We start from the raw sequence: 68,425 nt of genomic DNA, 5'->3' as shown, positions 1-68,425 counted from the left end.
GTTTCCCATACAGCTCAGGGGTCCTGGGTGGCTTACCCTGAGATGATCATTTTAGGCACATAACAGTATAGGAATGAAAAGTGGATTTGATTTCATTGATATTTAAATCTGTCAATTTCATTTTTTGTTAATGTTTTCCCCTGATGACTTTTTAGCAGTTTAACAAATAAAACAAAATGGACAGAATTGTCTTAACTGTTTTATTAGTAGAAAAGAAAGCAAGCCATAATGGAAATCGATTGAAGTTGGAAGCGAAGTAGTTGGAAAGTGATTGCTTCTCATCTAGGAAGGTTGTGTTTTCAGGTGGAGGTGGAGAGTTGCCCTTCCCTGAGGATAATGCCATTTCATAATAAAGCAGCTCTCTCCATCATGCTTGAAGGACTCTGTTTCAAAGCCTTAGTACCACCTTGCGGTGGAGACCCAAGAGAGGTGATGAGCTTAGAGCAGAGGCCCAGGGGCCAGGAGACATCTGTGCCGTCGCTGGCCTCCTAAGCAAAAATGAGGACACAGGGTCCCAGGGTCTTAAAACAGCATAGCAAATGGTGGTTGAGAATACAGGCCTGAAGTCCTAGTGGCCTGTGGTCTAATCCTGCCTTCCCCTACTTACTACTTAACCTTGAATAGAAGTTTCCTCGCCTGTAGGGTTGTTCCTATCTTATAGTATCGTGAGGATTAATTGAAGTGATATATGAAAAGCACTGGCACGGTGCCTGGCACATAGTGCCCAATAAATGGTGGCTATTATTTATAATTAGCCCTTGAAGAAGACATGGGATCTTGTAGGAAAGGGCTGGGCTTAGTGTGTAAATTGTTGGGAGCATGCCCGTACTAAGGATTATGCTTGTTTACAGTTGTCTGGGTCGTCTTTTAGATGTTGCCATGAGAACCTCTGAGGCTGTTGCCTCTTGAGAGCAGTAAGTAGCAGCTGCTGCCATAAATCAGGTCAGAATTGTCTCAGTTGTTTAATCTCCCTTTTGGACTTTATTCTTTGGTTTGCCAGTTGAATTCGGCCTCTGGCACACAAGGTATTCTGCCTGGATTCAAAGGCACACTTAGTTGGCTTCCAATCTGGAAATGTCACTGGGGGGCTGATGACATGAGTCTGCCTGGAGGGGCCTGGGAAGAGCCAGGCACCGTGAGGGTAGGGGCTGCAGCCCTGAAGCCACTGGCTGAGTATGTGCCAGTTTCTTATACCCCTGGGTCTTTGCGCCAAGCACTGTTACCTTTTCATTCAGTGCGTGTTAAATATCAGCCTTGTCCCAGGCTCAGGTGCTATAAGCCTGCAGCTCTTATCTTATCTGCACATTTGTTTTCCCAAGCTGCAGGATAAAACTTGGATTTGTAACAAAATGTGATCTGATGCTATCTGCTGTTAACCATACTTCGAGGCACATAGCAAACTAGAGTGTGGCGTGAGAAAGGGCCTTAGATGCAAAGGGCCCAGCGCTATGTGCTAGCAGCTCCTAAGTTGGTGATGGTAGGGGTAGAATGATTCTTTTGATTGCTTCCACAGTTTCCCTTGTGGAAGGGTTAGATTTGCTCCTTGTGGATCTGTTGGGCTGAACAAGGTCCAGTGGGTAGAAGCTCTAGGGAAGAGATTTCAGGGTCTTTGGGAAGAACTTTTTTACAGTCAGAGCTCTGTGTAATGGGTGGAACCAGTTTGGCATCATTGGAGGTATTCAAGCATTGCCTGGATGGTCAGTCTATGAGATGCTGTAGAGGAGGTGATGTTAGGTGAATAGAATGCCAGTGGTAATCGGTGGTCCTGGGGAAGGAGCAAACATCGGTTCCTGAGGAAGAAGACTCCACATGCCCAGCCTTCAGGGCAAGTCATTCCCATAAGGCTCCCTGACAGCATCCTAACCTAGTCTGTCTATGCCAGAAGCTATGTTCCTAACGACTGATGAGCATGCTTCTGCTCTGGAGGAGATCAGAACATGAAGACAGCAATGTGATCGGCCCCGGGTCAGAGGATGTGTGCAAGCAAAGAAGAGGGGACTTGCTGATTTGGGAAGAAACCTTACCGTTAAGGACATCACAGCTCAGAGAAGAGCCATGACTCTCCCAAGGCCTTACAGGAGTTGGCAGCCACTGCCTTCCCATGTGGGCCGAGCACAGCACTACCTGGCCACTCCCCTGGGTACTAAAGGGCCAGAGGCCTGTGCACATCTGGGTCAAAATTATAGCACCTGCCCAGGAAAAGGGCAGGGCCACACCGTCGTTTCTCCTTCCTGGGTCTTTGCCGCTCTTCTCCAGCTGGCTCTGTGGGGAGGCAGTGCAGGAATCACTGACTCAGACATGAAGACCAAGGCCTTGCACATGTCACTACCCCGAGCAGCCTCCTCAGCCCAAGATGCCTCACATCACCCTAATCCGGGAACCTAGGAAAGATCAGGCTTTGAGCACCCTCAGGTCCAGGCAGGACAGGAGGCACCACCTTGAAATCCTGGAGGCCAACCTCCTTTTAGTGCTGCCACATGTGACTGGGGTATACCCTTGCTTCTCTGTGCCTTCTCACCTCCCCCAGGCAGAGGGGAGCATCCCCAGCTAAGGTCTGCCTTCTGCTCTCCTCGCTACAGTATACCACTGACAAAAGCAGTTCAGTATTCTTGTGGACTCTTTGTGAGGTAATGATTTCACCATTGCTGGAAGTGTTCAAACAGAGACTAATAATTTGCATGCGAGGGGACGACAGAGTTGATTTATGCATCAGATCAAGAATGGGACCAAGGGACCCCTACATGCCCTTTCAACTTTTAGTAGTGGTTCTGTGGACTCAGGACTTCCTAGCGAGGCTGCAGGACAGGGACGTGGGCACAGACTTTAGACCAAAGGAAAGACCTTGGTCGAAAAGATGGCCCTGTCACTTTGAGCTGGGGCAAGTCATCCCACCTCTCTGAGCCTCAGTTTTATCACTAAAAAGGCAGTGATGGTGCCAGTCTCACAGGTTAGCAATTTAGCTGGAAGCAGCAATAAGTGCATCTATGGAATGGGTGTGATTCCCCAAAAGACCATCTGGGGGCACCCTGTGAAAGGCTTTGAGTCCTGGGCCCTGTATCAGAGGCGGTCTTGAGAAGGAAACTAAATGGGCTGGGGGAGAAAAATTACGATTTCTCCCCCTACCTCTGTTGGTAAAGCCTGGGTAGGACTCCTTCTCTGGCCTCTGCCTTGCTTCTGAGCACCATCCCCAGGCTGGCCCACCTGCCCTCTCTGCCCCAGCTCCCAGCTGTGGGAAAGCCAGTGTTTTCCCCGTGGGCCTGGGCCCAGAGCCCAGGCCCTGTCAGCATGCACAAAGCTGAGCTAATGTTTTAAGTGAATGCCTAAGACCTGGCAGAGTGTGCCATGCCCCCACCAGGGAGCCTGTCTGCCCACCCACTGCAGGGAAGAGAAGGAGGGCTGAGGGCCAGGCATTACCAGGCAGAAGCCTGAGAGAAGAAGGAAGCCCCTGGCCAAGGGCCTGGGGACCAGGGCTGCCATATACCCATTGGCAAGGCCAGGAGAGCCCAGGACTGCCCTGGGGATCATTCTCAGCACGCATTCCCTGAGCATGTACTGAACCTCTGAGGCATGGGGACACACAGATGACTCAAAATGACGCCTGCCCCTGGAGGAGCTCACAACCTCATCACAAACCAGGGTGGTGTTACATTGGGCTGAACAAAGATGACAAATCCTGAGCTTCTGAAGCCAAAAGATAGTCCAGGTATCATACTAAAAAGATATGAAGGAGGCGGAGTCTAGAACTGTCTGCCACCAACACAGCCAGCCAGGGGCAGGACAGCTGTTAGGGAAGTCAGAGAGCTAAGAAGTTGGTTTTCTCGCTGCGGCCTCACCCTGCTAAACTGAGGCAGGGGGCAGATGAGGAGAGAGCCTTTCTGAGGGATCCTAGATTGGGGGGGTCCAGGCCTGGCCTCTGGCAGTCGGTAACGTGGGGTGTTGGTAGGCCTGCAGGACTCAGACTGAACAGACAGACTCACCGTGCTCCAGGAAGGGTGCAGAAGGGCTGTGGAAGGTCTGGCATGTCCAGAGAGGCCCATGTTTAGGGCTGAGGACAACGCAGAGTGACCTGTGTGGGTTTGTTGACCAGAGGTCATCTCCTCAGATGTAGCAGGGAAGGAAGCTCATGAGTAGACTCCATAGTGGGAGGAGAGGACATCTCTGACAGGCCAGCACGGAGGCGGCCATGGCAGAGGCATGGAGGAGAGTTCTCTCTCAAGCAGGAGGCCCACAAAGGCCCGGGAGAGCTGATGCCCAAGGAGTGGGTACCCCCCACCCTGCCATGCTTCCCTGGCATTTGGGTAAGGCCCCCCACCACGCCCCACTGAACATGAGCCCCAGGGTGAGAGGAGGGGAAGATGAAACAGCATTGAAGAGACTGAGTGTTGAAGTGTAGAGAATGAGAAATCACTGAATTGAAGCTTACCAGGAAATTACTGGATTAAAATGTCTGCATGGCAGAGACAGATTAAATTGAGTCAGAGGAAACAAAGCTCTATTTTTTCAACTTCTGAATCAGTGAAGGTAAAAATTTGTACTCGCTCCAGTTAGAAGGAGAGAAGTCAGATAAAGTGCTTGGGAACCCCAGGAACCAAGGATAAGAGGAATCATGACAAGTGCTGGAGGAAGAAAGGAAAAGCGTGGATATTCCTGTAGAGGGAACAGCCTGTGCAAAGGCACAGAGATCCGAGTGTGACTGGCCCTTCTGGAACCTTGTGAAGGTCGCTGTGACTGGAGTGGACAGGGCAGAACTGGAGAATGAATTGGAGTTGGGGGATAAGAGGCAGGGCTCAGGAATGGGCGCCTGGACCAAGGCAGTGGCAACAAAGAGTGGACAGAAACGTACAGGGAGAAAAACCAGCCTCTGGTGGCTGACTGGGTCTGGGGGTGGAGGAGGTGTCTGGCCAGCACTCATTCCTGCATGAAGCAGATATATAGTACCTACTGTGCGCCAGGCACTTGCCCTGCCCTGTGGAGTTTACATTGCAGTGGGGGGTGGGGGGGAAGGGACTGAGAAATATGTAAACAACTAAGCAAGATCATTCCAGACGAGTACCATGAAGAAAATAAAAATGGGATGTGACAAAGTGTGATGGAGTGGGGCTCATCAGAGAAGGCCTTTCTGAGGAGGTGACATTTCAGTTGAGACCTGAATGTAAGAAGCAGCCCCCATGGGAAGATGGAGGAAGAGCATTCTATGCGGAGAGAACAGCAAGAGCAAAGGCCCTGAGGCCAGCATGAACTTGACAAGTTCAAGGAGGAGAGGAAAGGCGGGTGTGGCTGGAGTATGTAAGTAGGGGCAGAGTGCGCAGGTGGGCCTTGTAGGCCCTGGTGAGGGAGGGGGGTGGACATTAGGTGCAATGGGAAGCCATTAGAGAGTTTTAAGCAGGTGACACATGAGGCTATTCAGGCCAAGGACACCACCCTTGCTGGTGAGCCCAGGCCTGGCACATCCCAGGCTCAAAAGAGCTCCCTGGGGATGATTTGGTAGCTCCAGCCCTAAATCTTATATTTAAATAGAATCTGGACATGTTTAATCTGCCCCTTCTCTCTACCCTACTGCCCTGCTTATAAACGCAGTTGCCTAGTTATTTGATTTTAGTCCCCACCAGAGTGTGGAATACACAAGCGCAAGGTCTGTAACTCTTTCTCTGTTGTCTTTCCAGTGTCTGGCCTGGCACAGGGAGTGCTCATAAATACTTGACAAATACATGTCCTCATCCACTCGTGCCTGGAATATTCGCCCTGCCTCCTAACAGGTCCGTCTTCCAGGCTCACCCTCTTCAGGCCATTCTCTAAGCTGTAGCCATAGCCAGTCTGTCAGTCAGCACATTTTTACTGTTTTTACTATATGTCAGACATATTCTAGGTAGTGGGGATTATTATGGACTGAACTGTTTCCCCTCTCCCAAAAACACTCATATGTTGAAGTCCTAACCCCCAGTACCTCCAAGTCTGATGGTGTTTGGAGATAGGGTCTTTAGTGAGGTGATTCAAGTAAAATGAGGTCATTAGGGTGGGCCCTAAACCAATATGATTGGTGTCATTATAAAGAAGAGGAAATTTGGACATGGACTCGTACAGAGGGAAGGCGATGTGAAGACAAGGGAGAAGATGGCCACCTATAAGCCAGAGAGAGAGGCCTGCAACAGATCCTTCCCTGACAGCCCTCAGAGGGAATCAACCCTACCAACACCTTGATCTCCAATTCCGAACCTCCAGAACTGAGAAAATACATTTCTGTTGTTTAAGCCACCCAGTCTGTGTTACTTAGTTACTGCTCTAGGAAACTAATACAGTGACATAATAAAAAGACAAGGCCCCGATTCTCATGGAGCTTATGTCCTTGGTGAAGGAGACACGATCAATTTTAAGATTTTAGGATCAAAAACAGGATGATGTGCACGAGCGAGCCTGGGGCTCGGGAACAGATCCTTGAGTGGTGGAGGGGGCAGAGGGCCTCTGCAGGTGACATTCACCCCAAGACCCGAGCAAGGGGGAGCAGCCAGCTGTGTGAGGGTACTGGGGTGCTGCAGAGAGCTCCAGGTGGTGGGAACCGCAATGCAGAGACCCTAAGTGGGAACAGAAAAAGGCAAGGTTGCTGGAGTGCAGCAGACCAGGGGAGGAGGGTGGCAGTTGAAATGAAAGCAAGAGGTGGTCAGAGGCCAATCACGGAAGGCTTGCAGAGAAGGCATGGAGTTTAGATTTTATTGTGAGTGCAATGAAAACTAGTGGAAGACTGTAATCATGGGTGTGATATTACTGGATTTACGGTGCAAAAAGATCACTCTGGTACCTGGGTGGGGTCCCAGAGAGCAAGCGGGGAAACCCCGAAGGAAGCAGATGCAGGGTCCAGGCAAGAGACGGAACCACAAATCTGACCATGGCCCTTCTCCATGTACCCTCCCTGGGCATCCACCCACCCCCACCCCTGCCTTCCAGGTCCTCAGGCCTGTGTGTGAGTCTGCCCAGCTGGGCCATCTCCTCAAGGCTGGTGACCCTGTCCCTGCCTTGATAAATCCTCCTCTTGAGGCCTTGTGGGGCCGTGGCCAGGAGGTGCTCAGTCAGTCCGGGGGAAGGCCAAACCATGAAGAAATGAGTGCATTAATCAGAAGACTCTACACTAGAAGGGTAGATGGTCCACCTGCTTCACCTGAGGCCCTAAGAGGAGAAGCAGCTTGCTTAGGGGGACACACAATTTAGTGGTCAAAGGGGCACAGGAGAGGGGAACTCATTAGACCAAGGTGGTTCACAAGCATCCTGAAACGCAGTTCTGGCCACCTCACTCCCAGGCCCCAACCAATGACGCTTCCTGTCCTCAGCAGCAGTGTTTATCTAAGTGAGGTCTGTGGACCCTGTTATGCACTGAATTGTGTGTGTCATCCCCCCCTACCCCCAAATCCATATGTTAAAGCCTTAACTCCTAATGTGATTTATTTGGAGATAGGGCCTTTAAAGAGGTAACTAAGGTTAAATGAGGTCATAAGGGTAGGGCCCTAATCCAGTATTACTGGTGTTCTTGTAAAAAGAGGAAGAGACACCAAGGGTATGCATGTATAGAGAAAAGGCCCTCTGAGGACACAGTGAGAAGGCAGCTGCCTGCAAGCCAGAAAGAAAGGCCTCACCAGAAACGAACCCTGCTGGCACCTTGGTTTTGGACTTCCAGCTTCCAGAACTGTGAGAAAATAAATTTCTGTTGGTTAAGCCACCCAGTCTGTGGTATTCTGTTATGGCTGTCCAAGCAGACTAATACAGAGCTGAATTTCCAGATTGCCCAGTGCTCTTGGCAAATGCCCAGGCTCACAGACCCATCTGACCCCCTGAAGCAGAATCTCTGGGGGAGAGAGCCCAAGAATCCATGTTTTGACCAGGCTCCCGAGCTCATTGAAGTGTCCTCTCCATGAGCTCCTGGGGGCAGTGAAGACTGATTCCCCTAACCCTGTGGCCACCAGCTCCTCTGACCACCAGCCTCCTTCTCTGTGCCCAAGAGGAATTCACATCTTGTCTGGCCTCCAAGTTAGCTGGCAAGCTCATTGTGCCAAGTTGCTTCATTTCCTTACACTCTCACTGAGCCCTCCACGAGCCGAGCCAGGGCAGGGCTGGATGTGAAGTCTGGAAACCAGACATAAGTCAGATCTGAGCCCTGCCACTGAGCACTCCTGGTCCACGGAGAGCTCCACACAGATGTGAATAGCCCTGACCCTGGGCAGATGTGGTAAGAACTGCGGGAAGGGGAACCTGGCAATATGGGTATTTATTTGTTGTATTTTGGCTTATCTGTAGTGGAAGCAAGTTGAGGGCAAGTGCCCTGTCTTACACATCCTCATCCCCTCTACCCCCTTGGACATAATAGGCTTCAATGGTTTGTGAGTTCCTGGCCTTCTGGCTGCTTTCAGCTTTAGTAGGAACAGCCCTCCTAGTGGCTGGGGGCAAAGTTTTAAAAACACAAGACCCAATCTGGCAGAACAAATACATACTTCAGAGTCCACGAACCCTGGCTTCTGAGTCTAGTTTTCCCAGTGACCACCTGTGTGGTGTGACCTCAGACAGTCACCTTGTCTCTGACTTTCCTCACTGTCAAACAAAAGAGGGGTCATGATATTTCCTACACACATTTGTTTACAGAATTAAATAAGGTAACCTCTGTGAAGCTCCCACTGTCTGGCACTCAACAAAGGTTATTTCTGTGAAGATAGTGATAAAAATTAAGTGTGACAGACGACCTCTCAGTAATGACCCACCAACTAACGGGCATTTACTGGGCATCCACCTTCTGGGCAGCAGGCCCAGTGCCCAGCGTTGGAACAGTGGAGAGGGCTCACGGCCTCAGTGCTGACACATCAGCTCCAGGAGGGCAGGGACTTCTTGTTCACCCGCCATTGTACTCCCAGCAGCTAGAACCACCAGGCACATAGTAGGTGCTTAGTAATTTGTTGAATGAATGGGATGAATCAATCAATCAATAAATGACTGACTGGAAGGTCCAATCCAGTGGGCCTCTGACTCATTTTTAAGACCTTGAGCAAGTCCTTTGAGCTCTCTGAGCTGCTTCTTCCCCATCTGTGAAGCCAGAGGTGTTTAACTCATCTTGAGGTCCTGCCGAGCAGGATTAATAGAACAAAAGTAAAAATAGCAACAATAATAAGTAAACTGGAGCACTGCTATGGACCGGCACTGTTGTAAAGAACCGTAGGAGGTAATAGTATTTTACCTTTACTTTATAGAAGAGGAAACTGAAGCACAGAGAGCCAGGGGAGGCTCCCGGAGAAGGGGGATTTGGGGATCGGAATGAGCAATGGAGAAGAGGACCCACGGCCCAGAGGGGAAGGCCCTATGCAAGGTGTCACTGCGCAGTGGTAGCTGCAGATGAGGGAGAGACCAACCCCGCCCCCCGCGTCTCCATGGCAACAGCCGCCCCACTGCGTCTCAAGCACTGGCGCCCCGGCTGGCGGCGCGCGCTGAAGCCAGACGCAGGCCGGGCGGAAGCAGGCCCGGCGCGCTGGGCGGCGGGGAGCGCGGGGCGGGCCTTTAAAGAGACAGTCCCCCGGGCCGGTTCGCCCACGGGAACTGCTGCTGATGAGGGCTGGGTGGCTCCGGGAGTCCGGATCGAGGAAGTAAAGGAGAAGCAGGGCTGTGTGACACCCCCTGGAGGTGACAAGGGAGAGAGGGGCTGTGTGAATGCCCTCCGGGGCAATAATGGGATGGCTGTCCCCCAGGGAGCAATATGGGGGAGAAAGGAATATGGAATTGCACTTTCTGGGTAATAAGAGGGAGACAGGGGTATGTAACCCCCCAGGACAGCGAAAGGGAGCTTGGACTCCAAAATTGCCAATCGGGATAATAAGGGTGGGACTCCATAACTGTTCCATTCCCCAAGGAGGGAGCTGGGGCTCCACGCGAGAGTCAGAGGGCAGGTTAAGAGGGATCATAGGTTCAGCTTAGGACAGTCACCTTCTCCCATCCCCTACTTTCAGCATCCTGCCATCTCCCTACCCCGTCGGGGTGCCCAGCCATGGCCAGACCACCAGCCACGGGCTCGGTGATTGTCCCAGACTGGCACGAGAGCACCGAGGGCAAGGAGTACCTGGCCTGCATCCTGCGCAAGAACCGCCGGCGGGTGTTTGGTAAGTGACCCCCCCCAAAGGCTGTCACCTGTCACTCCCTAGGGAGAACAGTGTCACCTGTCACTCCCTGGGGGGAGCAGAGGAGCAGGGCAGTGCGGACCTGCTCCACAGCACTCAGCCTTGGGGACCCCTGCAAATCCTATCCCTGGGGCCCCCACCCCCAAATAGCCTTAGAGCTAATTCCATCGTCAGAGCCAGGAACATGGAAACAGCCAAAACCCTGCCGGGAACCACTGTCACCAGAGAAGCTGTTGACTGAGCCCTCAGCCCACGCCAGGCCCTCTGCTGGGCACTTGACACAATGGACTCCCATTCAACCTTCTCAACAGCACGTTTTACAGACTTGTCCAAGATCTAGTAAGTAGAGACAAGCCTTTTCCATATCCTGCTGTCTCCAGAATAAGACACTCATTTTCCCCAGGATGAAGCCAACTCACCCAGGCAGGGCTGGGATGACAGGCCAGCAGAGGGTCCAGCTCTGGGCAGGAGAGACAAAGCGCTAGAAGGCTTAAGACCAGAGAATGAGAGGACAACCCATAACTTAGGACTTTCAGGTCTTAATGCCTACAGATGTGTCATAATGTAAACAGGTTTTTTTGCAAGTTTTAAATTTAAAATATTCATAAAGGGGCTGGCCCGGTGGTGCAGCGGTTAAGTGCGCGCGCTCTGCTTCAGCGGCCCAGGGTTCGCAGGTTCAGATCCTGGGTGCACACTGACGCACCGCTTGTCAGGCTGTGCTGTGGCGGCATCCCATATAAAGTAGAGGAAGATGGGCACAGATGTTAGCCCAGGGCCAATCTTCCTCAGCAAAAACAAAAAAGAGGATTGGCATTGGATGTTAGCTCAGGGCTGAGCTTCCTCAGAAAAAAAGTAAAATAAAATAAAATATTCATAAAGATGTCAACATATTGATTCTAAGAAGTTTATAGTAGGGCTGGCCCCATGGCTTAGTGGTTAAGTGCACGTGCTCTGCTACTGGCGGCCCAGGTTCGGATCCCGGGCGCGCACCGACGCACCGCTTCTCTGGCCATGCTGAGGTCGCGTCCCACATACAGCAACTAGAAGGATGTGAAACTATGACATACAACTATCTACTGGGGCTTTGGGAAAAAAAAGGAGGAGGATTGGCAATAGATGTTAGCTCAGAGCCGGTCTTCCTCAACAAAAAGAGGAGGATTAGCACGGATGTTAGCTCAGGGCTGATCTTCCTCACAAAAAAAATAAATAAATAAATGAAAAAAAGAAGTTTATAGTAATTGAAAATACTTTGGCTGATATTTCTCCACTGAGGAAAGAATTATGCAAAACTTTGTTTTCACGTGTGGGAAATCTAGAACATGTGATAATGATATCAATGAAAACCATCTCATGCATCGAACTTAAAAATAATTTGGTATTATTTGGAGTGGGCCTTGGCCCAGCTCACAGAGCACAGGTGTTCTCAGAGAGCTACTCTGCTTGTGTCCCAGGCCTCTGTAATGAGTATGGAGAACCATGGGTGGTTGACACTGAAAACGACCTTTGAGATAAGGTTGTCCAGCCCAGGGTCTGATGGGGCAAGTGCAAGTTGACCCCCTGACCGTACCTAGCTCCCTCCTTACTCTAGGCCTGCTCGAGCGACCAGTGCTGCCCCCGCCCGTGGCCATAGACACGGCCAGCTACAAGATCTTCGTGTCTGGAAAGAGTGGCGTGGGCAAGACGGCGCTGGTGGCCAAGCTGGCTGGCCTGGAGGTGCCCGTGGTACACCATGAGACCACCGGTGAGTCCATCCTTGGAGGCCTTCCCTGGGGTGGAGAAAAGACATAAGTTGGGATATGTGACCAGCCCTGACATTTACTCTGCAACCTTGGAAAGTCACTTCACATCTCTGAGCCTACATTGGATCCTCTATCCAATAGGGATAACAGTACCAACCCCACAGGGTTTTTGCGGAGTTGGTACTAGATATAGTTGTGGCAACATGCTTAGCATTGAGCTGGCACAAGGTAGGTGCTCAGGAAACCCTAATCTTCCTTTGTTCTTTCCCTCCACTGGATGCTAATTGACCATCACATTGCAGCATCCTCCAGCATCCTGGGACCTTTGGGTCCCCCTGTCCATACGAATGAAACTGCTTTCTCATAGCTGGGGCTAGGGCTGCATCGCTGCATCTCCCTAGTAGACTAGGCTCCTCCAGGGCAGGCCGGTTTCTCCATCAGACTGAGAATTCTCCCAGGTCAGCAACTATGCCTTCACTGTCAGACTGGGGACCCACAAGGGCAGGGCTATATCTCTTCTTCCTATTCCTTCCTGGCCTCCTACCCCTCTCCACCTCCATGTTTCCCATGCTGAGTGGCTAACCCCGGCCTCCCCAGGCATCCAGACCACCGTGGTATTTTGGCCAGCCAAGCTGCAGGCCAGTGACCGTGTCGTCATGTTCCGCTTTGAGTTCTGGGACTGCGGGGAGTCTGCGCTCAAAAAGTTTGATCACATGCTGCCGGTGAGCAGGCAGGTGGGCCTGGGTGGGTCCGGGAGGGGCTGGTTGCCTGAGGTGGGCTTCTGAGTACAGGTTTGAGCCCAGCCTGCCTGGTCTGCAGGAGCCAGAATTGGGCATAAATGGACTGAGGGTGCTGCCCTGGCTGGGAGAGCTCTGAGCTGGCATTAGGGACTGGGTCCCAGCCCGAGCTCTGCCCTGGGACCAACCACTCCCTCCCTGCTCTGGGCCTCAGTTTCCCAATCTGTGAAAGGAGGGATTGTGCTAAGACTTCTCAGGGCCCTGCAGCTGATAGGAGGGTTCTGGTACCGAGGTTATGAGCCTCGCATCAGCCTTTCCATCCCCAGGCTTGCAAGGAGAAAACAGACGCTTTCCTCTTCCTCTTCTCCTTCACCGACCGTGCCTCCTTTGAAGACCTCCCCGGACAGCTGGCCCGAGTAACAGGCGAGGCCCCTGGTGTTGTCAGGATGGTCATTGGCTCCAAGTATCCTTTCAGTGGCCCCTAGGATTGTCAGAGGCCACACTTGGCAAGGCGCGGAGCAAGGGGTCATAAATCCTGCCTCCGCTCATCTGTGGGGTCCAGCCCCATGGGCTTTATCTTAAAGGCTGCAGCAGGGCCTCCCCCAGACCCTGGGTGTGGGGCTCCAGGGAGGAAAGAGAAAGCTGGGTTTGATGGGGCAGTAAGCAGAGGTGCCTGTCCAGGCTCCTTAATCCTCTTCCAAATAGATTTGACCAGTACATGCACACGGACGTGCCTGAGCGTGACCTCACAGCCTTCCGGCAGGCCTGGGAACTGCCCCTCCTGCGGGTGAAGAGTGTGCCAGGGCGGCGGCTGGCAGATGGACGCACACTGGATGGGCGGGCTGGGCTGGCTGACATTGCCCACGTGCTCAACGGCCTGGCGGAGCAGCTGTGGCACCAGGACCAGGTGGCAGCTGGCCTGCTCCCCAACCCCCCAGAGAACACCGCTGGCTGAGGGGCGGTGGCATCATGAGCAGGCACCTGTGATCCCCACTCCTGACCCTCAGGTGACCCAGAGCAGAGGGCAGGATGCAGGGCCTAAGGCTGGGGCAGGAATATTGATCTCATCCTGAGGACTGGCCACAGTGGCCTGGTCAGGGAGGATGGTGGCCTGAAAGGCTCCTGCCCCAGCAGCACTTGTCTGGCAGAATTCATGGCAGTGAGGTGGGGGCACAAGGCTCTGTAGGTCTGAGGGCATCTAGGTGACTTCTGGTCTTCTCCCTCCGCCCCGGGGTCTAGGCTCTCGAAACTGAGGAATTGTATTGGCAGGGCCCCAGGGCTCAAATGTCCCCCACAACCTCCTGCTGCCCTTCCCCCTTCACCCACCCTAGGGAGGGTGATTGGGGGGAGGGAGTGCCTCTGGGCCCTGGACCTCAAGTGACTTTAATCAAGAACCTGTATTCGTTGAGGTAACACCATCTGCTCTAGATAAACCTTGAACTCTCAGTGGCTTACCTCTATAGAAGTTTTTTTTCTTGCTTGTGCTCACCTCAGGTGGAGGTGAAGGTGGGTGTGGGGGCTCTGCTCCACGCACTCATTCCGAGACCCAGGCTCTGAGATCTTCAACACGTGGCTTCCCAGTTTGCCCTGGGGCATCAGCATCCAGTCAGCAGACAGGGAATGAGTGCACTGGAAGGTCACCTAGGAGGTTTCTAGGGCCCTGGCCTAGGCTGCTGTGCCTCATTTCTGCTCACATTCCATTGGCCAGCACCCAGTCACGTGGTCACACAGAGCTGTGGGAAAAAGCTGGGAAATGTAGTCCACCTGTGTGTCCAGGAGGCCAGCCCCTCACTTGGTAGTACTTTCTTGATCATGAAGCTGTCAGGTTAGGCTTAGGAGAGGGGCCCTGCCAGCTTGCGGGAATCAGAAATCATCATTGGGCAGGGCCAGGGACCGGACCAGGTCGGGGTCAGGGCGTGAGTGAGCCTGACAGGCAGCTCTGCTGTGGGAGGCCAGCAAGGGCAGGGGCAGGAAGGTGAGGGAACTTGCCCTTTTTTGTGTCTCACCCCTGCCCCATCAGCCAGAGACACTGATGCATGCAGGCTAAAGTGAGGCGGAGGGATGCCGACAAAGGGGGCCTAATACTTTCACTCCCTGATGACACTCCATCCAGCCCCATAGATGGCCCCCTGGGCTGAGGCCTGTCCTGAGTCTAACCCAGCTGGAAGGGCCCTGAGGGCCTAGGTCAGCCAGCTGACCCTCGGAGCTCCCTCTTGAGAAGCAGCCCCTCTGCACACTCCACACTCACACGCACGATCATGTGCTCACACGCACCAGCACTTGTCCTAAAACGCTGCCTACTCCTCCCTCCTGGCACCACAGGAGGCTCGTACACACCCACCCTGCTCACACTCCTGAGCACACTGTTGGCCTGCAAGGCGCTACTTACCAGTCTGTCCACCCTGGGCACTGCCCGGAGGTTTTTCAACCCTTCCAGCGCCTAAAGGACTGATTTCAACACCTTCTTATCCCCAACTCAGGTTCAGAGCTGAGACCTGAGTTTATCCTATGCCCCAGAGGAGGAATGTCCCTGGGCAGGACCCCAAGCCTCACAGCCTGCACAGCCCACAGGGGGCTCCCGCTCCTGGACCATAGACCTTCCCACTGCAGCGTTCAGCTCTGTTTCAGCCCGTTTCCCTCTGTTCTCAGCCCCAGTAGACCTTTCCCTACCAGGCAGAGCAAGGTGTGGGGGTGAGACGTGGTGAAGGTGGCCTCTGGGCCCGACTGTGACCTTCCAGCTACAGGTACCTGTGTTGTGCACACCAGCTACCCAGCATCCCACCCAGTTATCTCTGGGCTTAAAACTCCCCCAGAAAGGAAGTTTCCACATCCTTCTTGGGCACCATTTCAGCCGAGAGCCAGAAGGTTGCTTTGGAGAAATAACCCAGAACCTCCCCACGGCAGGGCAGGCCAGTTTCTCCTGGTTAGCACTGCTCGCATCAGAGAATCGACCCCTCTCCCACTTTCCCCCCAAACCAAGAGGTGAACAGTTCCCTTGGCTGTCTCCCTGGCTAAGAACAAAGCGGGGAGGGCAATGGGGTGGGACTTGAGGCCACTTTAGTATTTAGTAGGCTACCCCCCAGGGGCCTCCACGGAGGGCAGAACTGGGAGCCTGAGGGAGGCGGGAGCTGCAGAGCCATAATTCTAGCAGCTGGTGGCTATGCCTGCAGGGTGGTCTCTGGGCAGAGTCACGTGGAGAGTAAGAAGAGAATGTGTGTACACGTGCGTGGATTCAGGCCTGCTTCGGAGGCCTGCCACCTGAGCAGTGCACAGGGCCCCACACTCAGAGGAGCCCCACACCTGGTTTAATGCTCTGCTGTTGCCATCTCAAAATTCTGGACACCGCAAATTATGTAGCAGGCCCCACGCATGTTGCCCAGAGAGAGGGTCTGGGCTCCAGATACAGCTCCTCTCTCGGGGCCTTGAAGACAGAGGCCACTTCTGTGGAGAGTCAGAAGGCCCCAGGAAGTCAGGAAGTTGCCTTCTCCCCATTTTGGTGGCAGAAATTTCACCATTAGGTTAAGCCTCCCAGCAGCTCAAAGGCAAATACCCCTCCACTCACCCCACCCTGTCAGGGGCCCTCGGGGCTCCCTGGAGGGAAGGGGTGATGACCGTGCCCCTAGGCTGGTCTTAGAGGGACCTTTGGGAAAAAGGTAGCCATGCCCGCTCCTCAGGGCCCTGGAGCCTCCAGACTTTGGGGCTCTGGAGGGAAGCCAGTAGGAGGAGGAACTGTCTTCTCCTGGGGTGGCGTTGGGGTTGTGCTGTGGCCCAGCCCTGCTGCTGTTTGTCCCAGAGTCAGGACTTCCCAACCACCCCCCCTTCCCTCCCCAATCTGGGCTCTCAAGGAGACCCGAGCCCTTCCCTACAGACGGGGAGTGCTATGGACTGAATGTTTGTGTCCCCCCAGATTTATATATTGAAATCCTAATCCCCACTCTCATGGTATTAGGGGCCTTTGGGAAGTGATTAGGTCGTGAGGGTGGAGCCCTCATGAATGGGATTAGTTCTTTTATGAAAGAGACCCCACAGAGCTCCCTAGCCCATTCCACCATGTGAGGACATAGAAAGCTCTGCTATAGACCAGGAGGAGGGCCCTCACCAGAATGCGACTGTGCTTGTGTTAGTGCCTTGATCTCAGACTTCCAAGAAATAAATTTCTGTTATTTATAAGCTACCCAGTATGTGGTATTTTGTTACAGCAGCCGCAACAGACTAAAGCAAAGAGGCGGAGGCCCAGGGAAGGACAGGCATTTACCCAAGGTTGCAGAGCCGTGAAGCAGCCCCGATGCTCTTAGCCCTCTGCACCCCCCTCCCTTGGACCATCCTTCCCTCTCATCCCCTAGCGCTGTCTTCTGGGTCCCGCCCCTCACAGGCCCCCACCTGGTCCTCCCTGCTTTTCCAACCAGAAGCCTGGGGCTGCCTGTACGAGGGGAAATACGGTGCTGGCGCCTCCCTCCCTCTGCCTTTCCTTCCTTTTTTCTTCTCCCCCCACCCTTCCCAGGCCACGTGGAGCTGCTAAATGAAACTCCTGCTTGCTGTCAGCAGAGCCTGGCCTAGAGGGCAACAAGGAGAATCTCAGGTAGGTGCCTGGCCCCAGGATGAGTAAGAGGAGGCAGGAGCCAGATCTGCAAAGGCTGCTGGGCGGGTCTCCAGAGCCTTGGGTGTGTCCAGGGTTGGGGTGGGGCTTCCTGGTCATGCCCTGGATCTCCTTACTCCCCAGGCAGCCTGGTGCCAGCAGTGACCCCCACGTGCCAGGCACTGACTTGGGGGGAGTGCCCAGATAGAGGCAGGGGGCTCAGGGCCCCGGACAGGTTGGAGTTATGTGTAGGCAAATCCCCAGAGGGCCAAGCTGGGGGTGGCGGGCAGGCCCCTCCCTGGCTGTGACCTCAGACCTGGAGGCTGGGACAGTGGCAGTTGGGGGAGTTGGTGTTCAACTCTATTCTAGAAAAAAGGGGGGTGGATCCTGAGAGCAAGGGGAGGGACTGAGGCTTGGGGGGTGGTCCAGAAGGAAGGTAAAGGAGAACTTGGACTTTGGACTGTTCACTTTAATTCCCGTGTTCATCTGTAAAATGGAGATAACAGTAGCACCCACTTCTTTGAGTTGTAAGAAGTAAATGCGCCTAAACGTTTAGCACCGTGCCAGGCGCCAAGTTAAGGGCCCAATAAACGTTGGCTGTTCCCTTTGCCGTTGTTGTTATTAGGGTAGTGCTGGTGGTTCCTGGGCTGAGAGCGGGTGAAGGGGAGGGAGAAGGGTCGCAGATCGCGCCGACAGCGCCTCCATGGTTGCGCTTTGTTTAGCCGAGGGTGGGCGGGCTGGTGAGCTGAGGGAGGGGCGGCCCAGCGCGGCCGGTGGAGAAGCTGCCGGCACCTGCATTGCGCCCGGGTCCTCTCACCCTCGCTCTCGTCCTGTTGCATCGACGGCGATGGCGCTGAGGACAAGGACCCGGACGACGACCGTGTCTGCGCGGCTTGCGGCAGCATTTATGCCCCAGACTCCAGGGGCACCTTTTTCCGCGACGGGAAAACGAAAATCGGTGAGACTTGGGCCAGACAAGACTCTTGCCCCTACCTCAGCCAGAGTAAGCAACCCACGGTCCCTCCCTTAAATCCTCTCTGCCCTCCGCGAGGAATCCCGCGGCATCTCATCCATTTCTTGCAATGGGTAGTTCCTCCTTCGAAGCAACCCCAATCCCTGTGGTTGCAGTGCAAACTATTTAATTTTGGCTTTAGTGGGACTGATAAACCCAGCCCCCCGCTCCCCACCCAGGATGGAAGTGGGACAGGGAGAGGCAGACCCTTCCTAACTGCCCTCTCGCCCCCGCGATGGGACAGACTTCGTGCTCCTGTGGGAGGAGACGCTGCGACCCCCCGCGGTGGGCCGAGCGGCAGCGACTCCTGCGGTGGCGCTGGCGCCATAAGTTCCAGCGGAACCTGCGCGCGGCCGGGCTGCTCCTCGAGGAGGTGAGCGCGGCGCGGGCGGGCTGCGCGGGCTCCGTCCCACAGGCCGAGCGCGGGCTCCCCTAACTAGCTCTGTGACCTGCGCAAGCGACCTCAGCACCCCATCTGTAAAGTAGGCTTTACCGTAGTGTCAGCCCCATAGAGGGGCTGTGATGATTAAATGGGCGCAGTGTGTATAAGCGCTCAGCCCAGGGCCTGGCACACTGGATGGGCCCAATAATTGGGAAAAAGCACTACTGTATGACGCCGGCCTACTCAGAGTCTATGTCCACGTAATGTAAAATGGGGGTGCTAGTTCCCTCCTCGTTTGAATTTCAAACGAGGCAACGCATGTCAAAGCGCTTTTGAAGGCGGCAAGGACCCGCCTCCTGAACGGGATCTGTCACCCCCGGCCAGGATCACGAGGGGAGGGGCTCCGGGCTCTGGCCCACCTGGAGACCCCGCCCCCCAGGAACGCAGTGCCACAGAGAGCTGCGCCTGCGCGGTGCACTTCGCCAAGCTGAGCGCGCCCTGGGAGTTGCTAGTGTTCTACGCGGAGGAACTGAGCCTGCGCGCGCCGCCGCAGGTGGGAGGGGTGGGCTGGGGCGGAGTCAGCCTGGGAGCAGAGTCTCCCCACGTGCCGGACTCCCCAGGAGTCTTACCTGCTCTTTACCCTCAGGCCCGACCCAACTCGGACTCCGACCGCTCGGCGGAGCTGCTGCGTCGCCTGCGCCTGCGCCTGCGCAACCCTTTACAGCGACACATGCTGGACTTCTGCACGTGCACCTTCTGCCGCTCTGAGCTGGACACGTGGGGCGGGGCGCCAGCAGCAGGCTTAGCCCAATCAGGGCTCGTTTGCTCCTCCTGGGTTTGCCAGGGAGGCAACTACTGTCTAACTCTCTTTAAGCCTCTGGCCTGTACTTTCCGCATTCTGGGATCCAGGCCGTGTCGTAGCGGCTCCCGGTCCCTCATTCCCTCCCGTTCATTTCCCTTCAGATGCTCACCTGGCTGGAACACATCAAGCCCAGGCTGAGCTTTGTGTGTAGATGGGCTCTCTAGTTTTAGTAGCTGACCTGTTTCATCCTTCTGTCCCCAGTCTAGAGTTTCCGCACTCCCGTTGTGTTAGGTCTCGTATTGGGCAGAGGGCTCGGCTTCTGACCCCTGCTCTGCTCACAGATTCCTGGGCAGCGATTCCCACGACTCCTACTTCTCCAACACGCAGAGGCACCTCGTGGTGAGACAACTGCCTGGGGAGGGTCCAGCTGGACCTTAAGGGGGCGGAGCTGACGCCAGGATTCTCCCTGGCAAGTGGCAGAGATCCTGACCCGCACAGTCCACGGGAAGCAGAAACGCACAGAGATGGGCATTGCCCATCTGCTAGCCAAGGGAGTCTATACTGCAGCCTTCCCACTGCATGAGGTAGAGATGTCCCTGGCTCAGCTCTCTCCTGCCGCCGGGGCATCAGGAGAGAATTCTGGGACTTCCCTGCAGCCCTCCCTCCTTTCATCCCCCTATGGCCCACTGCGAGGTACCAGGTGCCTGGTGCAGACTTCAACCCTTGCCAATTGCTGTACTTATACTGGGCCCACCAGGGATGCTGGCACAAGTACCAGCCCCTGGACCACGTACGAGAGTACTTTGGGGAGAAGGTGGCCATCTACTTTGCCTGGCTAGGTGATTAGCACTATGAGTGGGGGCTGGAAGCTGGGGTCGAGTACAGAGATGGGGGCTCACGAGCTTTCTGTCACCACTTCAGGCTTCTGCACAGCCTGGCTGCTGCCTGCTGCCCTTGTGGGCACCCTGGTCTTTATCTCTGGTCTGGTCACCATAGGCACTAACACACCAGCACGAGTTGCTGTGTTGGGGGAGGTTGGGGGTGTGGGCTGGGTGGGCCAGGTTGACCAGCTGGTTGAGGATAGACCCTCCCGTGATGGGCACCCTTTGCTTATAGGGAAGAGATCTGTGCCAGCGGGGGTGCCTTCCTCATGTGCCCACACCATGACACCCGTGCCATGTGGAATATTTCCAAGATCTGCCCCATGGCCAAGGTGAGCCAGGGAAGAGAGCAAGGGAATGGGTGGGTAGGTGTTGGGCACCCAGCACCTGGGCCTGGCTGCTAGGAAGGCAGTGCTGAGCTGTGCCCTGCAGTGTGTCCCCTCTCCTTCCCTCACTGCTGGGGTACCTCTTTGGCCATCCAGGGCCTGTGTTCTTCAGCATCTTCATGTCCTTCTGGGCCATGGCCTTCCTGGAGCACTGGAAGCACAAGAGCATCACCTTGGTCCATCACTGGGACTGCAGTGACTTCCAGGAAGAGGAGGTGATGCCCAGCTCAGCCCTCCAGGCCCAGAACTCCACTTCCCAGAGTTCTCAGAGGCCACAAGGCGTGCTGGGAAGAGCTCAGACTTTGGGGTCCAACATCCCAGGATCCAAATCTGGCTCCTCCCCACACTTTTCCTGGGTCACTTTTCCACCCTCCCCTGACATCAGGATGTTAGAAGTTTTGGTGAGGTTAAACATTGGGACATTTAGGGTCTCAAAGAGAAACCCTGCCTGGAATGGGGAAGAAGGGGAGAAGCATTCCACTCACCAACCCAGCCAGCCCAGCCACCTATCTATCCAAACATCTAATCATTGATTCTGAATCTGTTTGCTTCTCTCTAGCTCCACTGCCACTGTCTAGTCCAGGCCATCATTCTCTCACCTGGATCACTGCAGTAGCCCCCCAACAGGTCTCCTTGCTCCTGTGTTTACCCCACTTAATCCTTTCTCAGCTGCCAGAGCATTCTTTTGAAAACACAAATCACATCCTGCGTTATCCTACTCAAAACCTTCCAGTGGATCCTCAGATGGAATGGCCACCTACAGGGCCCTGTGTGATCTGGCTTCTGCCTAGTTCTCCTCCATTGGCCCCACTGGCTCCTTGCTGTTTCTTGAATAGTACAAGGTCGTTTCTACGCCAAGGCCCTAGCACTGGCTGTTCTCTGCTAGAATCCTCTTCCTCCAGACTTTATATGGCCTACGTCTTGTCATTCAGATCCCAACTTATATGTCACCTTCTTAGAGAGGCCTTCCTTGACCACCCAATCCAGAGAGGCTCCCTCACACGGTTTTACTTTCATCACAGCATTTATCATTATATTTTCTTGGTTTGTTGTCTGTCCTTTGCCACTAGAATGTGAGCTCATGAGAGCAGGGACCTTGTATGTGACGTTGCTGTATCCCCAGGGCCCAGAACAGTCCCTACCATATAGAAGGTGCTCAATAAATGTTTGTTGAATGAACCTGTGAATCACTAATCTATCTCTCCACTTATCCATCTGTTCAACCATCCGTCATTTAATTCATCCAACAGTTAGAGCTGACAGGAAAATAGAATCCAGACTAGACATTTCAACAGAGAGAATTTAATATAAGGTATTGGTTGGCTAAACAGATTTTGGAGGACTGAAAGCAGAAAGGGAACATTGAGGTAACACAGTCAATGTGAATGGTGCCTCCTAGAGTAGTGCAGTATACACCACATGTGACCCAAAGCGTGGCCCTGCCTTTGTACACACTGCCCCCTCCACCAACAAATGCTTCCCCTCCACCTCTCTCCTTACTTAGCACCTGAGTATCTTTTAGGTCTCAGCTAAAATGTCATTTCCTCAGAATGACCATCCCTGAAAAACAGTTTTCCTTCATAGGACTTATTCACAATTACATATTTGTGTTCATTTGTTTAATGTCTGTCTCCCCAACTAGACTGTAAACTCCATTAGGGGTCAGGCCTTGTCCAGTGTGTTCACCATGGCATATCCAGTATCTACTGCAGAGTCATGTGCAGTCAGTTAATAGTTAGAGAATAAACTAATATATCCACCCATCTACTCGTCCACCCATCCATCCTCCTGTCCATCATCCATCCAACTACTCTCTCATCTGCTCCCACACCTAGCCATCCGTACATCCATCCACCCATCTGCCCATCTACCCATCCATGTGTGCACCCACTTATACAGATTTGCCAGTTGTTTGTCCAGTTTACCCACCCGTCTGTCCACCTACTGCCCACCCATCCATCAGTCTATCCTGCCCTCTCCCACAAGACATCCGTTTGTTGTTTACTTCTCTGTCTACCCACCTGTTTATCCACCCATCTGTCCATCCACAGGCTCTTAGCCAGGCCCTGGGAGAGAAGGCCCTGCGGAAACAAAAATGAATCAGACCTCATCCCGGCACTTCCAGGGCCCCCTGTGCAGGCAGGAAAAGGAGGGGGCTTCCCCCACCCCAGGGTCATGACACCCAGCCTCTTGGGCCCCCGGATACACATTTCTTTTGCCCCCTCTGACAGGAGTGCCCACGTCCAGAGTTTGCTGCCCTAGCCCAGCAGATGGCCCAGAACCCCTGACAGGCCTGAAGGAGCCCTACTTCTCACCCCACAACCGCCTTCCTTGCCTACTCACGAGCTCTGCAGCCATCCTCATCATGGTGAGGGGGCTTTGGGCCCTTGCTCTGGAAGGACCATCCCCTCCAGGGTGGGCTGGGACCCTGGTGGCCTGCCCTCCAGCTGTGACAGCTCTCCCTGCTGGCCCCCAGCTGTGCGTGGAGATGATTTTCCTGGTGTCTGTCATCATTTACCACAGCATCGTCAGCATTGCAATGTTCCACGTGGGCAACCCTGTGCTCATGACCCAAGTGAGTGCCCCCTGGGGCAACAGAGGGCGGAAGCCCTGTTTCAGGCTCCACGCCCATTGTGGGCATCCTCAGGTTCCTTCCACCACTCCACGTGGCTGGGCTCCAGATAGGGCCGTCACTCTGCCTGGGCTGGCAACATTGCCGACATCAGCAGCACTGTGCTCAACCTGGTGCTGATCCTCCTCTTGGGCCAGGTCTATGCTGCTGAGCAGCTCACAGGTGGGGTGAGTGAGGGCAGGGTGTTGCAGGGGTGTCCTGGAATCAGTGGAGAACTGGGAGCCCTGGGGCAGGGCTCCCTGCACCTCAGAGCCTGCAGCTCCCGCCTTGATGTCCCCAGTCTGCTCAGCCATTCTCAGATGAGGGTGGCCAGGGGAGCATGGTTGGCATTAGAGGAAGGTGGGTTGAGGACAGGAGCATAAGGGCTGCCCCGATGGGCTGCGCCTGCTCTCTTGCATCCAATAGAACACTGACCAGAGATGCACAGAACCCAGACCCTCCATGAAGATGCCTTCACTTTCACTTTGGGGGCGGGGGGGCAAGACCTCCCGGCAGCCCTGTCACCCAAGTTCACTCTCAGCGGGTGGGAGGCCAGAGGATCAGGAGCAGAGTTGGGAGAGGGGGTCAGCCTCAGCATGGAGTTTAGCTGGGGCCAGGCTCCAGAGAGGGAGAGAACATTGTCAACAGATGCAGTGGGCCTACAGGTTTGTGGGGTACCCTGGTCAGTATGGCATGCTGCTCGGCATGGCATGCAGAACGAGGATGTGAGTACATCCAGGTGGCCAGCTCCTGGGGGAGGTAGGGGTCATCACACCCTCAGGTCTGGCAGGGACAGGATCTGCCTCTGGGGCCTCCAAGGAGCAGGGGGCCAGCTCCATGCTCTGGCAGGAGGCGGGGCCACCCGTGTTCAGGCCCTAAGCCCTGAGCGAGGTGCCCTGTGTCTGCCAACCACAGTGTGGCCCTGGCAGCTGCCTCCTTGAGCTCGCTCAGCAGCTCTTCATTATCATGGTGGGCAAAGAGCTGGTCAGCAACATGGTGTTCATTCTGCCATGAGTGCAGGAGCTGGGGTAGGGGCACAGGGGTGGGCCTAGTCAGGCTGTGGGGAGGGTTTTTATGAGAGCGAAGCAGAAACCCTCTTGACTGAGAGTCAGGAGACAGGGGTACAAGTCCTAGCTCTGCCTCTTGTAAGCTCTGTGGCTTTGCTTCTTTCTAAGCCTTAATTTCCTCGCCTGTAAAATGGGGACAATAACATCATTCCAAAAGAGTTGAGAGGATTAAATGAGATGCTGAACAAGAAAGAGGAGGGCTTTCTATTATTCTTTTGGGGAGGGGAGGGGGGTCCAGAGACCAAGAATGACCACACAGGGAGCACAGAGTTAAGAGCACTGGACTCTAGAGTCCAACAGACTGGATTTGACTCTGGCTGCACCACTCACAATTTGGGAAGCCTTGGGCAAGGTCTTTGAGTGTCCGTTTCCTCATCTGTAAAGTGAGAATGATCATGGTGCCTACCTCTAAGGGATGTGGGGAGGATAGAAATGGCATTGTTTGGTTTCCCTAGCTCCTGGCCCAGGAAGCTGAAGGCCTGGTGGCAGTCGGTGGGACACCCAGATCACGCAGGAGCTGGGGTGCTGGGAGGAGGAATGTGGGCTTATCAAGTGTGAGGAACTGTTTGATGAATACCTGGAGATGGGTGAGCAGTGGCCCAGCGGTACCAGCCCCAGTGGGGTTCCTGGTGGCTTGGCTCAGCAAGGGAGGTGACCTCAGCCTGACATTCCCTACCTCCCAGTGCTGCAGTTTGGGTTCATCACCATCTTTGTGGTGGCCTTCACACTGGTGGCCCTGTTTGCTCTGATCAACAACTGGGTGGAAATCTGACCGGATGCCCATAAGTTCGTGTGTGAGTACCGGCTGCCAGTGGCTGAGCAGGCACAGGGCATTGGGATCTGGCTGCTCCTGCTTGAGGCCATGGCCCACCTTTCAGTCATCGTGAATGTGAGTTTGGGGCAAAGAAGGGTAATACAGGGTCAAAGGGGAAATGGAGGTCAGAGACTGGGAAGGAGGCTCAGGAATGGGGAAATGGGGGCTGAGGCAGGAATTCAGGGTCAGAGATTGGGAAATAGGGGCAGAGGGCTACGATCCCTGGTGCAGGCTAATTTTGCCTGCGGAGTGGGTTTGGGCCCAGGTGGGGGTGAGTTGGAGACTGGGCCCTAAAGGCCCTCTTGCCCTGCAGGCTTTCCTCATCGCCTTCACGTCGGACTTCCTGCTGCGTCTCCTGTACCGGCACGAGCAGCACAGCCACCTGCGCGGCTGTGTTAGCTTCACGCCGGCGCCCACGCCTCCTGCGTACCTTGCTCAGGGCAACCACACGCCCTGCACCCACCAGGCGCGGGGCGGGGCGAGGAGGGGGCGGGACCGTCTGGGAGGGAAGGGGCGCTGAGCTTGGTTGGGGTGGGGCCTGTCTGGGAGGGACCGGGTGCTGAATCTGGAGGTGGGGCGGTGAGCTTGCGGGAGAGGTGGGGCGGGGCATAGCTGGGAGGGGAGGGGCCTGTCTAGGAGGGGCGGGGCCTGCTGGGAGGGGCGGGGTGCTGAATCTGGAGGCGGGGCAGTGAGCTTGCGGGAGAGGTGGGGCGGGGCATAGCTGGGAGGGGAGAGACCTGTCTAGGAGGGGCGGGGCCTGCTGGGAGGGGCGGGGTGCTGAATCTGGAGGCGGGGCAGTGAGCTTGCGGGAGAGGTGGGGCGGGGCATAGCTGGGAGGGGAGGGGCCTGTCTAGGAGGGGCGGGGCCCTGGAATTTGGAGGCGGGGCGGCGAGCCTGTGGGAGGGATAGGCGGGGCCTAGCTGGGAGGGCCGGAAGCTGAGTCTGGGGGGCGGACTGGTGGGCAGAGCTGGCTGGGCGTAAGTGCTGAGGGGGCAGGGCCGGGCTCAAGGGCGGGGAGGAGCGGGAGTGCCCGGCGCCGAGTCGAGAGCTTCGCAGGACCCCGCGCTCCCCGCAACCCAGGTACAAGCCTTTCTCGACGCGCAGGAGAACCTCACCCTCTTTCACTGGAAGTTGCTGGCTGTGCGTCTGGGCTTCCTCATCGCCTTCGAGGTAGGCTCAGCCATCTGCGCGTCGGACAGACCTGAGTTCAAGTTCAGGCTCTGCCGCCGACCCGCTGTAACCCGGGATATATTATAGAATAAGATTTATTTCATAGGGTCGTTATGAAGATTCAGTGTCAAGCGCTTGCGCAGTGCCTCGCACATCGTAGGTGCTCGATAAATTAATATCACTACACTACTAATATTATTATCTCTTGGCAACAGACCTGGAGGAAGGAAAGGAAGCATGCTCCCTCCAGCTTTGCTCAAGATCGTCGTTCTCTAGCCCTACCTATAACAGGATCCCTAGTGTTAAGGGGTTCGAATTATACCTCTGTGTCTTTGGGCATATGACAACCTTTATATGCTGTGGTTTCTTCACCCGTAAAATAGGCGTAGTAATTGTACTCACCGCCTAGAACTGTTGTGAGGATTAAATGAATGAATACCCGGAAAACCCTCAAATACTGCCTTGCATTTAGTCAGCGCTCCATAAATTAAGATTGCTGAGGCAATCCTTCTCTTTGGCCCGCCTTCTCCCCAGCACGTGGTGTTCTTCTTGTGCCTCATCGCCTGGCTCGTGCCCGGCGTGCCAGCCGGACTGGCCACCAAGATAAAGCGCGGGCGCTACCTTGGCCAAGCAGGCGCTGGCGGTCAACCGGGAGGCGCTGCTCTCTGTCAGCACGGCCCGCGGACACTGGCCCCACCCCTGACCACGCCCCCTAGACCCGCCCCAGGCCTTAGGTCAGCTTTCTTGCCCCGCCCTCTGGTTTGGCCTCGCCCAGAGGGAGGATTGGCTGGATTCCCTCTATTTATTGCCTGGCCCCGCCCTTCAAGAAACTCCGCCCACGCCACGCCCCTCTTTTAACATTAATCCCAAAGGAGTCGCTTCTGCTCTGGAGGGCCAGAGCTCTGCCTGACCAAGCCGTGTTTTCTGTCCACTGCAGCAGGGGCGTTGTCCCCGGAGCCCAGGACGCAGGGGCGAGTGAGCCAGGACTGCCCTTCCAGGACCCTAGGTCCCCCAGGATGCTCCTTCGATTGGGGTCCTCTGCTTCTGGCTAGGGGTCTGAGCGGTACCTTGGCCAGCGACCCCACGGCCGCCCTGGAGCTGGGAAGAGAGGGAGGATTAGAGTTCTCTGAGGACCCCTAGTCCTGCATTGCCGCCCTCTCCCTGTTCCCCATCTCCTGCCCTTGTGCAGTGCTGACAATAAACTTCTCTCTGCACCCCAGCTTGCACCTCTCCATGGACACCTGGACCCCCACACATGTGCAATGTCTCTTCATTACCTGACGATGTTCTGGGGGGCCAAACTGGATATGAGGGATTAGCAGGGACCTAATCTCTCTGAATGGAATGGTCACCAGTTGGTAGCAGAGAATTCATTGGGGTCTGGGCCCTGGATCCCTTGCCCCATATGTTCATCAAGGCCTGTAGTGTCTGAATAATAATAACAACAGGGTTGAGGCTGGCCCAGTGGCGTAGCGGTTAAGTGTGCGCACTCCACTGTGGCAGCCTGCAGCCCGGGGTTCGCAGGTTCGGATCCCGGGTGTGCACCGATGCACCACTTGTCAAGCCATGCTGTGGCAGCGTCCCACATAAAGTAGAGGAAGATGGGCACGGATGGTAGCCCAGGGCCAATCTTCCTCAGCAAAAAGAGGAGGATTGGCAACGGATGTTAGCTCAGGGCTAATCTTCCTCACACACACACACAAAATAATAATAATAACAGGATTTAGTTAGGTCAGCTGAGACACCTCCCAGTGGACTTTCACGCACTTTTCACCAGATCCTCCCCAAAATCTGATGAGGCAGTACTGAGCAGTGGTTAAGGACGCAGGTTGTGGTGGAGTCAGACAGACCTGGATTTGAATATTAATTCTGACTCATTAGCTGTGTGACCTTGGGCAAGTTATTTAATCCTTTGAACCTCAATTTCATCAGCTATAAGATAGGGACTTCATACAGCTGATGAGAGATTTAAATGGGATAATGCCCATGACCTAACCTGTGCAAGCCTCATGGCCTCATCTGATGAGTGGGAGCAGTAACAGCATCTACCTCGTAGGGTCGTGGGAGATTACATGAACAAATTGGTGTGAAGTGCTCAGAACAGTGCCTGGCACATAGTGAGTGTACAATAAGAGTTATTAGCAACATGAATATTAGTATGTGTGTACATATTAATATTAATACTAAATGCCTGACAATTACTGAATGCTCAAATAAACAGTAGGTAATATTAGAGAGAAAGCAGCTTCCCCTTTCACAGCCTTGGGAAGATTGCATACCAGGAACAGAGTAGCCCTCCTTCCCGGAGGCTGGTTCTACTTGGGCTATTTGAATTGGTTTGTTGAGGGCTCATTTGGTGTGGACTAGAGTCTGGGAAGGCTTCCTGGTAGAGGAGGCCGTTGGAAATGGTGAGGTGGATCATTCTAGGCAGCAAGGGAGGATGGGTCATTCAGGAGGAGTGGTGATGCTGGAACGGCTGGCCAGGATGATGCCAGATGCGTCACATCACCGACTTGCATGATTTCCATCTCACAATCGTAGAGATGAGTATTCCCGTTTTATAGATGCTATAGCTGGCTCAGAGGCGGTCAGCACACTGTGGAGTTCTCAGGGTCTCTGAGGAGCCCAGGACTTGGGAGGTTTTCTATGAAGCTCGCAGGATGCTCCCCAGCCCCAAAGAGCCCCCTGTGCATGTCTCACATTTGGGAAGGTCCAGAAGAAGAGTGACCTGTCTCCTGGGAGGAAAAGCAGTGCCTCCCTCATCTTTAGGACGTCGGTCTGGGGTCCTTCTGAGCCTCTCCTGGGCATAGGACTCCCATTGTTCCAGCCCCCCTCTTGTACCCCAGACTGGCCAAACCGGTTCTGGGGAAGGGGGGTGGGGAGCAGGCACGTTGAGACAGCCGCCCGCCTGCCTGCCTGCAAGGTTCCCTCCACCTTCGCCTCCCCCCTCCGCGCCCCACACAATACCCAGGAGCTTGCATTGCCCGGCTCAGGGGCCATGCTGACATCGCCCCCTGAGGACCTGGCTGCAACCCCAGAGCCCCCAGGGTGGTCTGGAGCCCTGGACCTTGCCGGAGGCCGGACGGAGCTCCCTGGCTGAGGTAGGGCCCCATCCGGTTGCCAGCAGCCCCATCCTCCTCCCGCCAGTCTTCCCGAGGGAGTCCTTTGTGCTGCCTGCCTGGCCTCTGATCCTGGCTCCCACCCCCACCCACTTATGGCCTCCTGGGGCTCTGCAGCCTGCTTGGCCTGGATCCCCTTTCTGGCCATGACCTCCCACTTGGCTTTGTCCCTTAAGGGGCAGAGGGGCCCTGGCAGGACGCTTCTCTGGGCAGCAGGGCAAGGGGCACCAGGGAGGGGGCAGGGAACAGCTGGGCACAGGAGGCTTCCCCTGGACCATGGTAGTGTCCAGGGACCCTCTCTGCCAGCCTTGCCAAGTAGGCCCATTGTCCATGTGATTAGCAGTGCCCACTGGATGGGACCCTCCTTGGCCCCTGCCCATCCTTCTCGGCCTGCAGAGACACTCATGATGTCACAGGTTTCCTAGAGGGCAGCCAGGAGGGCCCTTAGGGTCTACTTTACAGGGGACACTGAGGCCCAGGGACAGGCTCTGCCTTGCCTAAGGCCACACAGCTGGTCAGTGTCAACACTGGGCCTTGAACCTTGGCAGGGGTTTTCTGCTGTAGGTTCCAGAATGACCCTTGCCTAGTGGGACTGGAGTATCCTGTGATCATGTCTTGGGCAGGTCATATCCCTGCTACCTGGGGCCAGTTCTCTTCTTGAGGTTTTTTTTCAAGCAGACATGAGCTACATACAATATGAACACAGCTCTCCCCTCCTTGATCCCCAGCATTGAGGTTGAGTGGGCCACATCCCCGGAAGGCCACAGGGCTGGCATCCCAGCTAGATGGGTCATTCCCATTGCCCCCTGGCCTGGATAGAGGTGGAGGCTGACTTGCTCCTGACTTTCCCCCTAGGGACCTGCCTTCAACCACATCTCCCCAGAAAGCCTTCCACCACCACCCCCAGGACATTCACCCAGCCTTCTCCTCTGAGGCTTTCATAGGAGCTGTTCCTGCCCCAAGGGTTCCATATTTTTGCTCATTTATCTCTGCAACTGACAAGGGTGAGGAGGTTCCTCCCTGCCCTCCAGGGGCTTCCAGAACCCAAATGGAGAGAATCTCACAGAAGACAAGGGAGCAGGGGCATGTGTGTATTCTTGCACGTGTGTGCCCACAGAAGCAAATGGGACTTCTGTGTTGAGGACTTCTGACTCCTGGAGAGAGAGAGGCCTGTCTGGTGGGCAGTGGTCCCCTGTGTCTCCTGCCACGTGCTCCTAAAAAGTAGGGTGTGTCTCATCCTCTGCCTCAATTTCCCCATCTCTGTAATTGCCCAAGCCATCCCCCTGACTAGAGAAAGACTAATAATAATACTCCGAAGAATCACTATCAACTACAAAGCTCCCACTGAGAGCTAGGTGCTCTATATGCGTTATCATTAATTCTCATATTAGCTTATGAAGTTGGGATGACCATCCTATTTACCAGATGAGGAAACTGAGAGACTTGCTCAGATGGTCAGAAGTTTAAGGTATAAGCTACAGCTGTCCCTGAGGGGAGGGCCTGAAGGAGTAATTGTCCCTTAGGAGCAGCCAATACCCCCCACCCACAGACACACACACCAGGAAGGGGATGAAGAGAGCAGGGGAAGCAACTCTTCTCGACTTTGCTCGGCTTCTCCGAGGGGCTGTGCAGAGAGAGTGGGGCCCAGTCACAGACCCAGCCGTCCTCCCCTGGGTCCTCTCCTCCCTCCCTGTCTCCCAGGGTCTCTGAGACAGTCACTGTTTCTCTCAGGCCAGGGCTTTCTCCTTACCTATGTGCACTGGGTCCCTGGGTATTTCGGCTGAATGGTTAGCTATTGCTCCCTTCAGGAAGCCTTCCTGGAATGCCCAGGTTGAGCTGAGCCCAGCTCTCTACTCTGATGGTTCCTCTGGCTTGGCTCCTGCCAACTGGGATTATGGCTGTTTTTGTTTTCGGCTCCCCCACTAGATTGGCAACCCAGCAGGGCACAAAGTGTTTGTCCATCTGTCTCCCTGGGTTTTTCTGGGCTTCACCTCTGTCTCTGAGTGTCTGGTCTGTCTGGAATTGTCAATGTCTCTGTCTCTCTGTCTCCACATCTGGGTCCCTGAATGTCTCAGCATCTGTGGTTTTCTGGTTTTGAGTGCTTTGGGGTCTCGGTTTCTGAGTTGCTGCCTAAAAGGTCTCCAGGTCTCTATCTCTCAGTCTCTCAGTCTCTGTCTCCTGGGTCTCCTGGCCCTGCCAGGCTGGGCATTGCCCCTTTGGCCCAGGGGGCCTCTGGGGGTCCATGCTGCCCGGCCTGCCCGTAGCGAGGCCCGGCTAGGGTAGGCCCCCGCCCAGCCTGCTGCCTGCCTCCTCCCTCTCTGCCCGCTTGCCTCACCACAGGGTTTGATGAATCAAACTCTTTGTCTGGGTGGGATCTCCCCCAGCCAGCTGGGCAGAGAGAGGGCTTCCCCTGCCGGAGCAGCCAAACAACATCTGCAGTGGGCCTCGGCTGGAGAGGTGAGGGGCTGCAGGAGGGCATCTAGCAAGGGCCACGGGGCAAGGGCTGTGGGCACTCGGACCCCTCGATCATTAGGCCTGTCCTGAGGCTCCGGCAGGCTCCCTGGGGATGACTTCCTACCCAGAGAGGATCCTTTAGCCTGGCCTGATCCCAGGACTGGGAGCTGGGTAGGGAAGAACCCCTCTCTCACCCCAAGCTGGGGGGCTGGGGCACCTCCCTGCCCTTCTCCTGGGAGGGCCCAGCCTGATCTAGGTGGTGGCCCGCCTGCCAGTCTGTGACCCTCCCAGCCAGCTTGGCATGGGTGTGGGCACCACTCAGTGCTGAAAGCTGCAATGCTGGGCATGGGAGGGGAGGTTGGGGAAGACCAAAGCAAGGACTTCTGGGTCTGTGTGTTTGTCTGCATCCTGGTGCGTGAGTGTGAGAAAGTGGATATGTAAATATCTGATGGATCAGTGTGTGTGTGAAAAAGTGTGTGACTGTATATTGTTGTGTAAAAAAGTGTGTGTGAATGTGTGAGCCTGTGAATTTGAAATGTCTGAGTGTATCTGTGAAAGTGTGTATGTCAAGTGTGTACTTGGGAGAAAATGTGTGTGGTGTGTGTGTGTGTGTGTGCATGGAACATACATGGATTTGTGTGGCAATGTATGTATCTGTATGTCTGATCGTATGTCAGTGAGAGTTAGAAAATGTACAAGGTGGTTAAAAGTGCGGATTCAGGAGCTAGACTGCCTGGGTTTGAATCCTGGCTCCACCATTTACCAAGTAACAACCTCTGTGCCTCACTTTCCTCTCCTATAAAATGGGGATAATAATAGCATCAACTCAGGGTTGCCATGAGGATTAAATGAGATAATATGTATAAAGCACTTGGCCTGTCATTCAGTAAGTGTTAAGTATTAGCTAGTACTACTATAATTAGGGGTGTGAGTGTGCTTGTACAGATGTGTGTACACATGTGTACACAAGCGTTTGTCCAGGCCTCCAGGACATGACGGCTCACTGGCCAGCTCTGCTGTCCTGTGTCTGGCTTTGATACCTTCTCCCCCGCAGGCCCAGGTGGGTGGCAGAGCAAAGGAGGAATGGACTGTGGGCCACCTGCCACCCTCCAGTCCCACCTGGCTGGGCCACCTAGCACTGCCTGCCACCCAGTAGCCGTGTGCCAGCAGGAGAGTCTGTCCTTTGCGGAATTGCCCACCCTGCAGCCCCCAAGCCCTGTGTGTCTGGATCTCTTCCCCGTTGCGCCAGAGGAGCTGCGGGCTCCTGGCAGCCGCTGGTCCCTGGCGACCCCTGCTCCTCTCCAAGGGCTGCTATGGCCACCATCCCCAGGAGACCCAGACACCGAGATCTCCACCAGTGGGGGGATGCGGCCCAGCAGGGCTGGCAGCTGGCCACACTGTCCTAGTGCCCAGCCCCCAGCTCTGGAGGGACCCTGGAGTCCCCAGCACCCACAGCCGCAGCGCCGGGCCAGCCATGGCTCGGAGAAGAAGTCAGCCTGTGAGTCACTCTGGGTGAGGGGGTGGTGGCCCAGTGGGGTGGATAGGGGAGAGGCTGGGTGGCTCTTTTAGGACTCTTAAGCTCCAGAGTTCCCCAAACAGGCAGGACAAGTGGTAGATTTCAGTGATAAGGGAACTGGAGCTCAGGGAAGACAAGTGACTTGTCTGAGCTTACACAGCAAGTGAGTGGCTGTCCTGGGCACCTGGCCCCTTCCCCACTGCAGTCCAGCACTGCTCTCTCTACCCCTCTTGTTGATCCCATTTCTCTGGGGACCAGATCTTGGCAAAAACATTGGCCTTTCCTTTGGGCATGTCCCCCAGATGCTCAGGGCCACAGGGTGGCAGCAGGGAGAAGGCGGGGTGAGACCCCAGTGGATGCCAGCCTGTGCTCTCACCTCCCCTCCCTGCAGGGCGCAAGATGCGGGTGTACCAGCGTGAAGAGGCCCCTGGCAGCCTGGAGGCCCATGCTGTGTTCCTGGAGCCTGGCCAGGCGGCAGAGCAAGCCCGGAGCACAGAGGAGCCTCGGCAGCTGGAGCTGTCTGGGCCCACCCGCGTGGGCCTCGAGGGGCCTGAGCGGAGGCGCTTCTCAGCCTCTGAGCTGATGACCCGGCTGCACTCTTCTCTGCGTCTGGGGCGGAATTCGGCAGCCAGGGCACTGACCACAGGGTCAGGCACTGGAGCAGCTCGGGAAGGTACCATATCCTCCCCTGGGCCCTAAGAGCAGCTTATGAGCCAGATGCGGGTTGGGGCACGGCCCACCCACTGGACACCTGAGACTGGGTGCTGGCCAGCTAGAGTGTGTCGCCCTGGTGCCCAGCGCCACTCTGGGGCCACTCACCCTCAGCTCTTACCCTCTCCAGGGAAAGTGTGTGGAAGGGAGTCGCGCAGTGTAGAAGTGAGAGTGAACGGTATGGCGACGCCAGCCCCGGTTGACGCGAGCGGGGACCACGGCGGCTGGCCTGAGCCCAGGTACCACCTCCCACCCAGGGCTCGCGTCGAGGCGGGGTGCTGACGCAGAGGCCCTGACACTCTCCCTTTCCCAGGCTGGACACGCAAGAAGAGCCAGCTCTGGGTTCCCGGAGCGCTAGCGAGCGGCGCCAGTCACGGTTCCTCCTCACCTGTACGTGAGAGGAGGTCACGGAGGAAGGCTGGGGGGACTGGGCAACTAGGGTTTGGGGAGTTGAGAGGTAGGGATGGTGTGAGAGGGAGAGGACTGAATTCTCAGTGTCTAGCACAGGGCTGGCACGCAGCTGGTGCTCAAGCAGTGTTTGTGGAATGAGTGAATGAATGAATTCCCTGTGTCCCGCTATCCGAACCGTCGGAAAGGCTGGTTAAGTGAGGCGGGCTCTGGGGGAGCTGGGGAGGAGCGGGGTCGGGCTGGCGAGCGCCCCACGGCCCTCCCCGCCCCTGTGCCCGCCCAGCCGTCCTCTACCAGGAATACAGCGACGTGGCCAGCGCCCGCGAACTGCGGCGGCAGCAGCGCGAGGAGGAGGGCCCGGGGGACGAGGCGGAGGGCGCAGAGGAGGGGCCCGGGCCGCCGCGCGCCAACCTCTCGCCGAGCAGCTCCTTCCGGGCGCAGCGCTCGGCGCGAGGCTCCACCTTCTCGCTGTGGCAGGACATCCCCGACGTGCGCGGCAGCGGCGTCCTGGCCACGCTGAGCCTGCGCGACTGCAAACTGCAGGAGGTGGGCGCTGGGGCCTGGCGGGGCGGCGCCAGCGGGGCTGCAAGCCCGGGGAGGTGGTCCTGGGGCCCAGAGGGGGTGGGGCAACAGAAGGGGCGGGGCCAGGAGTACGTGGTCTAGGGACTGAGCCGGGATCCGGACCACGAGGGTACCAGGCCAGTGGGACTGAAAACTGCAGGAGGTGGGCTTGGGACCCAGCGGGGAAGGCGGACCACCGGAGGGCGGGGCCAGCGGGACTGTCATCGCGGAAGGACCTGACAAGGTGGGGCTGGCTGCAGCCGAGGACGGAGAAGCCGAGGAGCCGAAGGCTAGCGGAGAAGCGGGACGAAGGGGCGGGGCCTAGGATAGGGCGGGGCCAGAGGAGGGGCGGAATCGGGCGGGCGGCCGAGATGGGATCTCTGACAGCAAGGACAGGGGAGAGGCGGAGCCACCAGGCGTGACAATGCGTGGTGGGGGCGTGGCCAGGCGGGGCCAAGGGCAGGGGCGGGGTCAGCGGGAGAGCCGGGCTAAGGAAAGACGCACCCCGGGAGGGGCAGGGCCGTGGAATGACTAGGGCCGGCCGATTGGCGGAGCTGGGAGCGCAATCGAGGGCTCTAGTTGGGTTTGAACAATTGCGCGCGGCAGGAGGTGGGTCCTCGAACCCCGCCTGGCACCGGATCTGGGGTGAGGCTAGAGAAGGGGCGGGGCATGGGGTGCGGCTGTGTCTTAGCAACTGGTGTCCGGGGCTGCATGGGGGGATATGAGAGGCCAGGCTGTCCGGAGTGGGCTGGCTGGGCCCTTTCAACCCCGCGTCCACCCCCGCTCAGGCCAAGTTTGAGCTGATCACGTCCGAGGCCTCGTACATCCACAGCCTCTCGGTGGCCGTGGGCCACTTCTTAGCCTCGGCTGAGCTGAGCGAGTGTCTGGGGGCGCAGGACAAGCAGTGGCTGTTCTCCAAACTGCCCGAGGTCAAGAGCACCAGCGAGAGGTGAGGGAGTGAGCTGGCCTGCGGGGGCAGGGCGTGGGAACCGAGCCTGCCATTGGCCGGGCTCCCAGGTCTGGGGTCTTGCCCTGGCCCTGACCCCTCGCTGACCCCTCAGGTTCCTGCAAGACCTGGAGCAGCGGCTGGAGGCAGATGTCCTGCGCTTCAGCGTGTGTGACGTTGTGTTGCACCACTGCCCGGCCTTCCGCCGCGTCTACCTGCCCTACGTCACCAACCAGGCCTACCAGGAGCGCACCTACCAGCGCCTGCTGTAGGGCTGGGAGCTCAGAAGGGGGGGACGATAGAGGGGGTCTCAGGCAGGAGTAGGAGCAGAGGACTGGGTGAGGAATGGTGACCCGGGAGGGGAGGGGTTCCTGAAAGGAGCTCGGTGACTAGGATAAGGCTAGACCCAACCCCAGGGGGCAGGAAGGACCTGAGGAATCTGAGAAGGCACCTGCAGAACCAATGGAGCGGCTGGGGTCGTGCATCCAGGAATTCAGGCCCACCTGTGACCCCAGACCCCTCCCAATTCTCCAGCCTGGAGAACCCGAAGTTCCCTGGCATCCTGGCTCGTCTGGAGGAGTCTCCCGTGTGCCAGCGTCTGCCCCTCACCTCCTTCCTCATCCTGCCGTTTCAGAGGATCACCCGCCTCAAGATGCTGGTGGAGGTACCTGGAGGGCACAGGCTGCGGTGAGGGCTGGGAGAGGGAGATGCTGCCGCGCCCTCTGCAGCCCCTTCTGGGCACCCATGGATGGGCAGGGTCATGGGGGGAGGTCACAGCCTGCCTCATTGTGCTGACCCCACCCTCTAGAACATCCTGAAGCGGACAGCGCAGGGCTCTGAAGATGAAGACATGGCCACCAAAGCCTTCAACGCACTCAAGGAGGTGAGCTCGGTAGGGCAGGGGCTGTCGGGCTCCTGAGGACCTCCCCAGAACCCCACTGTGTCTCCAAAAGAGCCCGGCCTTCAGAGTCCCTGGTCCCCAGGTGGGAGTCTGAGGCTGGGTTCTGGGAGCGGAGGTTGGGGGCTGCAGGTGACCCTGCACGGCCTCCCTAGCTGGTGCAAGAGTGCAACGCCAGCGTGCAGTCCATGAAGAGGACAGAGGAGCTCATCCACCTGAGCAAGAAGATCCACTTCGAGGGCAAGGTGCGTGCCCGCAGCTGGCGGGACAGCACACAAAGGGGCAGCTGTGTCCCCTCCTTTCCTGGGAGCTGCAGGCCGGTTCATCACTGCCACCCTCCCATCCCCTGTCCTGTGCTTTCTGCCTGCTGCCCTGGGCCCGACCTGTCCTCCTCCTTCCTCCCAGATCTTCCCACTGATCTCTCAGGCCCGCTGGCTGGTTCGGCATGGGGAGCTGGTGGAGCTGGCGCCACTGCCCGCCGCACCCCCCGCCAAGCTGAAGCTGTCCAGCAAGGCGGTCTACCTGCACCTCTTCAATGACTGCTTGCTGCTCTCCCGGCGGAAGGAGTGAGTCGGGGCAGGGTGAGAGGAGGTAGATTGGAGCGGGGCTCCCTTCTTCCCCACCAGTGGGCTCACAGCCAGTCCATCACTGGGCCTGGGGGCGCTAGCCTGTGGCAGGCTCTGCTGCCATAGTATTCTGAACCTTGGAGGCTCCCACAGAAAAGGCAGAAATTCAAGGCAAGTACATCTTCCAGATCCTTGAGAACCAAGGGCTGGACTGTCTGCAGAAGACTTTTGAAGCTGCTCTGAGCTTAAGCCAATTAGAGCCGAGATCCAGAGCACAGCCCTGGAGCCCCAGCTCACCTGGGTCATAATGATAATAGCCAACATTTACTGAGCGCCTGTTCTGTGCCAGGCATGCTCATGGATTATTCCCTTTACGCCTCTAAACTTCTCCCTGGGAAGTCGGCTCCCTTGTTATTCTCAAGATCATGGCGCTAGTAAGTGCAGGAGCCAGGAGGAGGCCAGGCCAGATGCCGGATCCCAGGCTCTTTTTTTTTTTTTTTTTTGAGGAAGATCGGCCCTGAGCTGACATCTGCCAATCCTCCTCTTTTTGCTGAGGAAGACCAGCCCTGGGCTAACTTCCATGCCCATCTTCCTCCACTTTATATGGGATGCCGCTATAGCATGGCTTGACAAGCGGTGTGTTAGTGTACACCCGGGATCCGAACCGGCAAACCCCGGGCCGCCGCAGCGGAGCACGTGCACTTAACCGCTTGCACCACTGGGCCGGCCCCCGCAGGCTCTTAACTACTGTACTCTCCTGTCTTCTCTCTGTAAAATACAGACTACCACATAGGGAGATTCAATGTGAGAATAATGCATGAAAAGAGCTTAGCCCAGAGCTTAGCCACAGTGAACACTCACTCAGAATTAGCTGTGATTATTCTAAGTTTGGGATGAAGGAGAAGATGTCCTGAATGAGATAAGCCTTATGGCTGGATGGGATGAAGGATGGACATCTTATGCTATGAGAAGAGTTTATTCCTGATTTATTCATTCATTCAATAAAGCATCACTGAACCCCTGTTCTGTACCGGTCCTTCTGATGGGTGAAGATGAAGGAACCTATGGACCATCCTCGACCCACCCACCCATCCTTCCCCCAGGTGTTTGTTGAAACCAAATTGTGGGCCAGGCAGTGTCAAGCACTGGGACACAGTGGCAAACAGGAGACAAAGTTCAGATTCTAGACCAGTTCGAGAGTCAGACACTGAACAGTCCAGAGATCTCATCAGAGTTGCTATCTCGTGGGCTCTTTAGAACAGGGCTCGGGGCTGGCCCGGTGGTACAAGGGGTTAAGTGCGTGTGCTCCGCTGCAGCGGCCTGGGGTTCGCAGGTTCGGATCCCGGGCGCGCACCGACGCACCACTTGGCAAGCCATGCTGTGGCGGCGTCCCATATAAAGTGGAGGAAGATGGGCACGGATGTTAGCCCAGGGCCAGTCTTCCTCAGCAAAAAGAGGGGGATTGGTATGGATGTTAACTCGGGGCTGATCTTCCTCACAAAAAAAAAAAAAGAACAGGGCTCGGTGGAGAGGCTCAGAGAGAAGCTGAAAGCACGCCTGGGGGCGGGGGCTGGTCTTCCTCTCCGCCTCTGTGGGTGAGCTGGCAGGAATGGAGCTCCCGATTCCTTTGGGGGAATTTGCTGGCTGCCAGGGAGGTGGTGTCCCGCGCAGCCAGGTTTCCTTGAGGAGGGTGCTCGAGGGGCGGATGACCCCTTCTGCCTTCCAGTCAGAGCTCGCCTGGCCCTGAGGGTGGGGGCTGGGAGCCCGGCGGGCCGGGCTGACCTCGCTCCCTGGCCCTCAGGCTCGGGAAGTTTGCTGTGTTTGTCCACGCCACAATGGCCGAGCTGCAGGTGAGGGGCCTGAGCCTGAAGCTCCAGGGCATCCCCGGCCACGTGTTCCTCCTGCAGCTCCTCCACGGGCAGCACGCGAAGCACCAGTTCCTGCTACGCGCCCGGACGGAGTGAGTGGGCCTGGGGGTGGGGAGACAGGGCCCCCCAGGCGGGCCCAAGGCCTTCCTCTCTGGCTTCAGGAGGGTGGCATAAGGCAGCACCTGGGCAGAGCTGGCATCCAGGGGTGTTGGGCCTGCTCTGTTCCTATGCGCAGAGCTGGGCGGGACACAGGTTTGGGAACAGGGCTGTGGGGTGGGCCCTGGGGTGGGGGAGACATGACCTGGGGCCCGGGTCTGGACATCACAGCCCCTTCTCCCAGCCCTGCTCGCACCACCCAGGCCCCGGGAGACTGCACTTTGCAGGTTGTGACAACTCAGCCTTCCCTTCCTAGAAGTGAGAAGCAGCGGTGGATCTCGGCCATGTGCCCCTCCAGCCCCCAGGAGGACAGGCTGGTCATCAGCGAGGGAGAAGGTAGCAGCCTGCCCATCCCCCGCCGCCACTAAGCCCTTGTCCCCTGGGCTGGGTACCTCATTGCTCTCCGCGTTTCCTGCAATCCTGGGTGCCACGTTGCCAGCACGGCTAGCAGGGAGAGACACCAACTGGCCTGGGGCAGCCAGGGGCGGCTCTGCGGGACCTTGAAAGACGGGCAGGATTTACACAGGACAGCCGACCTCATGCACACAGGCCGCTCCCTGGTCGTGGCAAAGCCTTTCCTCTCCTCCCCTTTCATCCCCACAGAAGCTCATTCGCGAGTTAGAAAACAGAGATGCAGAGAGGTGAGGTGACCTGTCCGGGGTCACCCAGCTAGTCAGTGGCAGAGCTGGGACGGAAGCCAGGTCTGGCTCTATCTTTGCATCAGCGGCAGAGAGGACAGGAAGTGGCTGGCCGTGGGGTGTGGGGTGGTGGCCGTGGCCGTGGAGGCAGGTGAGGGATCTGCTCTGTTGATATAGAGGCTTCTTCTTTGGGTGTGAGATGAAGCTGGCACGCCAGGCTGCAGCCCAGTCATAGAGGACCTTGGTGTAGTGGGTACTAGGTAGCTATTGAAGGGTCCTGAGCAGAGGAGTTAGGGCTGAGCTAATGAAGGGGAAGGAAGAGAACTCTTTTCTACCCAGTACCTGCCATGTGTCAGGCTCGGTGCTAGGGGCTTTGTGTATGTGTTTACTTTACTTAATCCTCATGGCAACCCTATTAGGTAGACTCATTTTTCACATCTAAGAAAACTGAGGTTCAGAAATGTTAAGTAACTTGCCCAAAGTCACACAGCCAATAGGTGGCAGAGCTGGGATTCAAGACGGGTCTGGCCCCAAAGCCTGTGGTTTCCTGATACCACCAGCCCACCGACTGTGATGGAAAGAGCTGAGGGCCTGGACTGGAGCACATTCTCTGGCTTGTGCTAAGACTCCTGTTTGGGCTGGAAAGTGAGCTTCCCACTCCAAAGAGGTGGTCAGGGAAGGCCCCTGAAGAATAGAGAGGGGCAGCCATGAAAAGATCTGGAGAAGAGCATTCCTGGAAGGAGGAACAGCCAGTGCAAAGGCCCTGGGGCAGGAGGAGCTTAGAGTCTTTGAGGAACAGTAGGGTGACCAGTGTGTCTGAGCTTCATGAATAAGGGAGAGAGGGGAAAGAGGGGAGGGAAGGAGAGGAGGTTAGCAAGGAGGCAACCCCAGACCATGCAGGGCTTTGTAGGCTGAGAGAGGACTTTGGATTTTATTGTAAGAGGAGTGGGAAGCCCTGGAGGGTTATAAACGGGGGAGTGATGTGGCCTGAATCCCAGCTGAGAAGGGTGGACTGGAGGGAGCACCAGAGTAGCATCAGGGGGCATATGAAGGGGCCGTGACTGTTTTGTGGGGGTGTCTGGGGGCAGCTGGACGTTGGCCTGGAGGTCAGGGGCAAGGTGTTGGACTGAGCTGGGGAGGCAAGAGCCCTGGGCACAGGAGCAGTCACCGAAGCCGGGAGACACTGGATTCACCTAGGGCTTGTGTTTAGGGGAAGAGAGAAGAGTGGCCAGGGTGGGCAGAGGGAGGGGCAGAGGAAAAGAAACAGCAGCGACGACCCTCCCACCCCCTTACTTCCTCCTACTGCCCCCCCATCCTGCCTTGGGGACCCTCTCACTCTCCCTTGGGCTCTCAGACCGCCCCCAGGTTCAGTGTGTCAGGACATACAAGGCATTGCAGCCGGACGAGCTGACCTTGGAGAAGACTGACATCCTGGCAGTGAGGACCCGGACCAGTGACGGTGAGACGGGTCCACTGGAAGGCCTCCCTGATGGGGCCTGGGCGGGAAGGAGGTAGCTAGAGGGATAAGACATCACAGGAAAAGGTTATGCAAGTGTTGATCAACCACAGCATACAGGGATCAAGTTAGACAAGAGGAGGAACTTCCTGCTTGTAAAGATGTAGGATCGAGAATGACTGACGGGGAAGAGTGGGAAATACCCTTCTTAGCGGATGTCAGGAAAAACAGGTCTGAAGTTTATCTACAAGCCTGCTAGAGGCAGGGGCCTTCCTGAAGCTGAGAGAAGCTGAGATGATGTCACCTCGGCCCCAGGGGTGCAGACGAGGCTTGCATCAGGGCCTAGGTATTCCCTCACAGACCTGGCCCTCGTGTCCCTTTGATGCCACTGATGCTGCTCCTGGGCCATGTGCCCCTAGGCTGGCTGGAGGGGGTCCGCCTGGCAGACGGTGAGAAGGGGTGGGTGCCCCAGGCCTACGTGGAAGAGATCAGCAGCCTCAGTGCCCGCCTCCGCAACCTCCGGGAGAACAAGCGGATCACGAGTGCCACCAGCAAATGGGGGGAGCCCCCCGCGTGATGGGCAGCCGTGGCCTGGGACACCAGCTCCCTGGCCGGCTCCTGGGCAGGTCTGGAGGGGGCCTGCGTGTCTCCATGCCCCAAGCCTCTGCTGCTGAGACTTCTGTTCCGTGGCCTGGCATCGAGGGTACAGGCTGGACACAGGAGGGGGTTCCCTCCAGAGGGTCTCATGCTCCTCAGTGTCCCACTTCAGGGCTGAGGGCAGTTCCTTCCTCTGGCACGGGGGCCACACAGGTGACCTCTGATATCTGGCAGGGACTGGGGCCCTCTCCCTTCCATGCCCTCCACCTGGCCTGACTCGTGGTCCCTCTGGCAGGGGCCTCGCTGGGAACGGCTCTGGTGACGATGGGTGCTGGGACCTATGTATATGTCTGGGGTCTTCCGGCCAGAGCCTGTGTGGGGCCTGGTTTCTGTGACTTGTCTGTAAATAAACTCCCCTAATGCCTTTGCTTGGAGTCCATGAGCATCTGATGCTGCCCCCACCCCAGCTCCGTTTCCCCATGTAAAGATCAGGAGGGTGGCTGCCTCCTACTGGGGGGTTGTCCTTCTGTGGAGCCCACCTCTTAGCCAGAGGAGAGAGAGGGGGGAGCTGCATGTCAGTTAGACTGCTTTTGGCTGAAATTAACAAAATAGCAGATTCAAATAGGCTTAAATATTAAAGAGAATTTATTAGTTCTTGTATTTGTTTCTTAAAGCTTCTGTAAAGAAATTACCACAAACTAGGTGACTTAGAACAACAGAAATTCATTCTCTAACTGTTCTGGAGGCCAGAAGTCTGAAGTCAGTATCATTGGGCCAAAGTCCAGATGTCGGCCGGGCCGTGCTCCCTCCTGTGGTGGACGTGTGCTCCACGGGGAGTTGTTCCTGGCCTTTCCCAGCTTCTGGTGGCTGCCAGCATTCCTTGGCTTGTAGCCACATCACTCTGTCTCTGCCTCTGTGGTCACGTTGTCGTCTCTGGGTGTCTATGTCAGATCTCCCTCTGCCTCCCTCTTATAAGGATACATGCAATTGCATTTGAGGCCAACCCAGGTAACCTCCCCATTTTATAATCCTTTACTTAAATCTCATCTGCGAAGATCTCCACGCCTATTTTTGTCATATAAGTTAACATTCACAGGTTCCAGAGATTAGGACATGAATATCTTTTGGGGGGCCATTTCTCAGCCTACCACAGCTCTCATAACTGAGAAGTATAGAGGTAGGGTGGACTTCAGGTAAGGCTTGATCCAGTGGCTCATTGATGTCACTATGTCACTGAGGACTCAGCTCTTTCTGTTTCTCTACTCTGTTGTCCTTGGTATTGGATTCATCCTAAGGCTTCCAGGGGCTTCACCATTCACATCCAACATGGAAGAAGAGAAGTGTCTTTGTCCCGGCGTTCTCTGTCAAAGTCCTAGGATGTTCTCTGATTAGACCAGCTTGGGTCATGTGGTTACCTCTGGGCTGATCACGGTGGCTGGGTTATGGTGTATGCTGATAGACCTCGCCTAGGTCATGTGCTTTATCCCTGGAGCCAAGTTGGGGAGTTATCTTCCCTGGAACCCCCTGGATCCTCAAGTGGAGTTTGGCGGCTGCTGCAAAGGAGGGGTAGATGCTGGGGAGCCCAATGTTCATTGAAACCCAAGTCACTCAAAAGAGTGGAAGGCCCTGGGAATAATGACCTTGGATATGTGAACACACTTGGGGGGACAGGATCATCCTTCATCCCTCAAAAGGAGGTCTTGGGGAGAAGAAAACAGATGAGTCAGGGTGGTCCTAGAAGGCAAACAGAGACAGGGGAGAAGCTCAGACCCATGAAGACTTGGGGAGGACTTTCTAACGTGAGATGGTGCAGGGAGGGTGGAGGGCACGGGCGAGAGGCAGACACATTTGAATGTGAACTCTGGTTCAGACCTTTATACCCTGTGTAATTTTTAAAAAGAAAGCTTTTACTTTGGAATAACTAGGTTTACAGAAAAGTTGCAAAGATTGTTCTGTACAGCCCTGTCCCAGTTCCCCCGTTGTCGACATCTTACGTTACCATGGTACCGTTGTCAAAACTAAGAAACCAACATTGGTACATGACTATTAACTGAACTCCAGATTTTATTCAGATTTCACCAGTTTTTCCACTAATGGGTCTTTTCTGTTCTGAGAGCCAATCCAGGGTCCCACACAGCATGTAGTCAGCACATGTTGGTCTCCTCTGGTCTGGGACAGTTTCTCAGTCTTTCCTGGGTTTTCATGACCTTGACAATTTTGAGGAGTTCTGGTCAGTGTTTTGTTAGACTATCCCTCCATTTGGGTTTATCTGATGTTTTTCTCATGAAACTCCTGGGCAGGAGTTATGGGTTTGGGGGAAGAATACCACAGAGGTGAAGTGTCCTTCTGGTCACATGATCTCAGGAGGCACATGATGTCCCCAGGACTTATTACTGGTGATGTTAACCTTGATTACAGGGTTAACTGGTGTCTGCCAGGTGTTCCCACTGTGAAGTGACTATTTTCCCCTTTCCATACTTTGTTCTTTGGAAGCAGTGGAACCCACACTCAAGTTGGGGGGAGGCATCCTCCACCTCCTGGGGGACATATCTATGTATATTATTTGGAATTCTTCTGTAAGGAAAATTTGCTCCTTTCTCCTCATTTATTTAATCCATCATTTATTTCTATCAGCATGGACCCATGGCTTTATTTATCTTATCCTTTGGGTATTGCTTCAATACTCAGTTATTTATTTTATTGTTCAAATTGTCCCATCTTTGGCCATTGGGCACTCTTTCAGATTAGCTCCTGCGTCTGTTTGACATCCCTTCATCCTTTGTTTTTTTGAACATTTCCTTACTTTCTGGCACTACAAGATGCTCCAGGCTCATCTTATATTTCCCCTGCCTCAGCGCTAAAATCAGCCATTTCTCTAAGGAGTGTGATTCCTTTTATTGGAGAGTGGTATTTAGAAACCAAGATCTGGGCGCTGGCTGTGCTCAGTGCAACTGAGGTGTCACTGCTTCCAGGCCCTCCCATCCGACAGAGGGAGGAAATAAATATATATGCATGACACTTAATGGTTCTAAGCCTCAGTTGCCACATCTTCCAGATGGGGATGGTGATAATAATACCCACTGCATGGAGCCACTGTGAAATAACGTATGGAAGGTCAGCCCAGTGCCTGGTCCATAAGAAAGTGCGAAAAAGTAGTGGCTTTTATTGTGTCAGAGCTGCATGGCCAGAGCATGGGGGCCCTTGTGAAGTGGTGAGGCCTCTGTCCCTTGAAGAGTTAAGAAACTCAGAAAGTCCAGGAATGGGATTCCTGCACTGAGTAAGGACCAAAGGGCCTCTCTGCTTCTCCAGTGCTGTATCTGCATGGGGAGAGCCAAGGTTGGCACCAGGTTGGCAAAGCAGAGGAAAGAAGCTCTCCTTATTCAACGTGCCCTGGTGCATTCTGGCTGACACTCAAGTCTGGGCTAGGCTGCTGGAGGCTGGGGGGGTGGGTGGCTCTGGGGCCAAGCTGCCAGGCAGGGAGACCAGGGCTGCACAAGGTCCCACTGGGCCGACTTCCCTCATTCCCCACCTGCCCAGGAGGCAAGGCATCTTGGGGGAGCCCCTCTCTCAGTGGTGCCTGCCTCTGCCAGCAGGTCCTACCTGGTATCTGGCCTTGGCCAAGGACCCAAGGTCCTGCCCCTGCTTGCTGCAGGAGGAGAAGGAAAGTGGGGGTGGTACTGGGCAGGACAAGAGACGGGGGCAGGCATGTCTGGGGCGGGGGTTTTGGCCCCTGAGGCTGTCTGCTCAGCCAGTCTCCAAGCCGTGTACATTCAGGAGCCCATCTCAAAGGCTTCCTGGACCTCCCTCCCACCTATGCCACCCCCCTTCTCTGCAGCGACTGAGGGGGTCCTGCTGTCCACCACTCCCTGTAGTCCCCAAACTCTGAACCTATTGTTTAGAAGACTTGATCCCGAAATGCAACTGTTGAGAAACAAATGTATTCAACTGTTCATGTTCAGGGCAAGCTGAGGTTTCAGGGTGAACCAGGAGCCAAAGCTTCAGCCCCAGCAGGCACTTCCCTCTGGGGCAGCCAGCGTGGAGCCCCACAGCATGAGACATTCACCTGTTTCCTTGTGGATTCTCTCTCTCTCCCTCCCTCCTCTCCCCCACTTCCTGCCTCCTCTCCTTCCTTCCTTGCTTCCTTCCTTCCTCCCTTCCTTCCTTCCTTCTTCTTTCCTTCTTTCCAGTCCTCTTCATTCTCCTCTCCCTCGTTTGTGTCTCCTACGGGCCAGGGGGCATAGACAGCACCCTCTCACGCCAATAGGTGAGACAGACAAAGGAACAGATTAAGTGCAAGGCTCCCGGACAGTCTTGGGAGTCGGCGTGGATGTGGGGCAGCAGGGTCTCTCCTGTACTACTGACCGGTGTACTATTGACGGGGTGCTAACTGGCACAACTACCTTGGAGAACGGTTTGGCTGCATGTGCCAAAGCTGAGTACGTGGCTACCCTATGACCCATCTATGACCCATCTATGACCCAGCAATTCCGCTTCTTTCTTTGGGTGTACGCTCAACAGAAATGTATGCATGTGTGCCCCAAAAGACACAAAGTAGAATATTCTTAGCAGTACTGTTCATTAGTTGCCAAAATATTAGAAAGGATCCAAACGCTCATCAATGGTAAAATGGATCAATTGTGGTGTCTTCACACAGGGGATCATGAGAATAAACCATCTGCAACTACATGTGAGGACGTAATCTAGACGTAACATGAGAGAAGCCAGACATGAAAGAGGACTTCTTAGATGATTGTGTTTGCATAAAGTACCAAATCAGGCAAAACTGACTGATGGGGTAGAAGTCAGGGGGAGGGTCCCCTGGGGCAGGAGTAGTAACTGGTGGGGTAGGAGTCTGGTGATGTTGTTTACACAGGCTATTCATTTTGGGACAATCCATTGAGCTGCCCACTTAAGATCTGTGTACTTCCTGCATGTGAGTTAATCTTCAACAGAAACTTTACTCAGTACCCTGGTAGGAGAAACCCTGGGGCTGTGGGTGGGCAAATAAGGGAGCAGACGGCTCTCACAGGGGATCAAGGCGGGCTTCCTGGAGGTGGTGTCACTCAAGCTACATCTTGAGAGCTGAAAAGGAGGTGGCAGGACAAGGACACAGCAGAGCAGAGACCCAAGATTTGCCCTCCTCTGGGAACCAGCAGCTTGAGGAGAAGCTCTTTCTTGTCAGGAAGAGAGAAGGAGTTGGTGAAAATTAATAAAGGCAACCTCACTTAAAATGGAGTTGGGACGCCCTGTAGGGGGAGCTCTCACGCACTACCACTCTGTTGCCATCTGCAGACCCCAAACAGGAAGAGATGGACCTTGCATCTCCACCAGGGAGAAGTTTACTCCTCCAGTAGGAGGAAGGAAGACTTTCTCCTTGCCCAGCAACAAGGTCAGCCAATGAGAAAATACCACAACTCACCCGATGAGAAACCATCGCCACCCTGCACTCTTGCTTTCCTCCACTGGACTTTCGTTCAAAGCAGCCCCTTCTACATTCCTCCTTTTTTTTCTATAAAGTTCCTCTCCTTTGTTTGCTGGACTTGCCTATGGTTCAGCCATAGCTTTCATGTCCTGAATTGCAATTCCTCTGCCATTCCTGAATAAACCCATTTTTCTGGTAAAATAACTGACTGCTTTATTTTTAAGGTCGACAGAGTCAGTGGCTTGAGTCCTTGACCTGACCTTGACCTTGGCCTACTCCTGCTCTGCTGCCATGTGGGAGAGCCCAAGGACCCTTCTTGCTCCGATATGTTTTCTGGGTTTTGATGGAGAGTCACTTTCTGATCCCAACAGAGTTTAGCTGTGAGCCAGAACCTTCCAGGCTTAGGGAGCTGCGTGGCTGAAAAACAATCCTTTCTTCAGATGAAGGAAGTTTGGTAAGAAAGGCCTTTGGAATGTGGAAGTTCATCATGGGGGCAGAAGTGGCCAGACCTGGACCTGATGTTTTTTGAGCACCTGCTGTGGGCCACGGACTGCCAGACTCTTTGCCATCAATGACTCCAAAGATTTCCAGCAACCTAACTCTGCACAGCATTGGAAGGATGGAGTAAATGCTCTATAAACTGTGAAGTTCAATGCCCTTGGACAAGACCTAAGACCCTTCAATACCCGACTAAATAGTTGGGCAGCCCCACGTGCGTGGTGGGGGTAGTTTTGGGCTGGGGGATGGTGTTGAAATTAAACCCTGAAGGATGTCATTGATGGACCTGGTATTGGAACAATGATCAAGTACCAGGCACCATTTACTGACCACTTACCAGGCCCTGGGTTGAGGCCTGAATGTCCATCTCCATAATAAGCAGGTATTATTGATCCCATTTTACAGACAAGAACACTGACACGCAGAGGGAAAGGCACTATGTGAGTCTAGACACTAGAGCCCCGCCCAGGCCTGCTGCCCTGGCCAGCTGTCTAGTCGGTCTTTAGACTCCATGCTCAGTCCAGTCTTGGGACGTTTGCCCCGACCGTTCACGCCTCCTGGGAGGTTCTCCCTTCAGATCTTCAGGTCTGGCTCCTTCTTCTTAGTCAGGCCTTGACTCAAATGCCACCTCCTCAGGAGACCTTCCCTGATCACTCTTGTGTATGTGGTCTCCCCACCTTCCCTTTCCCCGCTCTGGGATTCCTTGTTTATTCATTTATTGACTTGTTTACTGTCACCTCCAAAAATAAAACTGCCAGTTCTTTTACCAACAAAATGGGTTTATTTAGGAATAGAAGAGGAATTGCAACTCAGGACAAGCAAGCTACAGCAAAAGCCATAGGAAAGTCCAGCAAGCAAAGGAGAGAAGTTATTTCGCAGAGAACAAAGGAGGAAGTTGGGAGCGGTTATTTTGAACAAAAGTCCATTGGTGAAAAGCTAGAGTTCAGGGTGGTAAGGGTTTGTCATTGGCTGAGTTGCTGGCATAGTCAATTTCTTGATGGGGATGTAATGTACATCTCTTCCTGTTGGGGTCTGTAATTGACATTCTTCCTGTAACTGACATTTAGTGGTAGTGCTGAGAGCTCTCTCTTCTGCCTTCCCACCCCATTTTAAATGAAATTTCCTTTATTTAGTTTCACAGACGGTGAGCTCCATGAGGGCAGGGGCAGGGCCCTTGGCTGTGGCCTCAGTGCCAAATGCAGTGCCTGGCACAGAGGAGAAGCTCAGCAAATGTTTATTAAGGGGTTCCGGGGGATTCGCATCCAGCTCCATATGACTCCTGAGCCAGCGCTCTTCATGTCCCCTCGGACCCGCTCTGCTCCTCAGTTCCCACGCCAGCCCCGGTATGAGCCACATGGTGCCAGTGGGTCAGGGGATGGGCCTGGGTGCCCTCAGGCTGTGGGTGAGGCTGCCCTGGGGACCAGGAGACCAGCTCGGCCACTTTTGCCACCCTGACCTGGATCTGAACCTGGGCTCAGCGCTCACTTCCTGTCCCTGAGTGACCCTTCCCCATTCCAGGATCCCTCTCTCTGGACCTCAAGCGTCCTCCCCAAACTGTATTTCTGACACTCCTGGGAGAAAGAACAAAAGGAAATGGCTGACGCTGCAGCAGGAGGGACTCTGGTTAGACACAAGGTAGAATTTCCCAACTGTGGGAACTCGAACAAACACCTGGGTGGGTGGAGGAAGTGGAGTTATGGAATCTCCTCCCCTGAGCAACGTGAAGAACAGGATGAACATTCATCTGCCTGGGTGGGGCGCACAGGGATGGACAGGATGAACTTTGGAAGTCAGTCTCAAGCTCTTGGCTCATGAGCTGCCCTGAGGGTTGGAGACCTGGTCATGAAAGAGAGGAGGGGTCAGCTGTGGGGCCTGGCATTCAGGGTGCTGGCGCGGGTGTGGGAGAAGGTGGAGAAGGAGGCTGAAAGGGGCAGAGGCTGTGCTTGCTTATTTAAATGAGCAATAAGGACTCAGGGAATTCTAAGGGGCTTCAGAGTTTCCAGAGCAGGGTATGGGGGAGTGAGCACTGGAATTGGAGTCAGGCAGACCTGGCTTTGAGTCCCGTTTTACCACTTCCAAGCCATGATGTTTTTCCCCTTTCTGAGCCTCAATTCCCTCATCTGTTCAATGGGAATAATAACGCAGATTAAAGGAGGTGACACCTTGAAAAAGGACTTGGCAAAAAGTATTATGCAAAGTGGAGGTGATATATGGCCAACTGGGCAAGTGTTATTATGATAACGATGACGGTGTTATTGTTTTCAGGACCACCTATGTGCCAGGCGTTAGGTCATTTAATCCTTGCAACAACCCTGTTTTTGTCACCCATTCTACAGATGAGGAGTCTGAGGCTCGGAGAGGTGACACGACTTGTCCAAGGTCACATAACCAGTTGGAACCTGGCTCAGGACTTAGATCCCCATCTGATTTCAGTCTAGTGTCTGGCACCCTACTCCATGCAGCCTGTGATTGACTGAGAAGGTACTTTTCAAACTATAAAGTGATGAATATCATCATCATCATTTTATTTTTTATGGTAATTGATGTCCATTCACTGATTTCCCCTTGTGGGAACAGCACCCTTCGCAGTCCTGACACTAGGGGGCAGCAGAGCCCAGGGATGGGGCCCAGGGGTCCTTAGGGTGGTGCCCTGCCCACTCCCCATGTCCCTGGGGGTTGAACTCTCCTGATGTTTAGCGGTGCTGGTGGGTAGGGGCATGGGGCAGCGGGCCAGGCAGGGGGAAGGGAGGGCACAGCCTCTGGGGAATAGGAGCACATGCCCAGTCCTGGCTCAGCTCTGTTAGGTAAAGGTCTGACAAGCAAGATGGCGGTTGATCATGGTCCCCTCCTCCAGGAAGCTCCCTGCTGACTCCAGGGCTGGATCAGGAGTCCTCTTCTTGCCCTGGTAGCCCTGGCCTCCAGGGCAGCAGTGTCACAGGGGACGTCACCATCTCCATGCCCCCACTGGACAGTCGGCACCTTGAGGGCAGAGCTCTCTCCTTCAAGGGTTCCAGCACGGGCTGGGCACTCAGCGGGGCTCAGAGTTTATTGAATACATGTGTGTGGGGGTATCTGAGCTGGGTCCAGAACCCCTTCCTTCTGAAACTGCCTTGAAGGTGGGAGGAAAGGAAGGGGGCTTCCTAAGACTGAAAGATGTTTATTCCAGAGGCTCTGGAGACCGCCCCCTTGGCCCTGTGACTGGTCTTTATGCCAGGTTCTTGGCTGCGTAATGGGATAATAGAAATCCCCCCCAGGGAATGTTGTTTCCCTTCATCAGCACTGATTACCTCCTGTAACCGCTATAACGACCCCCTGGGCAGGTTCTATTTGTATCGTCCACATTTTACAAAGGAGGAAACCGAGGCTTAGAAAGGAGAGGTGACTTGCCTGAGGTCACACAGCAAATGAGAGGCAAAGCCTCTTTGAAGCCGGGCCCGCCTGACACAGGGCCGACTCGCAGAAGCCCTTTGCTGTAACAACCACCTCCTCCCAGCTCTGCCACATGTCCACCGGCCCTCACGGCTCTCACAGCAGCTCTGCGAGTGGGCAGACCGGGATGGGGAGCAGGAGCTGGTGTTGTGCTGGAACCATTCAGACCAGCTCTCGAGAGCAGCTCTTCTCAGCTCTGCGTTCAGTGATGTCACGCTGGTGCTGGAAATCAGCCCTGCTAGGAGAGCAGGAACCAGCCCGCCACCTGCACCCCTGTCCCCACCGTCCCCCAGAGCCGGTTGTTGATCCTTTCCCAGCACACTACTATATGAAGGTGAGCCCCCTGAGGCTTAGGAAGGGGAAGTGATGATGCTGAGATGCCCACAGGCCCTCTGCTTTCTGGCCAGGCTTTAGCCCTCTGCCCGGCCCTCCTGATGCCTCTGTCCCCCCTCTCTCTGCTCACGCCTGCCTGGGTGCAGGGATGATGCAGGTTGCGGCAGCAGAGCCCCAATCCTATTATCCCCTCCATGGCTTGACAAGTGCCTGCGACTGGCCCTGCCGGGTCCCCTGCCCCTCCCTCCCACCTGTGGACTGGGGGTGCTCCTGACTCAGCCCCTCTTCTTGACCCCAGGTGAAGTCCTATGCCCAGCTGGGCAAGGGAATGCCTTGGAACTGATTCCATGGAGGCCCTTGGCTGTGACCCGTGGCAGAGTGGCACTGATATCCTCCAACGAGAGTGATACCAAATGGTATCGCATCGACCTTGCCCCAACGCCAGTCTACACCTGCCCCCTTTGGGTGGGGCGAAACAAGGCTTTGCAGAAGGCAGGTGTGGACCTGCCCTGGGAGGCTGTACTGCTGGCTGAGGTGGTGGCCAGCAGCACTGGTCACTCAGGGCCCCAGTGGTGCCCTGGACTCAGCCCCACAGCCAGCTCTGGCTGCCGGGTCCAGTGGTGTGGGGGTCCGAGCCTGCAGTAGGAGGCTGGTCAGAGCACCTGGAGGTGAGTACATGTGGACTGGCTGGGGGAGGAGCTGCAGGGCAGGACGGGGTGCCCACACCCTCTTTGCCCAAACAGGTGCCTCCCTCCCGGACACCCCCTTCACGTCTGCTGTTTTCCAGGAAAAAGCCGACGTAATCGCTGAGTCGGCGGATCGAGGCTGGTATCACCCTGGCAGCTCTACAGGATGAGCCGGCTGCTTCCAGGGCCCAGCAGGGCCTGCCTAGGAGCCCCAGACCTGGCCAGGCTCCCGTTACCCGCCCTGCACCACTGTTCCTGCCTGGCACCTGGCCATGCCTCGCTTGCTCTCCTTTCCCGCCCCACCCTCTGGCCCAAACATCACCTCACGCCCAAACCCAGCCTCTCTCCAATTCCCCAGATGCCAACTGTGCTCATCCCTAGGGTGGGGGGTGGGGGGGTCAGGAGACCTGGGTTTGAATTCCAGGACCACTCTTATTGGCTGTGTGGCCTTGGGCAAGTCCCTTCACCTCCCTGAGCCTGAGTTTCATCATCGATGAGATGCAAGTTGTCATCCCCACTATGCCATGCTATTAAAAGGATAGAAGATGCCCAGCAGGGTGCCCGGCACACAGGAGGTGTTCAGGAAATGGTTTTTACAGACTCTTCCCCAGCGTGACCTGTTCTCTCAGGGCCTGTGGGGAAGAAGGAAGCTATGGAACCTTCCATCGCCCATCTAACATTAATCAGCATGCAATCGTTATGTTCAACACGCGCTCTAATTGCTCACTTGGGAAATGGGTTCGAGCTTTGGAGCTCTCATGGCAGCCGGCTCTGGGCCCCTGGCTTGGGCAGAGCTGGCTCGAGTACCGGGTCTGGGGCTCCTGGCATTAATAGAGCCTGAGGTGTGGGTAGGGAGTGGGCATGGTAATTAACAGTGTGGCGGGCACCATCCAGGACTGGCACAGGGGGGCTGGGCAGGCATGGAAGAGAGGACCTGGGCACAGGGATTGCTCAAGAAATGAATGGTGAAGAGGGAGGAGTGTGTAAGTGAGTGGTGGATTGAATAAGGGAGTGAATCAGTGAATGAATAAGTGAGTGACTGAATTAGTGATTGAGTAAGCTAGCGCCTAAGTAAGATTAGCAAACACTTATGAAGCTCTCACTACATGTCCGACATTGTTCTAAACACTTTACTTGTCTGAACTCACTCAATCTTCACAAAACTTTATGAAGTAGGCAGTATTATTACCTCCATTTACCGAGAAGGGACCCTCAGGCACAGAGAATTTAAGTAACTCGCCCAAAGTCACACAGCTGGTAAGTAACTGAGTTAGGACTTGAACCCATGCAGGCTGGCTCCAGAGTCTCTGGGTACCAAGTGGGAGCATAGCCCAGGGCTATGAAAAAAGTTCATAGCTGAGGGGTGGGAAGATGGGTTTTGCCTTCTGGACCTTGAAACCTCAAAGTTCACATTATTCAGTTGGTCATTCATTCATTCATTCCTCGTATCTGCTAGTCACTCGTTCACTCATCCACTCACTGAGTGCTGGCTCTGGGAGAGGGAGGGGTGAGATTAATAAGATTCTGTTCTGCCCTGGCACAGTTTGTCCTTCAGGGCTCAGCTCAGGTGCCACCTCCTCCAGGAAGCCTTCTCTGACTTCCTCTGCAGAGGGCCCACAGGCCCCTGGGCTTCCCTCAGTATTATCTTCCTCTGTGCCTGCTTCCCTCACCAGCTGCACAGTGCTTTTGTCTCTGAATTCTTGGTATATCGTGGGTGCTCCATAAATGCTTGATGAGGCACCCGGTTGCAGCCGGGCCTCCTCCTGAGTACCCGGTGCTCCCTGTTCTCTGCCTCTTCCTCTTCCTCTCCTCAGTGCAGCCAGGGTGCTCCGGTGTATGGGCAGAGCCCGGGGGCCCGCACACCCCCTGAAGGCCTTCCCATCCCGCTGGTGCAGCGGAAACTCCCCAGGCGCTGGCTCCAGCCAGGGGCCACGGGCAGCAGGGCTGGGATTCAGGGCTGGAGGGAGGGAACTGGGCCCGCCCTGGCTTGGCGGCCTATTCCTCCATTGGCTAAATGTTTGTTTTCAAATTCCAGAGGCCTGCGTCACCCCCACCCCTGGCCCCTGGCCCCTAGCCGGCCTTTGCTTCCTTCCTCCTCTTGCTTGACCAGGCTGGCCTGCAGGGTGGGGCCCCAGGCCAAGCCTCTCTCTCCCGCTGCCCACCAGCGGCAGCCAGAGCCTTTAGATGGCTGACCAGGGAGCCCCAGAGATCGGAGGGACAGGAGGCTGGGAACTCAGGAGCCCTCCCAGCCCCTCTGAGTCCAGGAAGGGCATCTCTTTTTGCTCCTCAGAGAACAGCGGTAAGGAATCATGGGCTGGTGGCCAGGACTCCTTAGCCTCGAGGCTGGGTTAGCTGGGCTGGGGAAGCCCTGAGGGGGCACACTCCCCTAACCAGGCCTGGTCGGACCTAATTTAGGCTCTTCCCAGCTAGGAGTCTTGAACAAGTGGGCGGTAGGTCTCGAACTTGAACTCTTGTGCATCAGAATCACCCGGGGACCCTGACAAAAATACAGACTCCTGGGCCCCACCCTCTTGAGTTTCTGAATCAGTGGATCTGGGGTAGATCCTGGGAATCTGAATGTTTAGCATGCTTCCCTGGGGATTCTGATGCAGAGAGTCTGAACGGCTGAAATATAGCAGTGAGAAGCTTGAATAAGCCAAAGCTAGGTTAGACAAACGTGGGTTCTAATCCCAGCCCTACCACTCCCTGTAATATGACTGACCTTCTAGAACCGCACAGTCCAGTTCCGTAGGCACTAGCCACAGGCAGCTATTTAAATTTAAATTAATTAAAATGAAATGAAGATAAGGCCAGTTCCTCAGGGGCATTAGCCACATTTCAAGGGCTCAGTGGCCACGTGTGGCTAGTGGCCGCCGTATGACACAGAGCAGATGTGGAACACTGCCATCCATCCATCCTTCCATCCACAGAAAAGTTCTCTTGGACAGCACTGTTCTAGAAAGTCAGCTCCACGAAGGTAGAGATAATCGTCTGCTGTATTCTCCGCTGTCCACAGCATCTAGCACAGTGCCTGGCATGTAGTTGGGGATCAGTAAATACATTTTTAATTAGTTTTTTAATTGTAGTAAAATATACATAACATAAAATTGACCATTTTAACCATTTTTTAAGTATTCAGCTCAGTGGCTTTAAGTACATTCACATTGTTGTGCAACCATCACCACTCTCCATCTGAAGAACTTTTTTATCATCCCAAAACGAAACTCTGTCCCCATGAAACAATAACTCCCCATCAGTAAATATTTACTGAATGACTCAGTGACCTTGGTCAAGTCACTTCCCCACTCTGGGCTTTAGCTTCCTTGTCTACAAAATGGGTACCATACGAGCTCCCCCCTCGTGAGTTTGTTGTAAGGATTCAATGACATAAAGCATGTGCTTAGCACAGGCCCTGGCACCCAGCAAGTGCTCATCAAATACTAGCTGTTACTGCGTTATTACCCCATCCGGAAGTCTTGCCTGAGTATCCACTCCTCCCTGCTCTGTGAACTCTGCGTTCAAATAAACAGAAACATGGACCCCGCGGGAATGAATCATGCAGGTGTGTTTTGTCTCCGAGGCCTGAGCCACTGCTGCTCCGTTGTGTCCCCAGCAAGGCTAGTTACCCTGGTGACCATCGCTTCCAGGTCCCAGAGTGCTCTCCCCAGCGGCCTCCCCTGAGATGGGGAGAGCAGTGAAGGAGCCCTTACAGACAGTGTCAGTGTACAGAGGGGAAGGCTGAGGCCCCCGGTAACACAGGAAGCCAGTGGCAGAGCCAGGACTCACAGCAGGAAGCCTGACTCCAATCTTTCCAGGATGCCACCTCGCTGGCACATGGGAGACACTAACTGATTGAATGGATGGATGATTGAGTGAATGCCGTCAGGTGGACAAGCCTGGTTTTGTAGCTAAAGAAACAGGCTCGGGGAGGTTAAGTGAGGTGCCTGGTAAATATGTATGCAATTGATCGCAAGTGTCAGAGGGCAGGGCACACTGGCCAGGCACTCTGAACCCCGGGCTACCTTTAGTCCCTGCCCCGCACGACAGCCGGGACAGTTTCTTGCCCTGGACGGGAAGGTATCAGGGTGGAGTGGTAAAGAAGCTAACTTTTGGCATCACGAGGGAAGGAAGGAATTTCTTTGGCTTTGGAGTCAGACAGTCTCAAATCTGTCACAGATCTTGAGACAAGGGAGCAGTCTTGCTAAGCTCTTAAATGTTCTAAGCTAGGGACCCTTTTGAAACACTATAGAAGCTGTGGTCTCCAGCCAGTGATGAGCTGGTAAATGTTTAACTGGCTCTCTGAAAGGAAAAAAAAAGGAGAAGCCCTGGTTTGAATCATTTGCCGATTGCTGTGGTGTAAATATCTCCACTTACAGTTGATTTCAAGGTGCCCATGAAACCTGGCTTTCAAATTCAGGACAGTTTAACAATCCACTCTCCCTGAGCCAGTAGGAGCCCACTCTAGCACATCACCAGGTCTGTGTAAACTCAGACAAGCCTCTTCCCCTTTCTGTGCCTCGTTTTCCTCATCTGTAAAGTGGGGTGCTAATGGTTCCTGCCTGCAGGGCTGGTGAGAAGGTGAAATGAGTCATTTCCATGCTCCAACCCAGAGATGGGGAGATCAGCAAGACTGGTGGGGGGCAGACCCCATGGCTTAGCGGTTAAGTGCACGTGCTCCACTACTGGTGGCCCGGGTTCGGATCCCGGGTGCGCACCAATGCACCGCTTCTCCGGCCATGCTGAGGCCACATCCCACATACAGCAACTAGAAGGATGTGCAACTATGACCTACAACTATCTGCTGGGGCTTTGGGGGAAAAAAAAAAAAAAAGAAGCTAAAAGACCTTAAAAAAAAAAAAAAAAGAGTGGTGGGGACTGTGGAAGGTCACACCTTCCAGCCCCTGGCAGGGACATGTTGGGGGGGGATCCCAGAGAGCGGAGAGGAGCATCAGCTGGGGGGAACCTCATCCCTTTCCCACCCCTGGGCTCCTGGGCAGCCCATCATTTCTTCCTGACCCCTGGCCCAAGGATTCCTGAGTTGCCCAGTGGAGGTGACCATGCAGCCCCCCGCCCTTCCCTTTGGGCCACCTCCAGAAGCCAAGCTGGGGGCGGGGCAGGGGGAGGGCAGAACAACCCGGCAGTGATGACAGAGTTTGCCCAAACCTGGAAAGACAGGCTCACCTGCCCCAGTCTGCCTAATCCCCTCATTTACCCTGGCTTAACTCCTGGCACCATGGCAGAGGGGAGGAATTCCCCTCCACCACCCAGGCAGCCCCTCCTATCCCTCGCTGAGTGCTGGCAGGACCCTGGGCACCCAGATTATGGTGACATCCCCCACTCTGCACGTCTGCGTCTAAGGTGCTTGCACCCAGGGGACAGTAAGCCTAGAAATTAAGGGGTGCTGGTCATGTTGAGAAGGGTCCTTCTCACTTTGAGAGGGAAAGCTGCATTCTGGGCCAGATGTTCCAGAAGTTTCTTCCCACAAAAGGAGATGAGAACACGACAAAATATTCGGGCAGAAAGTATCTTTGCCTAGTGGCGAAGACAAGCCTCCTGCTACAAAGATGGAAACTGAGACCAGCGAGGGGAAAGGTCATGTACATAGTCACAGACTCAGAGGCTGAGCTGGGACCTGGATGCAGCCCCTGGACGGCCAGTCTCTCTTTTTGGCTGCCTGGTGAGTGGCAGAAGGGACTGGAAGGTGGGGGCCAACAACATGGCTGTCCTGGGGGAAGGGTGACCAACCAAGGCCTGCAACCTCCCAGAGGGTCCCTTGTGCTGGGGACCACCTCAGGGGAGGTCTATCGCCTCCCAGGATCACCCTTCTGGAAGACCCGGCACCTGAGAAGTGGAGCGACTGAGTCAGTCTGGGGGTGGGACTATCCCCTTCCTGAGGTGTAGGTGACACTGCCTGCCAGCGGGGACAAGCTTTGCCCCTAATTCTCTGTGTGGGCTTGGGCACATCATGTGCCCTCTGGCTGCAAAATGGGTGGTGTGGACCAGATTGGTGGTTGAAAACTTGTTTTAAAATGCAGAATTCTTGTCTAGATGCCTGGTATAGAAAACAGACACAGAGGGGCAGGCCTGGGGGAGGCCGGGGCTTGGGGAGAAGAGCAGGAGGGTGACGAGCTGGGTCCCGGAGCCCCGGCTGCTTGGACACCCCTCCCGGGGAGGGAGCTCTTAGCCCTCGCTGGGGCAGAGGGGCCATGGCACCACTAGAGATCCCCATCTCCTTGGGTGGGATGCCAGGGTCCGGGGCCGCACCCCGAGGGAGGGAGTCTGGCAGCACTTCTGACCCCTGAAATTTGGAGAGAGAGAGATGGAGAGAGACAGAGAAGTCAAGAGATAGAAAGGCAGAGACAGAGATAGAGAGAGAGACAGAGAGAGAGAGGCAGAGAGAAATAGAGCAAGACAGAGAACTAACAGAAAGGGAGGCATAAAAGAAAGAAATATTTGAGAACAAAATGGAGAGAGAAAGAGAAGGAGAGGAGAGAGGGAGAAGAGGAGACACATGTTTCCACTCAAAGTTCTTTTTTGTTTAAAATAAAACCAACCCAACAATCTCTGCCGCTGATGGTTGGCCAGAGGCCAGGCCTCAGGCGGTGTGACCACGGGCCTCCTGGCCCCCTGCCTGGGAAACTCAAGTAATGACTGCCTGGGGCCCCGCTCTCAGCCACCTCTGACACAGAGCCTGTCCCCTGACGCTGGCTCAGGCCTGAGGGTCCCAGGAGAGATCCCCGACAGGAGGGGCCCTTGAGGCCTCTCCCAGAGGTTCCCAGGGGGCTGCCCCTGCCAGAGCCTCTTGGCCATTCTGGGCTGAGAGCAACCAGCCGCCATGAGGCCTGGGGCCGAGCGCCCCACAAGGACTGGGGCCAGGAGGAGGGTCTGAGAAGGGACAGGCTCAGGCTCAGCTGTAACCTGGTGCCTAGTCGGTGGGGTCTAGCATTCCCTAGACGCTCAGTCCCTCCAGCCCCCCTCGCTAGGGACACGTCCCAGGTCCCTGCAGCCCCAGGCCCAGGTCACTTGACTGCAAGTGAGCCATGTGCCATGGGGACTATGGAGGGGGTTAGGGGAGGAAGAGTAGGCAGGTGGGTGGCTCAGGGGCCTTGTCTCCTGGCACACCTGGCCAGGCTTGCTCAGAGCCCCTCCATCTCTCACACACACACACACACACACACACACACACACACGCACACGTGTACTTTGCACTCAGAGCCAAGACTTGCTCTGGTCTAAGCCCCGCGTACCCAGGCAGGAATGAAGCTGCTCTAACAGCAGCTCCCATTTGTAGAGTAGCTACCGGGCCCAGGCCCCGCCACGCACCGAATGCATCATCTCATTTAATCCTCATACGCCATGAGGGTGGAGCCATTATAACGTCCACTTCACAGAGCAGGAAACTGAGGCTCTCAGGACTTAAATCACTTACCCAAGTCTCATAATGAGTAAGATGTGGGATTTGAATCCGAGTTTGCTCACCCACCACTTCCCACACCCTGGGGTAGTGGGAGCTTTTGGGGTGTGGGGCCACCCCTGGCATCCCAGGGCCCATGGAGGGGGCACAGTCCACCCTCAGGCCCAGGCTCCCGTCCCTTCCGGAGCTGAGAGAGGCAGCTCTGAGAACAGCTGATGCCCCGGGTTTTGTTCTTGGCACAAAGGCGTCCAGATCCAGGCTTAGTGGTGAATGGCGAGGGGCCCACAGCCCCTCCCGCAGGCAGGCCTGGCAGGCTCTGCTCCTGCCTGCTTCCCCACAGCCCGTGAGCCCTCAGCTTCCTATTCAGAACCCCGGCTCAGCCACTGACAGGAGTATCAAAGGCAGGCAGATCTGGGAGGATTAAAGGAGGCAGTGAGAGGCTGGGGTGTTGGGTGAGGGCTGGGGGCACTCTCTTGGGCCTCCCTACTATGTGCTGGGCACTTCCTGATCTCATGTAGTCCTCATGGCGATGGGCAGTGTAGGTGATGATGGGAAATGGAAGACCAGAGAGGGGAAGAGACCTGCCCAAGGTCACACAGCAAGTCAGAGGCAGAACCAGGGTACAAATCCAAGTGACCCAGCTCCCAGTCAGGGCTTTTTTCATGAAACAAGTTTCCTCAGTGCTTAAGACACCCCTGTCCTGTGGCCTCTTCCAGAGACAGAGAAAAGGACAAAAGCTGACAGAGAGAGCAGGATGAGACATCAGCTGGCAGAAGGAGAAAGAGGGTCTCCTATGGGAAGCTCCTTTCCCCTGACCGCCTGAGGGGGTCACTGGGGGCTGAGGGCTGCACTGGCCCAGGCCCTGCCCTAGGCAATGCCTGATCTGAAGAAAGAGCAGAGGGGGCCGGCCCCATGGCTTAGCGGTTAAGTGTGTGCGCTCTGCTGCTGGCGGCCCGGGTTCGGATCCCGGGCTCGCACCGATGCACCGCTTCTCTGGCCATGCTGAGGCCGTGTCCCACATACCGCAACTAGAAGGATGTGCAGCTATGACATACAACTATCTACTGGGGCTTTGGGGGGAAAATAAATAAATAAATAAATTTAAAAAGAGCAGAGGGGGGCAGGGGTCCCCAGTGGATGGAGCACCAGGAAGAGGCAAGATGGAAACCCAGGGCTTCCGGACACCCAGAGCCTCCAGGAGCCAGGTCTGCTCCGGAGGAGTGGGGTCTGGGGGTCCTCCCTGACCTGGGACTCAGACTTGCCCAGGAGAGAAAGGAGCGTGGGTCTTGCTAGTGAGGACTCTGGGTGGGCACAGAGGATTAGGGGAGGAGCACGATGGAGAGTTGGGCCCTGGGGTGTGGCCATGCTGTGTGGCCTCAGGGAGGTACAAATCCCTCTCTGGGCCTCCGTCTCCCTCTAGGGCCCCAGAGCCAGAAGACCTCCCTCATTCGGTCACGGAGATGTGGGCTCCATAACTGAGGGGCCCCTGCACTGACTCCTTACGGCGGGGCAGGCTTGTGCTAAGCCCGGCCCTGCATTCTTTCATCTAGTCTTCACAGCAACTCCACCAGAGGCTGCTGTGATGTCCTCCCCACTTGACAGATGAGAACACTGAGGCTCCGAGAGGCCTTGTCCAAGGTCACATAGCTTGTAAATGTTTCAGAGCCTCACGACCTCACTCAGGGCCCCCGCCCCCCCAGGATGCCAAGCCCCGGCTGTGGGCTGGGACCCCCGTACGCTAGCCCCACGGCCTGGGCAGCTGTGGGGCCCTGGGTCCCGGAGTGAGGCCCCCTCCCTTCAGGTGCCAAGGCGGCAGAGGAACGTGCCTACCTGCCCCCCTCCCAGTGGCAGGCACAGTGCCACGGCACCCCCCAGGAATGCCGCTGCATTCTTGTGGCGGGGGTGTGGCCGCCTGCGGCTCTGTTTGCCCGAGGCCTGGGCCTGTTGCTAAGCAGGCCCTAGCTCCAGGCGCTGAGTCAGCAGGCCGGGCAGCCCCGTCACTCCCAGCAGATCCCCGTCACCAGGAAGGTGGTGGCAGGCATGGAGGAGGAAACTCTACTTCCCTTGGAGGAGGGGGGCGCGCCTTGGTTCAAAGCTGAGGACCCAGGCTGGGAGTAGCTGTCGGGGGGGAGGACACTCGCTGCAAAGCAACCTGGGCAGTGCAGCCCGGAGCCCAGCACAGGGACTTGAGACTGGAAAGGAGGCACCGTGCTTTCCTCAGCATCTTCGGGGTGCCAGGCGCCGTGCTGGCTGCTCTGCACGGTTCTCTTTATCTCATACAATAAGCTGACTCACTATCCTTATCCTCCATTTCTCAAATGGGGAAACTGAGGTGCAGCCAGGTCCTCAGTGAGCAAAGGGCACGGACAGGCCTCAGATCCGTGCTCACTATGCCGGGAGTGAGGGGGCAGGAGGGACCCCCTGTTGTACCAGGCCCGCCCATGTGAGCCTGGACTAGCCCCTCCCCCCAGAGCCTCAGTTTCCCATCTCTGCTGGGGTCAGCCGAGGGTCTCTCCAAGCCCAGGGAAGGAAGGGAAAGTGAGAGGCCCCACAACTTCCTTCTCGGCACTATTTGCTCTTGACTAGGGACAAGTCACTTCCCTGGGCTGGTCTCACCACCCTGGCCAGGCTTTGATCTCCTGGCGGTGCCTGCTTTCAGGTTCCTTTATCTTTACGGGCAATGCCCCTGGGTGCCACCCTCACCCCATCCGCACCCCACACTGGCATCTGGAGGGCAGAGAGGGAGAGACAGGAGTGGCAGGTGGAGGGCCAGGGGCCAGGAGTGGCTGGGGACTTAGATGGGTCTTGGACGTTGGCCTCAAGGTGCCAGTTCTGCTCCCCTCTGGGTCTTCCTTGGAACAGAATTGGCGGTTGTAGGCATGGATGAGGTGGGGCAGGGTGGAGTGTGGGATTAGGAGGTCAGAAGTTTCGATGGCTGGTTTGAGTGCTTTTTTGATAAGAGAAGGAAGGGTGGTCAAGGTCCATGGGAGACAGAGCTGGGTTGGGTGAGGTGGGAGGGGGCAGTGGGTCTGATTCCCAGCCTGCCTGGCAGTTTTGTCCCCTGGCCGGAGGCCTTGTCCCAGGTCTGAGGACCTGCTGCCCCCTGCCCTGGCTCCCCTCTCAGGCTTGGAGGGAGGGGACTCAAACAGATGACAATGATTTGGGGGATCAGAGCTGAAAGAGGCAGTGTCTGTGGTACTTCCTCTGAGACATGCATCCTAGAACTGATGGGCTGGCCAGAGGTCCCAGTGTGACAGGGGAAGGCCCAGCCTCTGCCCTGGGAATATCTCTGCTCTGCTGAGAGAGCACGCTCTCCATTCCCGGAAAAGCTCTCAATCTGCTGCAGGAGCCACTGCCCCCTTCCCTTGGGGGGTTCACAGTCAGAGGGTGGAGGCTGGCTGGCACAGCTGCTACCCAGCAGGACTGCTCCGAGTCCAGGCCCTTCATGTGCTGGGCCTGGTCAGGCCAATTTGGAGGTGAGGAAGGCAGGGCAGGGCCCAGGGACCCCCCCCCCACCCCCACCGGGGATCAGTCTGGGGTCAGGCCCTGGCAGGGGAGGGGAGGTCTCTGTTAGACTGGCCCCAAGGCACATTTTCAGGCTGTGACATGAGGCGGATCTGCTGTGCAAAACAGTTATTACCGCCCGCTCCTCCAGTCCCGGCGAGACAGGGAGAGTCTATTACAGGGTTGGAGCCGCAGGCAGCCCTCCCTCCTCACCCCACCCCACCCTACCCTGCCCATTGCACACACACATACCCAGGCACAGACACACACGCCTGCACACACACGCAGACACACTAGTTGTATGATTTTGAGCAAGTCTTTTCACCTCCCTAAGCCTCAGTTTCTCCATCTGTAAAACAAAGACCATAATAGCATGCAGGCTGGATATACAATATCTGCCTCTGCCACACCTCCCCCCCGCCCCTGTTCCACTCCCTTCCACTGGGATATGCAGACGTGGGCACGTATGTGTCTCTACACACTCACCTGGGCACTCACATATGCCCTGCTCAGACCCCTCACTCACTCACATGCAACATGCCCACACATCCTTGCTTGTAAACCTTCACACAAGTGCACGCACACATGGATATGCAGTTGGGGGACTGTGGCAGGGTTCCCAGGACCCCAAGGGAGCCCTCACGCCCACACCAGGAGCATTCTGTCTCTGGGGTGGACCCCCAAGTCAGCCAGTCCCCAGGCAGGGTCTGCAGGCTCAGTGCCGCTTGCCCTCTCTGCCAGGGACAGAGGAGAGGTCATGTGTGAGAGACATGCAGATCTGGCTTCAAATGCCAACTCTGCCTCTGAGCCTTGGTTTCCTCATCCATAAAATGGGAATACGAACAGTCACTGAGAGGTCACAGGGCAAGGGTAGATTCCATGAGATGATCTATTTCAGGTATGATGTGTGTAAAGTGCCTGAGACATGGTAGACACTCAATAAATGCTGGTTGTTGACTCGGGGTGGCAGGACCTACCTGGAGCACGGAAGATAACAATATTATCAAGTGCATTCAACAAATCTCTTATGTTCCAGGCCTTGAGTTGGGCCCTGGGGCCTCAGATTAAAAACAAAGCAAAATTGAATCAAACCCTGTTCCATCCCTTCCCTCAAGATGCTCACCCAATCCTGGAGATGAAATGTCAACAGCCAGTTTCAAGTCAATAGGGAGTGTGCCGGGAGATACAGAGAGAGCAGCAGGGTGCTGGGGGAAAGAACTGAGTTGCCACTTATCAGGGGTGATCTTAGTTAAGTGACTTTCCCTTTTTGAGACTCAGTTTCCCCATCCATAAAATGGGCACGAAAACAACCACCTCACTGAGATGTTGTCCACACTCAAGAGGTGCCGGGCACGTAGCTCACTGAGCAGAAGGGATGACGATTCCGGTGTGGCTACTGCCCAGGAAGTGGTTCCTGAGCCCCTTTCTCCCCTTCTGACCCTGTGTTGGGGAAGGTCTGGGATGAGGCTGTCTGTCTCCATGCTGGAGCCTGTGGTTTCCTCACCAGGAACCCAGTCCTGTGGACCCCAGATCTCAGGGGCAGGGTGAGGGGCTGGAGTGGACCCCTGGGATGTACCTGTCCATGGACAGATGCGGTCAACCATCTTTGGCCAGCCATGTCTGAGCATTTCTGGTGACCACAGACCTGGGAAAGTGGCAGAGAGGTACTGACTCTTAGGAGTGCCCAGTCTGACCGGAGAGGCACAACCTTCCCCCAGGAGCACCCACTCCCAGGGGGGAGGCAGTACAGCAAGTCACTCTGGAGATGACCTAAGACTCTTCAGAATGTCAGAGCTGGGAGGCCCCTTAGAGATGTCTCTGGAGTCACCAGGGGCTTGGCATGGAGAGACCCACTCAAAATCACAAGGGCCGGCTCACTGTCAGGGGAGTGGGCGTGATGCACAGTCACTGGGTCAAACCAGAGCCTGCATGTCCCATCTAAAGACCTTCAAAGTCAGCATTTTATCCTCAGCTGACCAAACCCAGACAAGTCTGTGGCCCAGCTCCTGCCCTTGGCTGGTCAGCTGGCAAGCCCGAGGGGCAACCTTCCCTCTTTACAGATGGGGAACTGAGACCAGAATGAGGAAGCAGTTTTCTAGCTACCAGACCTTGAGCAGCCCCTCTGCCAGCTTTCGTTCTCTCGTTTGCCTTCCCTACAGGGTTGGTATGAGGACAGACGACGATGGATGTGAAGCCCGGGGCCCAGCGCTCGGCACAGATAAAACTCGGCGAAGGCTCGCCGTGATTGTTAGTATCATTGTTATGAAGCGCCAATGAGGCGGCCAGGCGAGGTGGTAGTGGTCGAAGGCTTTCTGGAGGACGTGACTTCTACAGGCGGGGGTGAGCGGGCTTGGGGAGGAGGGGCGGCTGCGACCGGAGGGAAAGAACGAGCAGACTGTCCGCCGAGCGCGCACCGGAGCGCCGGCCGGCACAACGCACGGCTCGGGGCGCGACCCCGGGCAGCAGCGAGCCTTGGACGCCCCGCCCGGACCCCGGCTCCCCTGTCGCTGCCCCCGGGCGGCCCCTGTTTCCATGGCGACCGGGGCCGCCCCTCTCCGGGACCCCGACCTCTTTTACGAGGCGCAGAGGCGGTTCCTCGCAGCGGCAAAGGGCTCGGCCCGGCCGTAAACCGCGCGCGGCGACCCTCAAAGGCCGCACCTGCGGGGCCGGAAGCCGGGGCGGGCCGGGTGCGGGGCGGGCGGGGGCGGGGGGGTGCTGGGGCCGCGGCAGGGCCGCCCCCGCCCCCGCCCCCCGCTCCCGCCGCACGAAGCGCTGCCCGCCCGGGGCCCCTTCATTCACCCGCCCCGCTCCCCGGCCAGGTGGGCGCCCCGCCCCGCAGGGGGCCGGAGCTGCGACCCCGCCCCCTCCGGGCCGCTCTCCTGTCTCGCTCCGCCTTCCCCTCTCCTGCCTCCTCCCCGTCTCTCGCCTCTCCACGTGGCCCGGCTCCCTCAGGGCTTTTCTGAGCTCTCCGGTTTCCACCTCTCTGCAGCTCCGAGTTTGTCTCTCAGCAGCGGGAAGAGGAGGGGGAGCGGTGGGGAGTGCCCTTTGGGGGACGGGGCTGGACAGCCCCACAGGGACTTCCAGAGCTGGGGGATGCCTGGGCCCCCAACCCTGGGGGCACTGGTCAGGCCCCTCTTAAGGAATCAGGAGATAAGTATAGAGGCTGGATATTTTTTCCAATTATGTATTTATTTTTGAATAGGTCATTGATGCATATGGTGAAAAATGCAAACAGTGCTCAGGCAGATTACACAGTAAAATAGCCAACCCATCCCCCTAGGCCCCCATCAAAGCTCCCAGTTCTCCCTCTCTCTCTCTCTCTCTTTCTCTCTCTCTCACACACACATACACACACACACACACACACACACACACGCGCGCGCGCGCGCGCGGATTCAGCGCAGTGCATGCTGGAAGTCACAGAGATATCTACAGATAGGAACACGTGTGTGTCTCTCCACACGCGCACACACATATACACACCCCTACCTAGGGTTGCCTGAGGAGCACCTCAGGGGGCCCAACCAAGGGATATGTGAATGGTGGCAAGTGCGGACAAGTGGCCTGTGGCATGATGGATAGGATGGCAGACAGCTGGATGGATGGGCTGGTGGACAGACAGACAGACGGGAGCTGCCAGGAGGTGACTACCTGGCTGGGCAGGGCTGTCTGGGCGTGATGGATGGGACACAGAGAGGGCTGAGAGGGGCTGATGGGGGAAGGAAGGAAGGAAAGATGGATAGATGGACAGACAGACTGACAGATGAGGGAGACAGATGAGGGGGTGGGGGGAGGATGGATGGGGGGGCGTGGATGAATGATGGGAGACTGTGCTGAGAGAAGGGACAGAGTCTCGCTGGGGAGCTTGTGGCAGAGATGATGCATAGGACTGGGTGAAGATGGATTGCTCACTGCTGGGGTGGCTACAGACAGACAGACAGATGAACTTGTGGATGGATGGGAGGGGAGCCGGGAAGGAGTGACCTGGGCCCTGCTGGGATGAGTTGATGGAGATGGATAGACAGATTGGAGGGAGACAGGACAGGAAGCAGGGGCAGGGGTGTGGTGGGGTAGGAGCCCCCGTCCTGTCCTGAGGTGGTCCCTGCAGAGCCCCCGAGACCCCATGCCTGGACAGGTGTGTGTATGTGTGTGTGTGTGTGTGTGTGTGTGTGTGTGTGTTTACACAGGCATGTGTAGTGCTGGGGCTGTGGCTGTGTTAGCAGCCCTTCCCAGTGTGTGTGTTGCCTTGTGAGGGCACAGGCCTGGTGATGGGCGCGGGAACAGGGGCCTGAAGTGTGGGGTCCCGCCCTTCCCTCAGGGGCTGCATGGGGTCTGGGGGGTTTATCCAGGGAGCATGGCCGGAAGCGGGGTCTGTGTGCTGGGAGGGGAAGGGGCTGGCATCAGACTTGGAGTTCTCAGAGGCAGAAAACAGAGCACCTTCCCCGCTCCCTTCCTCCTTCTGAGCCTCCACCAGGCCAGCAGCCGGCAGCCGAACTGTCAGGGCTCAGGAAGGGAGGTGGCACCTGGCAGGTACTGTGCCAGCCCAGGTCCCCAAATATGGTGTCAGTGATAAAAATAATCACAGCTGACATTTACGGAGGATTTGCCATGTGCCAGGCCTTGTTTCCACACTTTCATGAGCCAAGAGTTTCTCACACTGTCGTGGCTCCCTCACAAGGTGAGTATTGTATTATTTTTATCCCCACTTGACTGAGGAGGAAATAGAAGCTCCGAGAGGTGAAGCTCCTCACCCGGCTCTCGTGGTAAGTGGTGGTGGTCATGGGAAGCCAGACGTGCACTGTCAGCCCCTCCCCATCCACAGCCCGATCCTCGTGGCCACATCTGCCCAGGGGACCCTGGTTGTCAGGCTGGAAAATCAGAGCACAGCGAAGGGAGGAGACCAGGGTGGAGGAAAGATGGGAGTGGCCT

The 68,425-nt window shown here is 55.9% G+C and overlaps 2 protein-coding genes and 1 long non-coding RNA gene across 10 annotated transcripts; all 3 read left to right on the top strand.

The window, feature by feature from the left end:
* The first annotated feature begins 9,533 nt into the window (after positions 1–9,533).
* On the top strand, positions 9,534–17,581 carry CPLANE2 (ciliogenesis and planar polarity effector complex subunit 2). Of its 4 annotated transcripts, none has more exons than XM_058552995.1 (7): positions 9,534–9,648; positions 9,972–10,121; positions 10,314–10,478; positions 11,728–11,880; positions 12,476–12,600; positions 12,942–13,078; positions 13,321–17,581. In XM_058552995.1, the coding sequence occupies exons 2-7, from the start codon at positions 10,010–10,012 to the stop codon at positions 13,568–13,570; spliced, it is 942 nt and encodes a 313-aa protein (XP_058408978.1). In that variant the 5' UTR covers positions 9,534–9,648; positions 9,972–10,009; the 3' UTR covers positions 13,571–17,581. The 4 variants fall into 4 exon arrangements, with proteins under 4 accessions (XP_058408978.1, XP_058408976.1, XP_058408980.1 ...); XM_058552993.1 differs by having other exon boundaries at positions 12,927–13,078; XM_058552997.1 differs by lacking the exon at positions 10,314–10,478.
* A 1,789-nt stretch (positions 17,582–19,370) lies between these two features.
* LOC131412858 (uncharacterized) lies at positions 19,371–20,927 on the top strand. Its single transcript, XR_009221861.1, has 3 exons — positions 19,371–19,971; positions 20,504–20,600; positions 20,751–20,927. It is a non-coding gene; the product is annotated as an uncharacterized LOC131412858 (long non-coding RNA).
* A 5,202-nt stretch (positions 20,928–26,129) lies between these two features.
* On the top strand, positions 26,130–42,637 carry ARHGEF19 (Rho guanine nucleotide exchange factor 19). 5 transcript variants are annotated; one of them, XM_058552986.1, is made up of 16 exons: positions 26,130–26,316; positions 32,944–33,387; positions 33,797–34,078; positions 34,247–34,355; positions 34,430–34,506; positions 34,808–35,070; positions 35,874–36,034; positions 36,147–36,299; positions 36,566–36,695; positions 36,840–36,914; positions 37,085–37,174; positions 37,335–37,495; positions 39,297–39,455; positions 39,776–39,855; positions 41,512–41,616; positions 42,033–42,637. In XM_058552986.1, exons 2-16 carry the CDS (start codon positions 32,973–32,975, stop codon positions 42,188–42,190), a joined length of 2,418 nt encoding a protein of 805 aa, XP_058408969.1. In that variant the 5' UTR covers positions 26,130–26,316; positions 32,944–32,972; the 3' UTR covers positions 42,191–42,637. The 5 variants fall into 5 exon arrangements, with proteins under 5 accessions (XP_058408969.1, XP_058408968.1, XP_058408970.1 ...); XM_058552985.1 differs by lacking the exon at positions 26,130–26,316 and adding an exon at positions 26,323–29,417; XM_058552987.1 differs by lacking the exon at positions 26,130–26,316 and adding an exon at positions 26,323–31,892.
* The last annotated feature ends 25,788 nt before the right edge of the window (positions 42,638–68,425 follow it).

This window comes from Diceros bicornis, chromosome 13 (assembly GCF_020826845.1).
Source record: "Diceros bicornis minor isolate mBicDic1 chromosome 13, mDicBic1.mat.cur, whole genome shotgun sequence".
NCBI lineage: Eukaryota > Metazoa > Chordata > Mammalia > Perissodactyla > Rhinocerotidae > Diceros > Diceros bicornis.
Note: the sequence above shows the minus strand (reverse complement) of the source record. Positions and strands in the feature narration are given on the sequence as shown.

Bases quoted from the DNA above. Each gene is read 5' to 3' on its own strand.
- CPLANE2 (XM_058552993.1), top strand. From the start codon at position 10,010: ATGGCCAGACCACCAGCCACGGGCTCGGTGATTGTCCCAGACTGGCAC. The intron at 12,601-12,926 runs GTGAGCAGGCAG...GCCTCGCATCAG, and splicing joins AGTTTGATCACATGCTGCCG to CCTTTCCATCCCCAGGCTTG. The intron at 13,079-13,320 runs GTATCCTTTCAG...TCTTCCAAATAG, and splicing joins AGGATGGTCATTGGCTCCAA to ATTTGACCAGTACATGCACA.
- ARHGEF19 (XM_058552986.1), top strand. From the start codon at position 32,973: ATGGACTGTGGGCCACCTGCCACCCTCCAGTCCCACCTGGCTGGGCCA. The intron at 37,496-39,296 runs GTGAGTCGGGGC...CCTGGCCCTCAG, and splicing joins CTGCTCTCCCGGCGGAAGGA to GCTCGGGAAGTTTGCTGTGT. The intron at 41,617-42,032 runs GTGAGACGGGTC...ATGTGCCCCTAG, and splicing joins GAGGACCCGGACCAGTGACG to GCTGGCTGGAGGGGGTCCGC.